This window comes from Balaenoptera musculus, chromosome 11, assembly GCF_009873245.2.
Source record: "Balaenoptera musculus isolate JJ_BM4_2016_0621 chromosome 11, mBalMus1.pri.v3, whole genome shotgun sequence".
In the NCBI taxonomy this organism is placed as follows: Eukaryota; Metazoa; Chordata; class Mammalia; order Artiodactyla; family Balaenopteridae; genus Balaenoptera; species Balaenoptera musculus.
In genome coordinates, this window is record NC_045795.1 from 68355885 (window position 1) to 68415067 (window position 59183).

Below are 59183 nucleotides of genomic sequence, written 5' to 3' on the forward strand. Positions count from 1 at the left end.
AAATCAGGGCACAGGCAGTGTGAGGTGGGACAGGACAAGGACAGCTTTGCACAAGAAGCCCTGGCCTGACCCTGGCCTCGATCCTTGGCAGGAGGTGGGCTGCAGAAGAGATGGAGGGTAAATGGGTTTCAACTGATGTGTCACTTGCGGCTGGTTGCCAATGGCTCCCTGCAGCTCTGTAGAGAAGGATTCTGAGTTGTATCCCTCCGGGCTCAGTTAGAAGTGCTGTGATCGATTAGCAATATTGGCCACCAGCACAGAGTGGGGCACAGTAGCCTACTTCAGAATTTGTCAGCCCCTCCTTTCACCTCTCCTCAACTCCCAGCACGGAGTAGGGACCCAATAAATGTCTGTGGGTTCATTGTTGATTACTAACAAGGTCAGCCCAGAAGTCATTTGGAGTTAGTCATTCATGGAGATGGAGCTATGAACCCAGGGCCTCTTTACTATTGTATCTGCAAGAACCAGAAAGGGAAAAGGGAGAAGAGAATGGGAAAGAACGACAGACAGCAAACGAGAAGTTAGATGCCCATGAGAACTTCTGGACAGTGTGGACTGAGATCCTGAACCCAGGCACAGCTCTGCCCTCACTAGTCAGCAGGAACCAGGAGTTTTCCAAGGCAAATTCCAGAGATAAATCTTGGCAAGGACCCAGGAGGTGGAGGCTTGTGCTGCAGGAGGCCGGACCCAAGCCTTCTATGCCCGGCAGACTCAGGCATCCCCACTGGGCCCGGGGCAGTGCAAGGGGCGCATAGGGGTCCCAGGTGCAGCTCCTGTGTGAGCCCCTGCCCTCACATAGCTTCCCAGGTTGTGGGGGAAGAAAACTGTGGGGTCCGGAACAGGTGGGGCCGGGCAGGATGCTCCCTCTGGTCTGGGAGAACCTGGGCAGGACCGAGAAGGCTGACAGTGGGGCAGCCAGACTGTGTGCGCCTACCCTTGTTCCCCCAGCCTCTCACTGCCCCTTGGACACCCACCCCGTGAGGCCACACAGAAAGGTCTGCACAAACCTTCACAGCTATTTCACAGCTGGGCTTCACAGCTGGGGAACAAGCCTCTGGAAGGGGAGCTGTGTCCCTCCCCTGCTAGCTGCCAATACCTTCGCACCCATTGCTCGTCTGACTCCACGCAGGCCAGTTTCCAGCTGTCCCCCCTACCCCCATCCCTGTTTCTGTGGCATTAGGGGTAGACTGGCCTAGTGGCTATGAACTCTGGCCTGGAATTCAGAGCAGTCTGGGATGTAAGGCTCAGTTTGGCCACGTCCTGTCTGTGTGAGGATCGGCGTGTCATTTAGCATCCCTGGGTCTCAGTTTCCTCTCCTGTAAAATGGGGCTAATGATGGTCCCCACATTGTAAGGGCTTTGTGGAAAGATTGTGAGTTAATAAACATTGTATTAGTTCAGGCCCTGGTAGGTAGTGAGTACTTGATATGCAGGGGCTGGAATTATTGTTCTTATTATGATTCTAAGATTCTGAGACCAAGTTCATGTTCACCACATCCTCTGTAGAGTCCTGATTCCACCTGGACCCCCAGGGGACCTCTTCCAAGATTGGTAGGCATCAAGGCTGGTGGAGGGCCCTGGAGCTGGGGACTTGGAATGTTTTGAACCTGAAGGCCTGGGGCAGAGCAAAATGGGGTGGGCAGGGGTTCCCTGCAGCCCTGAGGCCCCTGGGCCTGCTGAGCTCTGGGCTATGAGCAGAGCCAGCCAGCCCAGGCCACCTATAATTACCTCTGGCAGAGCTCTGTGGCACTGGGCGGGGGCAGCAATTGTGAAGTTTTATTCTGATGCCCAGTCAGTGCCCTTGGGCTTCCCCACACCGGCTGACCACTGCCAGACACAGATAAAGATTGAGTCCTTTGGGGAGGAGGCCCTTCCAAGGAAGCTGACCTCTGAGTGCAGGATCCAAGAGTTCAGGACCCCACAGTCTCCACGGACCCGCCTCTGCCCAGGCCCTGGGGGCAAAGGCTGCTCTGGGGACCCTTGGCAGCCAGGAGAGTTGATTGGAGAGTACTCCAGGGCCTCTTGGACACAGTGTGAGGCCAGAATGAGGAGGCTCCAGAGGACCCACAGTGGACTCTCCATCCTCGTCCTCCTCACCACTGTCCCCTTCCCCTCCTCCCCTCAGGTGCCCAGGCCTTGGTCTTAGGAGGGCAGATGCTGGCATTGGGATGGCTGGGAATGAGGGTGCCTCAAGGGCAAACCCTGAGCCTGAGCCGTCTCTGGAGGTCATGTACCCTTGCTGGCTGGAGCCTGGCCTTCCTCTCATCGCCGTGTGCACTTGCACCTTCCTGCTCTCCCACACTGCTGCCCCCACTGCAGGCCTCTCACACACAAGAATTTATGCACAGACACGTCCTTGTACACTCAACCATGTCAGCAATTGCAGGGTGATGATGGAGGAAGTAATGGTGACTTTCCACCCCAAACTTCCCCATCTTAAAGCAGCAAGAAGTGGGGACTCGAGGGGTCAGCCTCCCGGTCAGGGAGAGGATCCTGTGTCTGAGTGCTTTGGGCAGCAGCACAGGCAGGTCTGCCCCAAGCTGTTTCATCGTGCATTGCTGCTCCTGATTCTTCTGGGCACATCCCCGCCTACTGCATCTTTCTCCCCAGGGCAGGGCTGGGATGTCTCTGGATCCGCAGAGGAGCTTCCAGGGCAGGGCCTGCTAGAGCTGCAGGAGGGTGCAGGACAGGGAGCCCCAGAGGCTCAGGCCAATCCCAGCCAGCCTGACTTCCATGGGGAAGCAGCTCCCTGGCCCTTTGCCCGTGGAGGCCCAGGGCCCAGAGGGAGCCAACAAACGTGAGGTGAACAGATGCTGCTGAGCACTGCTTGGGCGTGGGGTGCCGCCCCGGGAAAGCCAGTCTTCACTAAGAGCCTACAGTATGCCTGACCCTCACAGGGTGGCGGCCATGTGTGTGATGGCACAGGGAGTGATCTGGAGGAGAGGACATGGCCCTCAAGGGGGTGTGACCCTGCAGCTAGGGAAGGAACAAAGACATACACAGTTTAAGGCTCAATCCTACAGGCACCAGGAAGGTCATGTGCTAGAATGATGACACCAGGGAGCCCAGAGACCCATAGGTAAAGGTTCCAGAACCAACAGTAAACGAAAGGAAGAGGGTTCGAGGTGACTCAGGAACCCCCTACACACAGCCACACCCTCACCCATGAGTCTGTTGGTCGGAGACCCAGCAGCCCATCCTTCGGGGCTGCGCACTGAGCTCACAGAGCAAAGGTCAGAAGGGCAGAGATTAGAGAAATCTCCCTGGACCTACACCCATGTGTGCCCTTTCATGTCGGTAAACCTTGTGCTCAGGGAGCAGGCTGTAATCAGCCTCAGGTGCTGCCGGTGGGGGATGGGGGGAGCTGGGCATGGGGGTGGGTGGGTGGAGGTCTCTGCATCAGCTGTGTCTCCACCCCTGCACTGCAGGTGCCATCAGCAGCATGTGGCAGGGCACTCTGATCCCTGCCCTAATGGACCCACAGACCCAGGCAGCATGAATGATAAAGGCCATGCTGCACTTATCCACTCATTTAAAGGGGCTTGTTGCAGCCGAGCCTGCCTCCAGGCCCTTGCCCTTTCCTCTGCCTAGAATGCCTGTCTTCCCAACCTTATCGCTTCCAGTTTCTGCCTGGAAAACCCCTTTCCCAAGGCTTCATTTCCCATTATCTTCAGCACAGGCCCAAATGCAGACCCAGGCCTTTGCATGGAATCCAAGGCCCCTGAGAATGTGAATGCCCCACTGACCCCTGGGGTACCCTGTGTACCCCATGCTCCAGCCCCACAGGCTCACCTCGCTCTTCCTAGGATTGGTCTTGGATGTAGTCTTTGCTCCGGCTGTGAGTGCTTTCTCTGCCTCCTCACCACTGCCCGAGAAGGAATTCCTCCTTGTCTTTCTGGCCCAGGCCTGGGGCACCCTGTGGTGGAGCTGTCCTTGCTTCCTCAGCTCTAGTACAGGGTCTAGCACACAGTTGGTGTTTGCTAACTGATTGCAGGAGGGAAAGAACAATGAATTATGTTCTATTCTTGGCTCTGTTGGAGTCTGTGCTGGTTACCTGGGCAAGTCACTTTGCCCCTTGGGACCCTAGTCTCCCATCTATTTGATGGGGAGTTAGATGAGATGGTTTGCATTAAGCTTCTAAGAGCCTTAGGTTTTATGCAGAGGGCTTCAGGCCATGTAAGCTTCCCACCCCATCCTTAAATGCACCCTGATAATATCAAAATTAAAAATTAAATCATATAACAAAAATAGCAGTAATCTATTGGGCGGTCACTCTGATCTAGACACAGTGCTAGACCCTCCTCTGTCTACATTCCCTGAGCCTCTGAGGGGCTATAAACAACCCCATTCAGAGATAAGGGAGTTGAAGCCAGAGAGGGGAGGTGACTTGCCCAAGGTCACACAGCTGAGTGGCTGAACTCACTGCAAGAAGCCCGCCCCCAATGGCCAGGGGGACTCCTGGTCTCAGGCTTGGGCCTCCTGAGCTCGGCCACTGCCCTTCAACACAACCTGTAAGGACAGGCCCTTTTCAGGAGGCTCAGGCTCAGGGGCCTGGGCTGCACTGTGGGCTGGGAACCCCGCAGGCACGTGGAAGGGAAGAGGGGACCCTGGAGGGCAGTCACCCAGGCATGCGGCTGCTCCAGCCCAGCATCCCTGCCAGGCAGAGGAAAACAGATGCCCGGCCTCCCAAATCATGCTGGACTCCATCACCTCCTCTGGTGGGGACACTGGCCAAAGTCCAGGCTGCCATCTGGGCCCGGCCTAAGCCAGGCAGAACATCTGCTCCGTTCCAGCTTCCTGAGGAATTGTCCTGACAATGCCCCTGTCAGAACCAACTGGAGGGCAGAGAGCCGGTCCCCACCGCAGCATCCTGCCTTTGTCTAAGGAAGGGGCAGCGACTCTCTGCAGGACACGTGGACAAGCCAGGCCTTGGGCTCCTGCCTCATTCTCCTCCAACAACCTGTGTGGCCTTGGGCGGGGGTTTACCCGAGCCTCAGTTTCCTCCTCTGTGGGATGGGATCAGAATGCCTGCTCTACCCAGGTGGAGGCAATTAGATGGCAATTGGGGGGCTCATAGCCAAGGGGTAAATAGAAGAATGTATCTGGGTGGAACTGCGGGACCTGATGCCTGCAACCCTCCGAGTGGCCCACTCCTGTCCATGCTCCCAGCACGTCCTCATGCGGACTTGGGGAGGAGGGAGAGACGGGATAGGGAAGGCAGTGGCCTCCTCCTTGCCCTCACTGGGTCAATTAATCCTCGTGGCCACGGAGAGCTAGGGATCTTATCATCCTTCATCGTGTTTCAGAGAAGCTGAGCTACCTGCCCGAGGTCACACAACCAGTGAGGGATGAGCTGGGAGGGGAACCCAGAGACCAGGTTTAACTACTAGGAGCCCCTGCCTCTGAAGCCACCGGGTCCTCCTCCGGAAAGGCTGGAGGCTGCGACCTCACACAGACCTGGGGGGCCGCCTCTTCCTGACCTGCCGAGTGGCCTTGGGTGGTGACCTCACCCCTCTGAGCCTCAGTTTCCTCACCTGTAAACTGAAGCTGCCCCAAGCACTAAACGAGAGGCTGTTTTGAACTGCTTAGCCTGTACTTGGCGGGGGCCAGTATCATCCTAGTGATAACTTAATACGTCCCATCCTGTCGCCTCTCTTGTATAGCTGGAGCTATCAAGGCCTGGAGGGGCAGAGGGGCCTCCTGGGATTCTGCAGCAAGTCAGAGGCACCGCAGGGTGAGCCTCCAGCTTCACAGTACTTGCCAGGCACCTCCTCAGGCATGCCCATGGGGGGCCTGTGTCTAGCTCCATTCTGCCACAATCCCCACCCCTGACACAAATTCGCTTACTTGTGTGCGCTCAGGCCCACCCCAGCCCAGAGGTTTGTCCTTCTCCAGAAGCTTCACTTCATGCCTACTTCCCATCAGACAAGACCCAGGATGCCAGACCCATCCTCAGCTGCTAGGGTTCCCTTTGAGCTGGGGCTCAGCTGAGAGGCCAAGCCCCCCAAGCCCTGGAAGCCCTGGGCAAATCTGGAGGATCAGTTGGTGGTACCAGCTCCCAGGGGAGGCCCTGTAGGGCAGGTGGGCCAGAGCTGCAGGAGTCATCCTGAGGAACGCCCCCCCCCCCCACCGGTTGTCCCCTTACTTCCTGCTGGTCACCCTGTTCTCTCTTCTTCAGACACCTGGGGGCTGAGGTAAAGCATTGGGCTGGGGCTTGGAAGCTGGGCAGGCCTGGGTGGGGAGGTGAAAGGATGATCCCCCAACCCCCCAGAGGTGGTGTTCCCCAGGGAGAGAGGGCACACTCTGCCCTGATGTCTGAGCTCTGCCTAGCCTGGTACAAGGGCTAGGGGAGGCTTCCTGGAAGAGGTGGTAACTAAGCTAGAACCTATATGAAGGCTGAGAAGGAGTTGGCTAGGCATGGTGCACCTTGCAGAGGGAAGAGCATGGGCAAAGGCCTGGAGGTGAGAAACTGCAGGAGGTTGTCTGGTAGGAACTGAAAGAAATTTCTCTCACAGGAGCTGGGGTGCTTGGCAGGGGCCGGGGAGGCAGGGCTGAACCAGGCTGGGCCTGACAGTCATGTCGAGACTTTGTCCTTTATCCCGAGAGATCCATGGTCACTTCAGGGCTGGGACTGAGCAGTCCTGGACTCTTCAGGAGGGGTGTGTGGCTCCTGTGAGAAGAAAGAATTGTTGGGGGTGTGGAGCTGGGGTCCTGAGTACAGAAGACTGCAGGTGGCCAGACAAGAGGCACTGGTGGCCCAGGGCGGCGGCAGGGGGGGACAAAAGAATGGAGAAGTCAGAATGGGGAGACTGAGGGACTTCCCTGGCCGTCCAGTGGTTAAGACTCTGTGCTTCCAGTACAGGGGGGGGTGGGTTCGATCCCTGGTCAGGGAACTAAGATCCTGCACGCTGTGCAGCGCGGCCAAAAAAACCAAAAAGGAATGGGGAGACTGAGGCACCAAGGGGACAAAGACCTGTACACGCTTCCATAGTGACCTGGGGCCTGGCTGGGGTGGTGACATTGCGGGGGGTGGAGGTTGAGCGGTGGGGAAAGGGCAGGAGGCTGCCCAGCGCAGGCCCACGTGGATCCACCCCAGGGGCTGGGAATCCTTTGTCCCCTCCCCGCCTCTCATGGAGCAAAGCTTCTGCCTGAGGGAAGAAAAGTTCATTTCTCGTCCCCTGTGGCACAGCTATGCCATGCACCACACCCACCCCACAGAGGCTGCGGTTTGGCCACAGCCCGGCTTCTCAAGAGCCTGGTGGGCAGCGGAGGCTTCCTTGGAGTCTTCTCCTCTAGATTCCAGCGGCTTCACGTGGGTGGTGTGGAAGGAGGGGGCGTGAGGAACAGGAGGGAAGACGGGGCATCACTGCCACCAGCTTCCCTCCATCCCCACCCCCCAGCCCCCCACACGTGCACACCAGCCGGCACCTAGGTGCACACGCAAGAACCCAAAGCCAGATTTCACAGAACACTCCCACCGCAACCCCTATTGCCCAGCACTAAAACCCACTCACACTTCCCCAAGTTCCCTCCTCATCCTTTCTGCTTTCCCTCCAGAGAGCTGCTCCCGAGGCAAAGAGTGGCCCCCACACAAGAAAGCTACCTTCCCACCCCAAAGGACAGACCAGCATGGTTGCTCAGCAGCACAGTAGAGCTAGAGCAGACATCAGCATGAACTTCCCAGGCTTCCAGGTTGTGAAACCTGAGGCCAAGTTGAAAGTCTAGTTCATCTTCTTTGCAAGGTTCCCAAATCTCCCTGTGATCCTAGGCCTGCAGCCTGAAGCTGAGGCCCCAGTTCCAGTGCCCACCTGGGGAAACTTGGTACAGCTGGATGCAGCTAGCCAGAGTCCTCACCCCACTGGCCTAGAGTGAGGGTGTAAAGGGTCCCACATGGGCCCCACATGGGCCCCACCTGAGGGCTTAGATTATATATCCCAGCCTTTGACCCAAATGCCACCCCCATCCAGAAATTCCAGCCTTCTTCACTCTTCCCTCTATTGCCCTGGGATGACTGCCTGGTGCCCACAGGCCCTGAGGGGCTGGCCTGGGAACTGGCTGCGTTTCTGGCTCCAAGGGCTCACCATTCCTGCTGCCCAGGCCTGCCCAGCAGCCTGGCCACCTGCCTAGCCGCTGTGGCCAAGATGGCCACAGTCCGTTCCTGCAGAATCCTGTGGGCAGAGGCAAGGCCCAGGCATGTGAAGGTGGTGGGGTGCGCAAGTAGCCTAAGCGTGAGACTCAGCTCCCTGGGGAGGCTCCTCACCTGGCAACCTCTGTCTCTGCCCACCACAGGCTGCTGGGCACTGAGGAGGAGGCGTATGTCTGCCAAGGGAGCTCGCAGCCTGGGGGAGATGGACATGAAGAGCCCAGCTGCCTGTTTCTAGTGCTGTGCATAGGGTTGGGCCCTCTGCAGCCAGCATTTCAATCCATCCTCAGAGCAGCCTCAAGGGCTGGGGATATTACAGATGAGGAAACTGAGGCTCAGAGACGGCTGGCATTTGCTCAAGGTCACACAGTGAGTTAGTGTGGAAGATGCATGCTAGTTCTTCCTACTCTGGAGCGTCTGCACCATGTGGTTGGTGCCTCAGGAGAGGCCCTGGACAGAGGGGATGGGAGCGGGTTAGAACTGAGGGGAGGGCTCATAGGAAGCAGAGGACCTCTTTAGTTAGAGACAGGAATCTGGAAGTCTCCCTAGAGGAGGATCTTTTGCATGGGGCCTTGTTAGACGGCTAAGAGCTTGATGGAATGGCATCTTCAAGAGCAAAGCACAACCTGAGCACACCCAGGATGGAGGGTGCTGGCTGTGCAGGTACCTTGCTCAGGCTCTGCTGGTCCAACTGGCCCAACCACTTCTCTCTCCAGGCACTGCTCACTGCCCCTGCTCACAGCCCTGCCAAGAGTTGTTGGCAAACCCTGGGTGAAGGCTGGGTCAGGAACCTAGGATCCCTCATCCTCGTCCTAGGGTAAAATGATTAAGGAGTCCTGAGCCCCAGACTGCTCTGTCACCTCCTCACAGTCACCTCCTCCAGAAACCCTGCCCAGATTGTGCCTTCCAATAGGACAATTTCTAAGATACAATAACAGTGTGGAGGGTAGGTTTGTCTGAGGAGATGAAATTATCCGTGCAATTATGAGAAATTTCTACTTTTCTATGTAAACTTGTCACTATTTTCCTTATTTGCTCTGTTTTTCATCAGAACAGCCAATGTGTGTCATTACTTCATTACTTTTCTAGGTTTCTGTGACTCTCCCTCCCCATCTCTCACCACCCCCGCCCCCCATCCAGCCCCCGTCCTCCCACCCAGGGGGCAGGCTTTGGTGCCTTGGACGACACTCTCGCCCAGGCTCCAGGTTGCGCCATCCATGAAACGGGCGTGCTCAAGTCTCCCTGACTGTCCTGGACGGAGCCAGCAGCGAAGGGCAAGAAGACACCGCCCAGCGCCCGGGCCCAGGAGGCGGCGCCACTCCCGCCTCCAGGTGGCGGCCCGACGCGGGAATAGAGCCGGGTCATTTATAGCCGGGCCTGAGTCACGTGGCGAGGCGGACGCCTCCGCCCGCCGTTGGGAAAGGCCTCCCCGGGGCTAGGCTGGGCTGGGCCCGGGGCACGGGAGACGTGCCTGCGGGGGCGTGTGCGCCGCGGCCGCTGCTGGGGGGGCGAGGCTGTCCGGGTGGGGATCCGGGTGTGCCTGGCGGTCCTTCCCCACCCTTTCCAACTCAGGGCCACCCCTACCCGCCGTTCCCCGTTTCCCACCGGCCAAGCTGGGCACGGTGAGCTGGCCCGCTGCGGAGGGAGGACTGAGGCAGGTGAGCAAGGGAGGGAGCTGGTGAGGCCGGCGGCCCTCCCCACCCTGTGGGTGACAGAGCCCCTCCGACTCCGCAGGTGTCAGAGCCTAGTGTGAGACCTGGCAGATCTTAGCAGAGGGGGTGCTGCATGCAGGTGATGGGGGAGTAGGGGTGATGCTGGAGAGCTGGGGGGTCCCCTGGGTCTCTGTGCCAGGGGATAGCTGCTAGTCCATGACTGCCCCTGACAGCACCAATGCCTATCCACGCCCCTTTGGTGGGCAGAGGAGTAGAGGAGCCCGAAGAGGGGACCCAGAAGAGCAGGGGCTGTGCGGTGGTCAGTGCAGGACTGGGGTAGTCCAGGGGCTGCCTGCTCTGTGAGAGCCTGGGGAAAAACCCTGTGGCCCTGAACTCCCAGAAAGCACCTTCCCCTTGTCTACCCCAGGTATTTCTCAAGTTTCACCCAAACATAGATGTGTTGAGGACAGAACTTGTGGACCATTAGCCGGCCTCACCAACTCTTTGGTAGTGAACACCAGCATGGATTGAGCTCTGCCCCTAGTGCCCCAGAATCTTGATCTCTTCCATCCTCTCAACCACCCACCAGGCCAATATTACTGTTCTCTTCTCCATTCCACAGATGAGGAAGGTGAGGCACAGTTAAGGCACAGGTCCAGGGTGGAGCCAGGATGTAAACTTGGCCTGTTCAGGCCCCTGACCTGGCACTTCCCTACCATTTGGTACTACCCCCAAGGCCACTTCCCTTATTTGTTGCCTACCCAGTGCCTGAGGCTGAAATCCCTGCCCATGGTCATCTTGGTGACCTGAGGCATGGCCGCAGGTTGGACCATGTTCCAAAGTGCCCTTCTCACCTGCATGCACTACCCCCAACAGGACCCATCCAGGCTCTGCCATCCCCAGCAGTTGCCCAGGAGCACCATCCCTGCTGGCCTAGGCCTCCTGCTCTAGAAACACGAGCCCACTCTCCCTTGGTCAGGCCAGTGCTCTGGATGTGATGGGGATGGTGATGGCAGCCAAAGCTTCAGGGACAGGGATGGTGATACACAGAAGCAGAAACAGAGAGGCAGCATAGGCAGAGAGGCCAGAACAAGGACCAACTCTTGGCAGGGATCAAGTGGGGGACCCCATCCTGCCCCCTCAGGTGGGCGAGCCCCAGAGATGGAGGGAGGTCCAGGTCTTTTCCAGGTTGCTTGGCTGAGTCCTGGCCTTCCTGTGGAGGGGTTTGAGGGCCCCCAGGGTTAATGGCCTCTGGGTGGGGTAGAAGCTGTAGGGGTCAGGCTGGCCATCCTCTGGACTAACCCTCCAGGGAGCCTGCAGGGGGACAGCCCTGGGTGGATGCTGGGGGTAGGAGTCTGGAGACTGCTCAGTGCTCACTCTGATGGGCCTGTTTCCTTGGCTGCAAACCTGGATAGGGGAAAAGGGAAAGTACCACTTCTGGGTGGCCGCTATGGACCCAGCCCTGCTTGGGGATTTATGCCCCATATCATGAGAGGCTAACAAGGGCTCTTCTGAGGCTGACAGCCTGTGACTTGGCAAAGTGACCTTACCTGTGCCCCTGGCCAGTGTGAGCTGAGCCTCACCAGGTGTCCACCCTGGCTGAAACTGCACACACATCATCTCGCCCAACACTTAACCACCAACATGGTTTGTCATCAGCCCATTTCACAGGTGAGAACTCAGGATCAGAGAGGTGTGGTCACCCGCCCAGGGTCATACGGTTAGCATGTGACACAGCCAAGCCTCGCTCCCAAGCCTCAGCAGGCCCTTCTAAGGTCAGTACCAGTCAGGTTGTGGAGGCACAGAAGCAAGCTCACCTGGACTGTGCCCTGGCCCACCCAGTGTGGCACCAAAGGGCAACTCCGACATGCAGAGTGGCTCCAGCCGAGCTTGGCCTGGATTCCCTGGGCCCCACACAAGCCTGTTCTCCCTGGGTCCCCTGATCCCAGGGCCTGTCTCTAGAGGGAAGCCCACCTGCATCCTTTCTCTGCATTGGCCACAGTGTGGCCTGCACAGCCTCAGCCCCTTGCCCTTCTCTGGGGACATCTCGCCTCCCCTTGGAATCTCCATAGCAGAAAGATTGGCTGAAGCTAGTGTGTGCTCACAGCCCCTGAGTTCATGAGTCTGTATAATCCTGAGGGCCAGGAAAGTGCTTCCTGGTGTCTAATTTAAATCCTTCTTGTTCCTGCAACACCAGTCCTGCTCTAAAGTAGTGGTTCTCAACAAGGGGTGGTTTTGCCCCCTAGGGGACATTTGACTGTGTCTGGAGACATTTTTTTAAAATTTATTTTACTGAAGGATAGTTGATGTACAATGTTGTGTTAATTTTGACTGTACAGCAAAGTGATTCAGTTATATATATATTTTTATATTTATATATATATTCTTTTTCATATTCTTTTCCATTATGGTTTATCACAGGATATTGAATATGGTTTCCTGTGCTATACAGTAGGACCTTGTTGTTTATCCATCCTATATATAATAGTTTGCATCTGCTAATCCCAAACTCCCAATCCATTCCTCCCCCACCTCCCTCCCCCTCGCCAACCACAAATCTGTTCTCTATGTCTGTGAGTCTGTTTCTCTTTTGTAGATAGGTTCATCTGTGCCATATTTTAGATTCCACATATAAGTGATATGGTATTTGTCTTTCTCTTTCTGACTTACTTAATATGATCATCTCTACGTCCATCCATGTTGCTGCAAATGGCATTATTTCATTCTTTTTTATGGCTGAGTAATATTCCATTATATATATGTACCACTCTTCTTTATGCATTCATCTGTCGATGGACATTTAGGTTGTTTCCATGTCTTGGCTATTGTGAATAGTGCTGCTATGAACATAGGGGTGCATGTATCTTTTCGAATTATAGTTTTGTCTGGGTATATGCCCAGGAATGGGATTGCTGCCTCATATAGCAACTCTATTTTTAGTTTTTTTGAGGAACCTCCATACGGTTTTCCATAGTGGCTGCACCAATTTACATTTCCACCAACAGTGTAGGAGGGTTCCCTTTTTGGAGACATTTTTATGTGTCACGACTTAAGGGAGGGGAGTGCTACTGGCATCCAGTGGGTGGAGGCCAGGGACGCTGCTAAACATCCTCCAATGCACAGAACAGCCCCCACAACAAAGAATCATCTGACCCAAGGGTCAGTAGTGCTGAGACTGAGAACCCCTGGACTTTGGAGCCAGGTGGACCTTGGTTTGAATCCCACCTCTGCCATTTACTAGCTGTGAATCCTTGGGCAAGTGGCTTCATCTCTCCTTGAGACTCAGTTTGCTCATCACCAAAAGTGGCCTTCACCTTAAAGTGCCTTGAGGACTGATCAGATTGCACACATCCAGTACCCAGCACAGGACCTGGCACTGGGGAAGCTCCATCAGTGATAGCGATTATTCTTCTTTTCCATTTTCCAAGGTGAACCTCAGCGTGTGGGAGCAAAGTTCTGGTGGCTGGTCCTGGAGCTCCCCAAGAGGCAGCCCTCCATTGCCCTCCCTCCAGTGATCCCTGGCACAGGCTGGGCCTATTGTTGATGTTGAGGGAGAGGCTAGGCTGGCCACTGTGGACCTGGAGGGAGGAGCCAGGAGGGAAACTTGATCCCAGGTGAGCAAAAGTCACCTGAAGCTCACCTTGCTCCCCTTTCCTCCAGCCCAACCCCAGGGAAGCCATGGGGTGGGGGTGGGGATGAGGACACAAATCACACTAATGAATGGAGTCCCTTAGCTCAGGGACGTGCCATGGATTCACAGCTGGGCATCACGGAGGAGTGGCATTTGAATGGACACAACCAAGAGAGGTAGAGATTTGGGGCTGTGTGGGAAATGGCATTCAGTCCCAGGGAACAGTATGTACAAAAGACTGGTTGTGAGGAGTAGGGCATAAGCCCTATTTCCCAAATGATAGTCCAGTGTGACCTGAAGGTTCAGTTTGGTGGGTAGAGCCTCCCCCAGTGGGGTAGGGGACAGGCACCAGTGCTGGGAACCTAGACATTAACCAGTTTTCAAACTAGGTCCTCCTTCTGGAATGTAGAGTAGCAGCCGCCAGGCCCGCGCCCCACCCCCGCCAGCCTCCCATTTGTGGGAAGAATCATTGTAGTTTTTCTCTTTCCAGTCCAGACCACCCCCCCACCCCACCCCCCGACACACACTTAAAACAGTTTCAGGATTCACATCTCTGCCAGGCTCTCCATCCCTGGAGGTATCATTGGACACCCCTTCCTCCCACTCCCACAGCCCTGTAACCCACTTGGTGTGACCCCTTCTTCCCACCCATCTTCCCCAACCTAGGGTCCTCCCACCTGAACAACATGGCAGCACCTCTGCCCCTGTGAGCCCGTCTCTGCCTGCAGCCACTCTGTCCCATCCATTTCCCCCACAAGCCCACTCCACTCTAACAGCTGCAACCACCTGCTCCTTGAGAAGACTAATGTCCTGGCCATGGCCTGTGTTGGCTGTGGGCCCCTTGATCAGCTCAGGCTTCCTCAGGGATTGCCTCCCATTTTCATCCCTTAGGTCTCAGCTGGGAAGAGCTGTCCAGACTGTCCTCTAGGTGGTCCCCCAGGAGGTAGGCCTGGAACTGGAACCCTCTTCTTTTCCTCTGAAAAGTGACGTTTCTTTTCATTGGAGTCATTGGTTTGGTTTTCTGATCTTTGGGGGCAAGGGAATGGATTCCCTGGGCCTTACTCTTTCCCCAGACTTGAGGCCCAGAGGATACTCAGTGAATGAAATGAATGAATGAGTTATGCCAGACAACAAGTTCTAAGTCTGGAAAGGAAGATCAGGAGCCTCCCAGAGGCGATGGGGAACTCTGAAAAGCAGGGGCAGGAGGGAGGAATACTGGTGGATCGGGGTAGGGGCTGCTCTCAGAATCGCTTGACCAGCAGCGGTGGACCATCTAGAGCCTCCCGCCCTGGAGTCTTCCCACTCGTCTCCGGGGGCAGGGCCGGGACTAGCCGGCCTGGCGGCGGGCACCGAGCCCGGCCGCGTCCGCACTCCAGCCAACAGGAAGAGAAAGAGCGAGGGCCCGGCGACGCGGGCCAGCTGGCGGGCCGGGAGTCCCGGGCGCCGGCGCTGGGGAACCCCTCCGGCGCCTCTCCGGCTCGCTGTGCGGAGCGTGGGGCGGGGAGATCGCCCCCCACCCCCCGGCCTCAGCGTCCTCCGTAAAATGAGGCCCCTTCTGAGGGCTGGTACGTGCCCTAATGGCGGGCGGGGGCGAGGGGTGCCGGGGCGGGCGGAGAGGCCCAGACACTGAGTGGCCGGCCAGGGAAAGCCGAGCCGCTAGACCCCCGGGGGCCGCGGGTGGAGGCGGGCCCTCGTGGGGGCGGGCCCAGGGCGGGGCCGCGGCCCGGGCCGGCACCTGGGTGAGGTCGCGCCGCGCCGCCCCGCCCCCTCGCACTTCCGTGTGCCGCTGCGCGGGAGCTAGAGGCTGCGGACCCGGGATCACTTGAGCGACCCCCGGCGTTCGCCCGCCGCGCCGAGGCCCGGGTGGTACCTCACCGGCCGCCGGGCCCGTCCGGGTCGGGTGCGCACCGAACCCCCATCCGCGCGCGCGCCCGGGAGCCGCGCCGAGAGCCAGACTCTAGCCACCGCGACCCCTGGCGCCTGGCCCGCGCCCGGAGGTGAGTGAGGGCCGGGCCCGGACGTGGGATCGGGCTGCCCCGAGGGCACGCCACCCCTCCCTTTTCCTCCCCGCTCCGGTTCCCGTTTCCGAAACTGAGCCGCGGCCGGCGAAAGTCCCGCCGCGCTCCGAGACCCGCCGGTGCCTCCGTGCCGCCGTCCGTCTGTCTGGCCCTCTGTCCAGCGGTAGGGGCCGAGGGGCTCTTATCCGTCTGCTCCCGGCCCCTCTCTACCCGCATGTGCCCCCAGCGCCTCCGAGGGTCCACCCGTCCCTTCCGAATTCCTGGGGCCCTCTGTCCGTCCATCCGTCCCCACCCCCTCAATGTTCCCCCGTCCGCCTCTTCCTAGTACCCATCCGGCTGCCCTTCGCCCCGCTTGCGCCCCATCACCCCACCCCCAGTCTACCTCCCGCCACCCCCTAGATCCTGTCCTCCGCGAGCGGCGCCCCCGGCCACGCTCGCCGACCCCTGCCTGTCCGCCGCCTCTTCTTTTCTACCGCGGGGCTGAGGCCAGGCCGCCCGCTGGGCCTCGCCTCCCGCCGCTGGGACTCTGCCCTGCCCAGCCGGCGCGGCGCCTCCTCCTCGCTTGTTCTCTTCTTTCAGTCTCTGTGTGCTTCTCCCTGTCTGTCTCCGGGCTGGGCGTGGCTCCAGTCTACACTATCCCCTGCCCTTCCCCTCCCACCCCTACGCCCCCCAGCCCCCTTTTCCAGTGGCCCCTTCCCAGTCCAGATGCCACCCCTTTGGGGGCCCAGCCGGGAGAGGGGAGGAGGCGGAGGAGGGAAGGGGTGAAGACGCAGGAGGTGGGCACCGGCAGAACTGCCGCACTTCCCCAACTCCTCCATTCGTCCTTGTCAGGGAGGGGAGAGCCCCACTGAGACCCCCACCAGAACCGGGTCAGAAGGATTTGGTGTGAGTGAGGCGACGTTCCTTTCTCCTCTGGACCCTACCCTATGTGCGTGGACCCTGTCTTCTGCTGAGTTGTCCGTATCTGTCGTGTAGGTATGTTGTGTATCTGTGTCTCCTTGTGTGTTCTTTGTCACCGGGTCTGGGACTTGACCCTGTTTGTCCTTTTAAACATGTGTGACTTGCCTGTGTGTATGTGTATATATCTCTTTGAGTGTCCTGAGGCTCTGTGTGCCCTCTGCAGCTATGTGTGTACTATGTTCTTTGTCACCGGACTCCCCTCTGTGTGTTGGGACGTGTGTCCCCATGTGCCTGGAGGGTCCTGTGTTGTACACTGGGTATGTCTTGGTGGTCATGAGTACATACAGCCCGCAGTGTTAGTGTCAGCCCACCAGGCTCATGTGTGAGTGTGTCTGTATAAGTGTGTGTATGTGTGTGCACTTACATGTTCTTGTTCTCTGCCACTGAGCCGCTGTGACCAGGCTGACCTAGTCGCTGAGGGAGGGGACTGGTCCCTTGGGTTTCCTCGTTCCTGCCGTGGACTGAGCTGAGGTGTGGTAGGCAGGCTGATAGAAGGCAGTTGTGTGGGTATGTGTGTGTGTGATGTGGAGGTGTTTGGACAGCTGTACCTGGCTGGCTATAGGGTGGTATGAGGGATCTGGCGTGTGACAGGAGTTTGGCTGGGGGTGAGGCTGAGCGTATGACTGGTGGGAGACTCACAGTCTGACTGTATGAAACTGTGAGGATGTGTGCTTGGGGAGTCATTGTGATTGTGGGGAACTGAGAGTGCTTGGGCGTGGGTGTCAGTAGCAGGAGGGGATGCCACAAGGTGTGTGTTGCCTCTGCCCTGGGGTGGCAGTGCCGGGAGGGAAGGTGAGAGCCCTGGTGTGTGTGTGTGTGTATGGGTATGCATGTGGCAGGCCGTGAGAGTGTGGATGTGCACATGACACACTCAGGCCCAGCCCTGGCTCCTGGGGAGACGGGGAAGGCCTCCATCTCTCACCTTCCTCCACTCTCCCAAGTTCACAGACACCTGAGGTCACAGTGTTGTGACTAAGACCGAGGGCTCTGGACCCAGGAAAGATTTGGGCTCAAATACGCGCTGTGCCTTTTAAGAGCAAGAGCTGGGAACTAGGCCTCTCTAAGGCAGTTTCCTTATTTGCAGGGTGGAGAAAGTTGTGAGGACCAGAAGTCCTGTGTCAGAGGTCCTTTAGCACAGCCTTGGTCCATAGTGAAAGCTCAGCACATGCTAAGTCTTGTTTGGTGACCACTCACCTCCCCCAAACTGTATGGTCCCCGTTCTCCTGGGAGCTGGAGCTAATAAAAGCCCAGATAGTCCCAACCCAATTTCCTGCCTGTGATGTATCTTTTGCCCCCTCCCATCCCCTTGACCAGACTGCTTGTGGAGGGAAGATGGCTGACAGAGACCCCACCTACATCCAGCCCTGTTGAACCCACATGATACCCCCTACCAGTCTCAGCAGCAGTGATGGGGAGAGAGTGGTGGGGGTGATTTGAAGCTGTGACCGCAGGCCACTGACACCATTTAGCAGGCACAGCTAATTGGAGTTTAAAATTAGAAATAACTTAAAGCACAGACAAAAAGATAAAGCTCGAGGATGCCTCAGCCCCGAGGGAGTGGTGATGGGGGTCTTCAGCTGGAGGAGCGGCTCACATCTGGGGAGGAGAAACTTTTGTGGAGGCCTGGCCTGCAGAGAAAGTGCTCAGGCCTTTCAGCCAGGAGACTCAGGTCACCTTGTTGCCTTTGCTGTTCCTTCCTTCTAGGATCTCTCTGGGCCTCCATTTTTTCAGCTGTATAATGGGCACCACAGTAATGTGAGAATCACCTGAACTAGAAGGTGCAAAACAAAGAATAAAAAAGTGTCACTATTCATTTGGCACTCCCAGTGTGAGTTCAGCACAGCAGCTGGCACACCACATCATTGGAGCCTCAGTACCATCTGGGGAGATGTAGTCTCCCCACTTTAAAGATGAGACAAGCTGAGGCTTAGAGGAATTGCCCCAGGCCACAAAGCGGTGGTACCTGATTGCACCCTAGGTCTCCAAGCCCACAGGGCAGGCTCTTGAAGACAGGAGGATGAGGGACAGCTTTCTTGTTGTATCTGTAGTCTGGGAATGCTCCAAGGGCTGAGACATAGTGTTCCGACCCCAATCATAGAGTGGACACATAGCCAGTGCCCTGGAAAAGTCAAGCCCAATACCTCATTTCATAGAAGAGAAAGCCAGGTCCACAGAGGCCAAGGTCTGAGAACCAGACGAGGCTGAGCCGGGCCTGTGTCAGCCATGCTGGGGCTGACTGATGGGAAGAGCCTGTTTGGTGGCGCCTCCCAGCTCATCTGTTTTCTCTTGTTCCTGCAGGTCTGCCAGGAACTGGCCCAGGTGAGGGCAGTGGGCCTACTTCTGGTGGTGGTTGTGTGGCGGTGGTGGCAGCAGGAGCCAGGACTACAGACAAAGGGGAGCCGGGATCCCCAGGTAAGATGGGGTTCTCTTAGGCAGATGGACAGTGTACAGGGATGACCATCCTCTTTGGGCTCCTCCCCTTCTGCCCTGGGACTGGAGTGGGGGGACACACAGAGTCCTTGGTCTGGGTATGGGGCTAGGCACCCAGAGCAGGTAGCAGTTGGCCCTGCCCCTGAGAGCTCCCTGCCTAGAACTGGCTTCTGGCCCAGGGAAGGCTTTGGCCTTGGAGCTCAGAGGCCTGGGGCCCTCCAGTGGTTTGGTGCCAAGAGGAGGTGGTGTCTGAGCCAGGGTGAGAGTGGATGTATCAGCTTTTCCTTGGCCCCTTTCTCTGCCTCAGGCTGTCCTCGTCATCAGGAAGGGAAACTGAGGTTTGCCCTGGGCCCTGTAGGGGTTGGACACTGAGCTGGAATGGAGCGAGGTCTCCCAGCTCCTGGCACAAGCTCTCTTCCACGCCCCAGTTCCCCCATTTCTGCAGCCTCTCTGGGGCCAGAGGAGAGGCTCTAATTCCCCAGCCCCAGCCCCCAGATTCAGGGTGAGCTGGGAGTCTCTAAGGACTACTGGGAAAGGCTGCACTCTCTCAGGCCCCTTATAAAGCTAAAACTTCCCTCCTTTGGGGCCAGACTTGCCTCCTTCAGCCCGCATTACAGGGGTAAGTGTGAGTTACCCATTGAGTGTCCGAAGTCCAGTGAACAGGATTCTGTGGGGCACTGGAGGGTGCTCAGGGTGGCCAAGGTGTTCTTCCCCCAGGAGTCCTCCCAGATGAACCCCTCACTCCCACCCCTACTGGCTGCCAGGCACCTACAGGTCTCAGGGGTGAATAGATGGTGGGGGCCGGGCTCCCCCTTGAGGGGAGGGCAAGAGGTCAGGGCTTTCACTTCCTGGAGGGGCTGAACAAGGGCAGGGTCTACGCTGAGTCTTCTGTTTATTCAGCCTCCCTGCAAACCTGGTGGGGAGGAGGTGATGTGTCCTTGGCTGGCTGGGGGACTCTGCTGTGTGAGATCAGGGCGCCATTCCCGCCCACCACTGAGCCTCATTCCCTAAGTTCAGCTAATTAGCCTTAAAGCCAGCCCACTTTCTACTCTCAAACTTCACCTACCTCGCTGGCATAGACATATAAACACACACAGGGAGACAAGCTGAGCCGCGTTCGGCACCCATACCCGCAGACCCACGAGTGCCTGCACACGCAGCACACATGCACACACACGTACACAGGTGTTCACATGCACTCACCCGCAGGCACGCCCAAACACGCACACAGACGCTCACCCAGTCATCCGTGCACTCAGACGCCTGCCCACACATACCACACTGTGCCCATTCTGGGTCAGGAAGGGGGGGCGGTCCTTGGTCAGGGTCACAGCTCAGCCTGCATCTGGCACTGAGGGTGAGGTTTGAGGTGTGGCCGTGTGACCACAGGCACTCCAGGGGACAGGGCCACAGTGGGGGGGGAGCTCTTTCCAGGCATTCACCAGCTATCCTGCCCGCCTGGGCTAGGCCCCCAGGCTGACCAGGGCTTGGCACTGGGGGGAGGGGGGATAAATGTAGGGGAGGGGCCATGTCAGCTGTGCTGGCACCGTTTGTGGCTGCTGCCACAGAGGAGGAAGTGGGCTGCCTGTGGTCACGGGGCCAAGGTGCTCACAGGCGGGTGAGGGATCCTGTCAGCTCCTCTGTTCCCTGCAGTGTCCATGCCTGGTGCACGTGGAGTTGCTGGGCCCTGGGGACTGGGAGGCAGGCAGGGGACTTCTCCTGGGGCGGTCTGTGCACTTTCCAAGGCCTGGGCCCAAGGAGAGACCGTCGGAGGTGTTTCCGGAGGCTCACTTCCTCTGGGCTGCCCAGGAAGTGGTTTTAGAGTGGGACTGACCAGCTCTCCATCTGTGGCTTGCTCCACCCCAGCCTTGCCTCCGAGAGCGGTGTCTGGCCAGTGGATTAGGTCGACCGGCCAGGCTTTCCATGGCCAGGGCTGGCCAGGCCTGGACAGAAACTCAAGGAGTGGGCTGGGGGTGCAGAGGCCACGGAGTCTCCTGCAGCCTCCATGACCCCAGCTCCTCTTTTCCTCCAAGCTGTAAGCTGAGGCTCAGAGCATTAGCTCAGGCAGGGATGGCCCCTTGTGTGTGAGTGACATCAGCTGGGCTGCATCTCTGGGATTAGGCAGCTCTAAGCGGCTGTATGAATGGGCCTGGGCAAGTGGCTTTGACACCCAGTGCCTCAGTGTCTCCCTCTGACACCTGAGACCATGACAGCATCCACCTCTACCAGGTTGTGCTGGAAACAACAGATGATGTATGCAGAGTAGCCAGGACCGTGCCTGGCACGCTGTTCGTGTGTAAGAAGTAGAAACTAGCTGTAAAAAGCACTCAGCACCCGGTTCATGGTAACTGTTCGAAGAGCAGCAGGTGGTACTGATGATGGGATTATTATTGTCTGATGGCCTGGGCACAGGCCCAGTGTCACAGGGCCAAGTGGCTGCGGCTGAGAAGCCGGGTCTCGATTCTGCCTCCAGCAGCAATGCTGCAGGGTGGGGACGGTTCTGTTGTTTCAATAGGTTCTGCGTTCTCCGAGGAGAACTCCAGGGTGGAACAGCTGTGCCCACTCAGCTCTTCTCCCCCTCACTCTCTTTCAAAAGGAGAAAAATAGATCTCCTGACAAACAGATGCAGGGAAGGGAAAGGCAGGCCACAACTGCCTGCTGCCCCCTCTGGCCTCCTCAAAGCCCCTCCCCTGCCCTGGCCCCTTGTGGGACATGGGGCTTGGAAAAGCTGAGGCTGGCGGTGAGGGGGTAGCTGGTGAACCCTCCCGCCAGCCTGCCTGCCCTTCGGACCCTTGGAGTTGGCCTTTGGGCTGGGCAAGGGGGCGGACGTGTGGGGCTGATGGAGGCTGGAGGAGTGGGGAGAGCTGGAAATCCCCTTACACACATCCATACATACATCCTTGCCACGTGGCAGCTGGTGGCAGGGACCTGCCTGTCCCAGGGACACACAGAAGGTCAGCCCAGTGAGGGTTGGGCTGAGCTTTGGCTTTCGCTATCCAGGGCCAAGGGGCTGGGGTTCTCCGGTGTTGAATGGTAATGCTGGCGGTGTAGTAGGCAGGGGCCAGGAGCCTGGAGGGCTGGAGATGGGCAGGGGCCTTGGCTGGGAGTGTGAGGGAGGGCATCGAAGGTTTAGGAGCAAGACCTCTGCAGGCGTCGGACAGATCTGGCTTCAAATCCTCGCTTGATATTTACTGGCTGTGTACTCAAGCCAGGGACTGGACTGCTTTGAGCCTCAGTCACCTCACCTGTGAAATGGGCAGATCAGGGAGTGTCCATCTGAGACCTGAATGATGAGAAAGAGCCAGTGTGTGTTTTGGGAGGAGCAGGAAGACGAAACAGCGAGCTCAGAGACTCCTGAGCAGAAAGGAACGTGGCTGTTTAGGGAACCAGAAGTGGTCGCTGGGGTTGGGGCCCAGGAGCAGGGCGGGGTATGGCCAGGAGGCCGGGGAGAGGGGTCTGGGCTCATAAGAAGGGAAATGGGAAACACTAGGGACTTGAGCAGGGGGTGACAAGATTTGCTTTACTGTCTTAAAAGACCTGCCTAGTCCCTGGGGCAGAGGGACCGTGGGGGCCAGAGGAGAGGATGGAGGGTAGTGAGCAGGCTGGAGCAGGCCTGCAGAAGGCGATGGTGTCTGGATGGGGTGGTGATGGAGAGAAGAGAGGACTTTGGGATGGACAGGAGGCAGAAGTGATAGCCTTGCTGTGCTGGGAAGAAGGGGAAGGTGGAAACGACCGCCAGGTGTCTGGCCTGAGTGCTGGCGCTGCTAGGAGACCAGGGGCACTTCGTGGAGAACATCAGTAGGCCTCATTTGGATGTGTTTGAGCACCTCCAGAGCTTGGCAAGGTTGGGGATCCTGGAGTTCGGGAGGGTCTGGGCTGAAAGTGAAACCTGAGAGTCGAGAGGTAGCACGTAAAGCCCGGACTAGGGAGGAGAGGGTTCAGCAGGCCTTTGGTGGGGAAGTTCGAGAGGCCCTGGGTACAGGGCTGGGGTGGCTGTCCCTTGAAGGTCCCTGCCAGGGTGCCCAGGAGGGCAGGCTTGTGGTGGCTGGGCCGCTGTTTTCACAACAGCCCCGGAAGCTTTGGATTATGTCTATGGCTGTGTTGGGTAAACAGGCACAGTGGAGTAGCCAGTCGCCTAGGCCTGAGGCTGGAGCAGGTGTCCGCTTGCTGTGGGCTGGGGCTGGGAGGAGGTAGGAGGAGAACTGCAGGGTCGTTCAGTATCAGAGCTGGAGGAAGCTGAGAGGTCTCCATTGTCAACGTAGGGAGACTGAGGTCCTGAGAGAGACGGTAGCTGGCTGGGGGTCTGCCAGTGGACTCAGCTGTCTTTGCCTAGCCTGGTCTCTTTCCAGAGCAGCAGACCAGAGCAGGGTACCACAGGGCTGGGTGGCTTGAGAGAGCCCCTTTACCCACTGATCCAAGGAAGTTTGGAGGCCCCTATGGCTATCAGACAGCTGGAAATGGGCGGTGGGGTAGGTGGGGAGAGGGCCCAGCGTGAGGATGACAGCGCTGATAAGGATGATGGTACAGCTCCTACACTCAGCACCACCTCCTGAGCAGGGCAAGATCATCCCTTTCACAGATGACGCCAGAGGGCCTTGGCCAAGCTCGCAGGGCACCCAGGGTAGACCCCATCTGAACAGACCTGTCCAGCCCACAACCAGCCCCTGCTCTCCAGTTCCTGTGTTCACTGCCCGCCGTGGGATGGCACACCATGGTCCTGTCTCTCTCCAGCTTTCTCCTGATCCCTAAAGTGGGGAGGCATCATCTAGGCCCTACTCACCTTGTGGGGATGGAGGGCAAAAGCCTTAGATGGCCATCTCACCGTCTCTCAAATACAAAGGCTGTTGTCGACAATCAGGAAAATCACAGGGACTCTAGAAGGAGGTGCACAGAGAGGGGCTGAGGAGTGGACTGCGGGCCCACCTCGGCCCAGCCTGCCTGATGTCCTGCTGCCCTTCCCTCCCCTGTCCCCAGTTGTCGTGCCCCACGGGCTGCAGGAGAAAAAGCTACGTTTGGACTTTCCGGTGGCAGACCGTAGTCAGGCACGTGTGGGTCCTTCCAGGCTTGTGAGTTGATCTCTGCCAGCCTGGAGTGTCTTTGTGCCTGTGTGCTCGCGGCTCCCTGTGTGCACACAGATCTCTCTGTGCTGGTGAATGCGTGAGGGTATGAATGTCCTGTGTGATCTGCGTGGACTTGGATGTCTGTCAACATGTGAGAGCCGGGGAGCAGGGGTGTCTTTCTCGGTGTGTACGTTACTGAGTTGTCATAGGATTGTGTATGTGCCTATGGTTACAGCTGTGTGTGTATGTCCAACTGCAATCAGGGTTCCCCACGTGTAACTGTGTTTGGTTTGGTGGGTGTGCCCGTGTGGGCACACACGTGTGGTTATTCTGGGAAAGGCCCTGACATACCCCCCACCCTGGCTCCTCACAGAGGCCTCTTGTCCTCAGTCTTGCCATGAAGGGGCTTTTGTTCCCCTCTCAGGGGTACCTGGAGCCCTCCCTCTGGCTGAGCCCAGGGCTTCCCCAGTCCTAGGGCCAGCTGAGTGGCTCAGGCCTGTGCCTGCTGTGGACTGTGCCCCACACAGGTCCTACACCCAACACGGGCCGGCAGGGGTGAGTGTGAGCCAGTGACAGCCAGGGTCCCAAGACCTGTCCCCCTTACCCTTCCAGACCCTCTGGCCAGGTGGGCCCGTGGCACCCTGGGCATCTCTCAGATTGAAGCCCTTCCTAAGGCAAACCACCCCCCCACCGCCCCTGCTGACAGGCCCCTCCGGCCCCCATTCTACCCCAGGCCTTCTCGCTGCCTGAGCAGCGGTCATCCTCTCTGTAATTACACACTTATGTGGCTGTCCCCTTGGGGGCTCTGAGTTCCATGGGCCTGGTGTGTCTTGTCACTGTGATGCCCGCTGGCTGGGGGTGACCTGGGACCAGGCTCGGCCTTCGAGACCTACAGTCCCCACCCTGTCATGTGCAGAATCTTGTCGCCACAGGCATGGGTTTTCCTGAGGGAAAAGCCAGGTGTTTCACTGGTTCTGAGGGAAGGACAGTTGCAGAAGGTTCAGTTGTGCTGCCCAGGCCTCACCTCTGATTCCCATCAGTGGGCCGGGTTGGCCGGCAGTGGGGTTTTTGAATGTCCCCAGGACAGTCAGATGTGTCGCCAGAGCTGACAAGGCTGAGCTACAGGCAGACACCCAGGTCCTCTGCTGAGTGTGAGCCCAGACACATGCACAGGGTACCTGCTGGGGCACGTGAGATGGAGGTTTCCTGGCAAGTGGGGAAGGAAGGGCTGGACTTCAGAGCAATGTGTAAGGATATGGAGGAATTCAGGGAGACATTCTGGCTGAGGGAGCAGCCTGTGCAAAAGCTGGAAAGTGAGGCATGTGTTCACAGAGTAGCCAGGGGTGAGATGTGAGGTGGCGGGGAGGCCAGGGCCAGGCTGAGGGATGGGCCTTCTCCAAGGGCAGTGGGAGTCCAGGAGGTTCGGAGCTGTGAGAAGAATGGACTGGGGAGGGACCGGGAGTGGTGACAGGTAGTAGGGGTCACTGGGGAAGGGGAGGAGAGTCCACGGCAGTGGGTGGTCTGTGTGGGGCGAGGGAGGGGCTGAGAAGGAGTCTGGCTGGGGGATAAGGTGCTAGTCCTGGGGGAGAGCAGGGTTGGGGAGCATCCCCTGCTGTGGGACTTGGCCATGACCTGAGACCATGGCTGGTCCCTCTCCCAGGACGTGGGGGCCGGGGCGCAGGCCCTGGGGGAAGGGCCTTGGAGGGGTCTTGCTAGCCCTTCCCCTCCCCCACCCCCTGTTCTTGCTGAGCCCATTTCCTGGGTTGTGAAACCCCTGTGGCCTCCTTAACTTGCTTCTGTCTGGGAAGGCCATCTGGGGAAGCCAGCCTCCCAGCTGAGCTGCTACCCGCCTGCCTGCCCTGCCCGGCAGCTTCTGCCACGCCCAGCCCCCTTGCCCTGTCGCAACCCTGCCAGGGCCAGCCCTGCTCCCTCCTGCAATCACACTGCCTCTCACTCTCCTTCCCTCCCACTGCCTGGGCCTCCTGTGTCCTCCTTCTTGCGTTCATCCCTCAAGACTGATGTGGGCCGGACCTTGAGCTCCCCCCAGGCAGGGTCTGTGTCCCTAGAGGGCCTAGGCCGACACTGCCCCACTTTGCTTTGCCGCCACCGCCAGCCTTGACCGGCAGCGGGTGGTGGCCTTCCGTGGGCAGGTGGCAGGGGCTGCCCCAGGCTGGGCGGGTGTGTGTGGGGAGGGTTGCATGGGAGGGGTGTATCCCCCTCTCCTCAGGGGTCTGTTCAAGGGAACCAGACCCTAGACCCACTAGGGGCCTCAGCTGGTCCTACTCACCCTTGCTTTGCTTGACCTCAGCCTGCCTCCTCTTGTTCCCCGGGCAGACTTTGTGAGGGAGCCCCCCTCTACATCCTCACACTCTCCCCAAGAGCCTGCCCAAGGCCTCTCTTCTCGGGCCCTGCTTTGCTCCTCTGTCCAGCAGGCATCACCCTGTGGCCTGTGAGGCAGAATCAAATGTCAGGGAAGGACTAGGGTGGAGGGGACCCGGCCCTATCTGGGGGTCAGGGGACCCTCATTGCAGGACCCGGTCCTCAGTTCCCCCGCTCTGTACAAAGAGGAGATGGACATGTCAGTTTCTGAAGGCCCATCTCTTGGGAGATATTTTTGGCTTGATGGGTTTTATTTTTTACCTCTAACAAAATTGTTATCCAACAAGTTATATGTGATTGTTATAGGAAAATGAGAAAATGCGTTTTTGTTCCTGATAGTGCCCCTCAGGCCATGCCCCCCACCTGCCCCCTTTACTGGAACACACTCACGCACACACACGTGGATGTGTAATGTGCATACTTGTCCTCCACGCCCCAGGAGCTTCAACTGGCACAGTCACTGGTCACCTCGAGGTCGGCCTTGCCCACTGCCCCCGACTGGCTGGGAGAAGGTTTCCGCTGCCCTGGAGGCCGCCTGTTCTGGTCCGGCCTGGCCCTGCCTTTCCGTACCTCTGGGCTGTTGGTCTAGGGCAGGGTGGGGAGCAAGGCCAGCAAGCCCTCATCTCCTGGGGCTGGGATGCAGCCAGACCTTCCCCAGGTTTTAAGAACTGGAGTCTGTCCCAAGCAGCTGGGTCAGAAGAAGAAGTAGCAGTTCAGGGGTCTGTACCACCCTCTTTGTACAGTAGCGGGGGGTCCCCAAGTTCAGACCTAGGACCAGCCTGGAGGGGGTTGGGTGGTCAAGCACAGGGGACCTGTCTCCTGGTGCCCTCACCCCTCTTCTTGTTTACTTTGTCCTCATGGGTGTGTTTGTGTGTATTGCTCCCTGCACATTTATCTATCTCTACCTCTGCCCCCTCTTGCCCTTCATCTCCTCTTCCTGACGTGGCATACCAGAAGAATGTGGGCTGCAACGTCAGGCAGGCCTGGATTCAGATCCTCCTTCTACCACTTACTGGCTCTGTGATCTTGGGCAAGTCACTTAGCCTCTCTGATCCTGTTTCTTCATCAGTAAAATATTCACCTCTGGGACCTGCACAGGGATAAAGTGAGCTAATGCCATTACAAGGTTGGTCTGGTGTATGTTGGCCTCAGAGAAGGATGATCTTTCTTATAAGTGAGGGCACTGATTCACACCCAGGCCCTTTGACTCCCAAGTCCGGAGCTCTCTGCTTCACGGGGCTGCCTCTGCTGTGGGCTGGAGAAGCAGGAGAGTAGAGACTTGGAGCCCACAGGCGGTTGGGAAAGGCCTGGCTGGCCTCAGCTGGCTCCAAGGAGCTGGTCCCCATGGAGGCCTGTGTGGAGTCCAACCCACGCCACCTCCGTGGCCCTGCAGAGTGGGGATGAGGTTGAGCCAGTGGCCTTCCTTTGGGGCCTGTGGGCCTGAGCCAATTTGCATGGGGGCTATAAATAGTTGGCCTACCTTGCTTTTGTGCTGTCACTTTACCCTCTGGCCTTCCCACCAGTGTTCAGATGCTCTGCAAGGTAGGTGGGCAACTCTGGCTCTGCTGTGCAGGGGGGTCCTGGTGTGCAGGGGCCCAAGACCTCTTTCAGGGTCACATGGCCATCAGTGGAAGAAGATGCCAGCTCGTGGTGCCTGTCTTCCTCTGGGGGTCCAGGCGGTGCAGTTGAGGTGGAGGAGGTGATAGAACCTGGCCGGGGCCCATGCTCTAGTTTTAGTCCTTGGTAGTTGGGGCTAGGTGACCTAACCCTAGAGTTACTGCCAAGTAGCCCCAGGGCAGCCCGTGGATCCTCTCTCTCACGGCGCTGCGGCCTGGCTGTGCAGGTTTGGGGCCGGGACTGGGGCCTGCTGTGGTTGTGGTTTTCCCTCTGGTGGCTTCTGACTGACTGTGAACAGCAACTGCTCCGAGTGTGCTGCAGAGCTGGAGGGCAGGCTGATGATCCCGTCTCCGCCTCACAGCCCTGGGTGGTCCATGGACGGCTCCTGCTGGGTGACCCGGAGCCCAGGGGCCACCTGGACTGGGCCCCGAGGGGAGGTGGGGGAAGGGTGCAGGAGGAGCTGGCCGGTAGGTGTTGGGCCCACCTGCTACTCCAGGATGAGAAGCTCTGTTCCTGGAGACTTGGTTTCCCCGAGAGGTAGAGTCAGTTATCAGGACCATCTTCCCAGGCTACGGGGGTGGGGGGGGGCGTAGAGTGGATGTGGCGGGGGTGTGCGTGTACTTTGTAAGCGGTGAAGGAAGGTGCACAGATGAGAGAGGGGTGCTATAAGCAAGAACGGGTTGTAGTGGTAAGAGGCCCCCGCCCTGAGGCTGTGGGGTTGGTGTTGGCTCTCGTCCTATCCAAATTCTCATCATCGTGACAACCGTGCAGCGAGGGACTGTTCCTCATCTGGAGGATGGGGATGACTGAGACTCAGGCCAAGTGACCCACAGAGTCCCACAGCCAAGGCAGTGTGGGTGATAGGATCTTATACCCAGGCACCTTGCCCGTCATTTTGCCACCCAGGGCTGCCCTGACCCCCTCTCCCATACGAGCCCAGCCCCCTGCAGCACAGCTGCTCCTCCTTTGTCCCTGCCCACCTGCCCCCTCATCCTCTGAGACACTCAGGAAGTTCATCACGGCCCCACCTGGCTCTCGAGGTTATCCTATTGGGAAGCATGAGGCTGAGCCACGTCTGCCGGGGGTCAGGCCCTGGAACGCGGATGCAGACACATGGCAAGTGTGTGCTGTGCAGGGGCCCTGCTGATCATTCTGGACCCCCAGACCACACAGGGTGGCAGGAGGGGCACCACGTCCTTTTGCCTAGAAGTTTGAGACACTCACCCAGGCTCCTATGCACGCTCCCAGCCAGGCCCACGCAGCTCGCTCTCCACTTCAACATTGGCTGAGTGCCCACTACCTGCCACCCACTCACACGTCCTCGCAGGCACACACATCTCCATGGCTGTGCAGTCACACCCACACATACCGCCCCCCTCCCCCAACACCAGCTTGCACACTCATGCCTGCTTGGGCCCCGGGAGGAAGCAGCAGCCGCCCACAGCTGGCTTTCCCTCCCTGCCTGCTGAGGGGTCACTGTGGCTGGCCTATCTGGTCTCAGACGTGAGCTCCCACACCCACTCTCACTCCCTCTGAGTAGGAGCCTGGCCCGGGCAGGGGACGTGGTGGGGTCTGCCCCGCATGGTCCCTCCCCTCTACTCTGGCTGCAGGCTTCAGAGGACTGGCCGGGCCATTGGGCTGGGCTGTAGGCTGAGGTCAAGTGTTTCCTGTGAGCTCATTTGGGCTTGGAGCTGCCAGCAGGCCTGGCTGGTACTCTGCGGCCATGTGGAGGAGCTGGGGGAGCCGTCCGAGGGCCAGGGTGGCTGTTGCCCGTGCACACAGGCGCGTGTGTGGGTAAGGGTGCGTGTCTGAGTCTGCCTCCGTGCCGGCTTATGTTCAGGATGGAGCAAATACGTATCAACGGGGATGAACGTTAGCAAGTGTTCCTGCAGCCACGGCTGTGGAGCTCCCTCCTGTGGGGCCTAGGCCCGGGGCCAGTGTCTGTGCAGGTGTACGAGCGCACACCTGTGGGCTTGCACAGCTGAGCGTCCTCCACGAGGACAAGACGAAAGACCTTCGGGGCCACCCGTAGTGATCCTCGATTTGAGGAACTGTGAGGAATGGGGGTGTGTGGGGCCAACCTGTGTGGTTTAAGAAGCAAAGTCAGCGTTACATTCGACATTAAAGTAGTTTTATATTTGGAAAAACGTAGTCTGAAAGTGCGGACAAACTTCCAGGTAGGCGAGAGCGCCTGACCCCAAGGGGCTCAGGTTCAGAAGTGTCAGGCACACTGATGTGGGTGGGGCCTTTCACTACCCTGGTCCCAAAGTGGGTGCTTAATTAGTAGAATCCCAGCTTTGGGTTCTGGTTCAACCTCAGGATTTCAGTTTCCCATCTGAAAAGTGGGGGTGATCATCTTGGCCCTGCTACTTGTCTTGGCCCTACTTGTCTGCCTGGGTAGTTATGAGCAAAAAACAAACTTTGAAAACCAAGGAGGGCTGCATGGGGCAGGGTACAGGGAGGAAGGGGTGCTGTCCTGCCCTTCTTGGCTGGCACCGAGGTGCTATGGCCAGCACATACTAGGTAACAGCCATTGGGTATTAAAGGAGGCATTGAATGACTGACTCCCCAAATGAATGACATGGGAGTCACAGGCTCACATGCCTCCAGGGCCTAGATAGGATTTGGAGAGAAGTGGAAGGGGGCCTCTGAACTGGAGTCAACCGGCAGGGGTGCCCAACAAAGGGGGCAGTGCCAGCCAGATATGGCCCAGTAGGCCTGATGTTGCACCTTCCAATTTCACCAGGGAGGCTACCAATCTAGTCTTACATAAAACTTCTCAATTTTAATGGTGGCAACTAGGACTAGTGCATTTTAAGCACCATGTGGGCCACATTCAGTGCTGTGGGAGCCCTGGGGGGAGCGGATACCTGACCACCTCCCAGGGCTGTCCCTGCTGCCCGCCTCACACCTTCTGTCTCCACAGCCCTGCTGCAAGCCCCAACATGGCACCGTTCCTGCGCATCTCCTTCAACTCCTACGAGCTGGGCTCCCTGCAGGCCGCAGACGAGGCAAGCCAGCCCTTCTGTGCTGTGAGGATGAAGGAGGCACTCAGCACAGGTAGGGCTACAGGCACTGGCAGCAGCCGGGGGGGCGGGGAAGCCAGGGCCAGGGGGAGGCAATGGAAGGGACTGTGCCTTGTTCTCCTAGAGCCTCTGAGGGATCCTTCTCTTCCTTGTCCTCGTCTCCCTGCCCAGCTCAGCTTGCGATGCAGGACAACAGAGGCTACTCACTGCCTGTAGGCCCTCCTGCACTGGCTACATGGAACCTTCTGTGGAGCTCAGGGCTTCTGGCTCCTCCCCCACTGGTTGTTTCGCCCAAGAACAGGCTCCCTGCAGGAGCTCCACATGTCCGTCTGTGCCAGGCCCTGTGCTGGGCACTGAGAACACTGCCATGCTCCAGGGCTGACCAGGCCCTGCCCTCATGGGGCTCACAGTCTGGTGGAGGAGCCAGACAGTGAATCCTGTGATAGGGAAGTCCAGACGAGGAACCATCCCAGGCTGCAGTCAGGGAGGTCATCCTGGAAGAAGCAAACATCTCATGCCATTCCTTCTTGCTTCTGCCCTCACCTGGTGAACCCCTGGCTCATCCCTTAGGTCTCAGCTGAGCCGTCCCTTCCTCTAGGAAGCCTTCCCTGACCCTTACTTAGGTTGGGGCAGGCCACCTGACCATGGGCAGGTCTAGAACCAGTGACCTTGCCCTCTTCAGTCTCATGACAGCTGTGATTTAATGTTCACTTGAGGGGTGAACTGATTCATGTCACTGCCCAGGACTGGAACTCTAGGAGGACAGGTACTGTGTTCCTTGCCTCCAACACCATGGCTGGCATGTGGGAGCCTGTGGCGGTGTCACTGAGTAAATGTCTAAGGGAAGGTGACATCTAAGAGGGGCTGGAGGAAGAGGGTCACAGGAAGAAGGAACAGCAGGAGCAAAGGCCCGGGGTGGAACCTAGCAGGGCACCCTGGGGAAACTGCCAGCGTTTCTGTGCTCTCATGCGGATTGTGAGTGAGACGGGGCTGGTGAGGCGAGCAGAGCATGGTCATGAGGGCTGAGGAGTGGAGACTTGGGCCCTGGGGGAGAGAGCAGGCAGATTCCATAGGATGGAAGGCTGTGGGAAGGCCTGGGATTTGAGGCACAGAGGGGCCCTAGCCCGACCTTGCCTTCCTGGCCCATTGCAGAGCGTGGGAAGACGCTGGTGCAGAAGAAGCCCACCATGTACCCCGAGTGGAAGTCCTCGTTCGATGCCCACATCTATGAGGGTCGCGTCATCCAGATCGTGCTGATGCGAGCCGCGGAGGAGCCAGTGTCCGAGGTGACAGTGGGTGTGTCAGTGCTGGCCGAGCGCTGCAAGAAGAACAATGGCAAGGCCGAGTTCTGGGTGAGGGGCACAGCCACAGTCACGCGTGTGTGTGGGCAAAGTGAGCGGGTACGGCCGAGGGCACCCGGCTGCTCCGGCCACTGGGGCAGCTCTGTAGCTGACAGCTTGTGTTCGAATCCTGGTCCTGCGATTCATCAGACCCTTCGCCTCTCTGAGTCTGTTTCTGAATCTGTAAAAGGAGAAACTACTAAAAGACCTACGGTAGGGTCAGTTCTGATGAAATGAGCAGCTGGATGCAAAGGGCTTACTGCAGAACCTGGCACGTAGGCAGTGCTAAAGAGAGCCCTCCTTGGTATTACAGCTGCTTTTTTCCCTTTTAATTTTGCAAAGGCAGGTTGTGCACATAGTAAAACATATCGAGCTGTATGAAAGGGTGGGTCCTAGCCCCAACACCAGGTCCCCCTTCTCAGAGAACCCCATTGTTCCCAGTTCTGTTTGGAATCTTCACAGATATTCCAAACCCAGGCAGGCATCGGGGAACACCAGTTATGATCTTCCACAGCAGGGGGGGTCGGGGAGGAGAAGGCTCATGGCCCGCCACTCACCTGCTGAAACCTGGACTCTGCACGCACACGTGGCCATATGTCCCTCGTGGACACAGGATGTCAGCGCTGGCAGGGCATCCCTGCCCCCTGGGGTTACATGTGGGCTCCTGCAGCCAAGATGTCCCCGCCGGGAAAGACTTGTGACCATGGAGACTCTACTCAGCCTCCAGTGAGGGGTGAAGGAACTGGGCCGAGAGAGGTTGACCCAGGGCTGCACCCACCCTTGAAGAATCAGGCAGAGACTGCTGTTGTGCTCTCTGTCCACCACCCCAAGGGACACTGTCAGTCACCAGGCCCTGGGGGAGCTGAGGGTCTTGCCCTTAGGACGAGCCAGTCTGTGTGAGGAGACTGGACAGACAGAGCCCCCGACAGAGAGAGGGAGAGAGAGAGAACCAGCACGCTGTGTCAGTATGCGTGTGTCTGTGTGTCTGCATGTGTGGGGGGTTGCCGTGCCTCCATTCTAAGATCCTTGTGAAGCAGGCAGCCGGGGTTGGGGGCGGGGAGTTTCCCTTCCCACTCTGTTCCCGGGGCCATGTGGCCAAGCTGGGTGTGGGCTGGATCCTTTCACTTCCCCAAATGTAATAATACCCCTGGGTGAGGGCTGGGGGCGGGGCTCAGGGGTGGGGCCCTGCCCACTCTGGGCAGACAGGTGTCTGGCTAGGCCGCCGGGACTCCCTGGTCCTTCAGGGACCAACCATGGGGGCGGGTTCTGAGTCTGGCTTGGCCCAGGCCTGCCCTCATTGACTCCCCCACCCTCACCCCTGCAGCTGGACCTGCAACCCCAGGCCAAGGTGTTGATGTCTGTGCAGTATTTCCTGGAAGACATAGGTAAGCCCCTCCCTACCTGGGCTGGGGATGGAGGTTCAGAGGCCAGAGCCAGAACGGAGGTTTAGGGAAGCAGCCTTCATTGGCGCTCTGTCCAGGACTGCCCTGGGAGGGACTGAAGGGGTGTGGCCCCTCCCGTGGGCTGGGGCTGACTTCACTGCTACCCGGCCCCCAGATTGCAAGCAGTCAATGCGGGGTGAAGGCGAGGCCAAGTTCCCAACGATGAACCGCCGTGGAGCCATCAAACAGGCCAAAATTCACTACATCAAGAACCACGAGTTTATCGCCACCTTCTTTGGACAGCCCACTTTCTGCTCTGTGTGCAGAGACTTTGTTTGGTGAGACTGGCTGTATCCTCTGGGGTGGGGTGGGTGAGGGAGGGCCCCCATCCCCGGTGCTTCCCCTCACTCACCCTGCCTGGGCACTTGTCTTTCAGGGGTCTCAACAAGCAAGGCTACAAGTGCAGGCGTAAGTGTCTCCACAGCCCGGTTTGTATGCACATGTGTGTGCACGCATGTGCCTGCGTGCCTTCACAGCGAAGCCTGTGTCCCTGTGTTGGGACGGTGTGTCTGGATGAAGCCTGTGCTTGAGTGTGTGCACGTGAGGCTTTCCATGTGGTAGTGTGTGTGTGGACGGCGGCTGCGTCAGTGAGTGCTGGAGCCGGCGTGTCTCTTCCCAGCGCTTCCTGTTCAGTGACATCACGTTGGCGGCCTGAAATAGGCCCCGGTGGAGTATGTACACAGAATCTGCCAGTGCTGCACATCGGGGCTCTTTCCCCCCAGAGAGGCTATTAGACCTCTGCCAGCACATCCCTGGCTGCATGTGTGCTTCTTTTGAGAGCTCTGTGCATCTGGTACTCACGTATGAGCACACCCTTCTCTACGGCCGTCGGTGCATGCATGAGGCAGTGTGGACCGGTGGTGGTGAGCACAGGCTCTGGAGCCAGCCTGCCTGGGTCTGAATCCCAGCTCTACCACTTCCTAGCTGTAGGACCTTAGACAAATTTACTTAACCTCTCTGTGCCTCAATTTCCTCATCTGTAAAATAGGGGCAATAGAGTCATTGTGAAGATCAAATGGGATAAAATATGTAAAGCTGTATTTTAAGTGTGGCTGGTGCCCGGTAAGCATTCTATGTAAGAAGGTTTGTCATTATACATGCTGTGTACGTGTATCTGAGTGCCTTTGTGTTGGGGTGCATCTGTCAGTGTGTGTGTGTGTGGGTGTGTGTGGGTGTGTGTGGGTGGGTGGGTGGGTGAGAGAGCTTAAGAGCTGTTTGCTGTCCTGAGCCACAAAGAGGGCTCCCCTGCCTCTAGTTCTCTCACTGCCATGCCCCCCTCCCTGCCCACCGGGACTCCTTGAGCCTTTCCTAACCTCCGAGACACCCCCAGATCGACCTGTCCTCCCTGCCCCATCCTTCCCAGACTCCTCCCACAGGGATTGACTGGAGGAGAGAAAAATCAAGCTCTAGGCTGTGGGCTCCGTGTGGTGAGGGTTTGGGCGGTCGGGGAGCACGGGGGCTTTGTGTGGAGGGCAGGACTGGGCCGGGGGGCACCAGCTCACAGACTCTGCCCCTCCGGGGCCTTCCCGTCCCCCTCCTGGGCCTGGGCCTCCTCAAGAATGCAACGCTGCCATCCACAAGAAATGCATCGACAAGATCATTGGCCGGTGTACGGGCACTGCAGCCAACAGCCGGGACACCATAGTGAGGCCGGGCCCAGGGCAGGGCGGGAGGGATTCGAGCTCTCCCCACCGCTTCCCTGTGGGGTCACCCTTCCTCCCCGTTTTCCTTCTTCCTTCCTTCCCCTGGCTTGGCCCCTGGGATCCCTGGATTTCCCAGTCCCCATGGAGCCCTCTTGGGGATCTTGCCACGCATGGGGTTGGGTCAGGGAGAGTTAGGGGGTGAGGAAGGGGCTAGAGCTGGTATGTGACCCTTGACCTGTGACACCCCGCACCCCTAGTTCCAGAAAGAACGTTTCAACATTGACATGCCACACCGGTTCAAGGTTTATAACTACATGAGCCCCACCTTCTGTGACCACTGCGGCAGCCTGCTCTGGGGGCTGGTGAAGCAGGGATTAAAGTGTGAAGGTGCGTGCCGGCTAGGGCGGGGGCTGTGGCGGAAGTGGGAGGGGGGCCCGGAGGGGGACCCACCCGGACCTCGGAAGCTGAGACCAGCTGAGGCTGCCTTTGCCCCCTCGCTCGGGGACTGTCACGTGGGTGAGGCCTCCTGGCCCCTCCCCACTGGCCCGACTGACTCTGCCATTTACTACTGTGTGACCGTCAGAAGGTGTCCCCACCGCTGAGAGCTCCACGCAAGTATAAAACAGGCGTTAGAGTAGAGTCGGCCCCAAAGAGTCACTGAGGGGAAAGCGGGCGGAAGGTGCTCGGCCAGGGCCCGTCTCACACCAGCTCAGCACGTGCTCCTAGCAGGCCCTCCCCCACCTCAGGCTTCACTGAAACGAGAGACGTCTGGAGGAAAAGTGACTTGCCTTGCTTGTCCCAGACATTTGTTTTTTCTTTTTCTTCTTTAAATAATGAAAGATTTGAGGTGCTCATGATGGCTTTAGATACATCTTTTTCTAAAGGCAGGAAACCCAGCAGACGCGGCCAAAAGCCCTCCTCTCTCCTGCTCTCTCCTCCATCCCTCCCTGCCCTTGGCTGGGCCTGGGACAAGGGGACAGTTTTCTTGGAGCCTGCTGGCTGCCTGCCTGGGCGGGGACCCTGATGGCTCTGCTTCTCTCCCACCCCAGACTGTGGCATGAACGTGCACCATAAGTGCCAGATGAAGGTGGCCAACCTCTGTGGCATCAACCAGAAGCTCTTGGCCGAAGCCTTGAACCAAGTCACCCAGGTGGGCAGGCACTGTGGGAACCCTGGACAGAGGGTGGCAGGGTTGGGGACGAGTCAGGGCTCATGCCCACTCCTGGGGAACTGCAGTGAGGGGCGTTTATACATAAGACCCTACTTCTGGAAGATCCAGTTCAAGGATTGGACATTAGAGGGTGGTGGGCTTGATCGCCTAAGAAATTAGTTATTCAAGCGGTGCTTTTCCTGAGGGTGAACCTGGATGACTGCAAGGTTGGAACACTTGGAACTAAAGCCTTTATGTGTATATGTTGTTTTTTTTTTTTAAAAAAGAGTTTACCTAAAATCTCTTTTTCCTCCTTTACTTTTTTTTTGTTTAAATTAATTAATTTATTTTTGGCTGTGTTGGGTCTCTGTTGCTGCATGCGGGCTTTCTCTAGTTGTGGCGAGCAGGGGCTACTCTTCGTTGTGGAGCACGGGCTCTAGGCGCAAGGGCTTCAGTAATTGTGGCTCGCGGGCTCTAGAGCACAGGCTCAGTAGTTGTGGCACATGGGCTTAGATGCTCCACAGAATGTGACATCTTCCTGGACCAGGGTTCGAACCCGTGTGCCCTGGATTGGCAGGTGGATTCTTAACCACTGCGCCACCAGGAAAGTCCAGTGTGTATATGTTTTGTGTGTGTGTGTTTGGGTATGGGTGGAGCTTGAAGGAGGCCACAGAACTTTAAGATTCTAGAATCTATCACAAGTGAGAAAAAAAAAACAAGTGAAGGCAACACAAATAAAAATCTATTGAGTAAGTGGTTGGGAAGTTAGGGTTCAATTTCCAGAACTTTTGTTTGTAATCAGTGCCTTCCAGACCACCGAGGCGTCTCTGTGCCGGAAGTGTGTGTGCGCGCGCGCGCGCTTGTTCACACATGTGTACATGCACGTGCACCGCCTGGGGTCCCGGGCTCTGCCCCTGCTGTCACCCATATTGAGGGTGGAGTTATGGATGGTTGGGGTCCCCCCTCTGGGTTGGGAGTTCTGACCATGGTATGACCTCTGGCCCCCCAACCCCTACCCCCTCCAGAGACCTGCCCGGAGGTCGGACTCCGAGACTGCAGAGACTGTTGGGATCTACCAGAATTTTGAGAAGAAGCCAGAAGTCTCTGGAGATGATGTCCCAGGTGAAGCTCTGCCCATTCCTTCCAGGAAAGCCCCTACCCCCCAACACCAGCATGGGACCCAGCCTCTCCACACAGTTGAGTGCAACCGGAGAGGAGGCACCTCTGTGGGGAGGGACCCAGCAGGGGAGGACCACCCTCTGGACATGAGACATGAGTCTGAAGCAGCTGTCTCTCGGGCAGGAACTGGGACCTACGGCAAGATCTGGGAGAGCAGCACCAAGTGCAGCATTGAGAACTTCACCTTCCTCAAGGTCCTGGGCAAAGGCAGCTTCGGGAAGGTGAGGGCCCCATGGCCCTGGGGCAGGCAGCCCAAGGGACCTGGGCTCGGTAGCCAAGGGGCACCTGCTTCCCACCCTCCCTGGGTGCTTCCGGGTTGGGTTGGGCCATGCGCCCTGACCTTTGGTCCGAACCTCCCCTGCTCAGCACCCCTGCCCATCTGTCAGGTGCTGCTCGCAGAGCTGAAGGGCAAAAAAGAATTCTTCGCCATCAAGGCCCTCAAGAAGGATGTGGTTCTGATCGATGATGACGTGGAGTGCACGATGGTGGAGAAGCGGGTGCTGGCGCTCTCCGGGGAGAATCCCTTTCTCACCCATCTCTTCTGCACCTTCCAGACCAAGGTGCCGGCCCTCCCACTATCAGTGCCCCTGGCCCACAGCCCCCCCTCAGTCGCTCAGGTCAGGGCCATGTCTCCCATTGAGATTCTCCAGGGCAGGGCCCAGTCTTCTTCCTCAGACCACTTAAGGCAAGGCTGAGTCCCCCTTCCTCAGACTCCCCAGGGCAGGGCCGTTCTTCCCCCCTCACATCCGCCAGGGCAGAGTTGCCCCCTGCTTCCTGTTGGGGCTTGCCCCTAGTGGTCCTCAGTGAGGGAGCTTCCTGCCGCTTTCTGTGCCTCTGCTCACCACCCTTCCCCCGCAGGACCACCTGTTCTTTGTGATGGAGTTCCTCAATGGGGGCGATCTGATGTATCACATCCAGGACAAAGGCCGCTTCGAGCTCTACCGTGCCACGTACGCAAGGCCCTGTTGGAGGAAGAGCCCTCTGCCCATCTGCCTTCCATTCCTTCTTCCCTCCCCCTGGTGAAGCCAGCCTGGGCTGGAGCTGGGGTTGGAGAGACTTGGGGTGGCCAGGGCCATCCCCCGCCCCGTGTGGGAAGCTAGGGGTGAGGGGTGAGCTGTGGCTGGGAACACAACCTAGACATGCCAGGTCCTGTCCGCTCCCTGGGCCTCAGCGGGTGGGTGATCCTGCACAATGCAGAACCCAGGTGGGTGGACTCCAAACTAGCATGCACCCCCAGACTGTGTGTGTGTGCACACAGGCATATCTATATAAATGCATACACTCTTAGGACAGAGAATTGTCTCATTTGGAGCATTTTTCCTTCACAATTTTCTCTCTTGCCTTGACTACCAGCCCCTACTTGCCTGATACAAGATGTGCTTGATCAGGACCAGGTTGTCCATGGAGTTATTTTCAGCATTTCCTGTCCCTGGGGGTGGGGATGAAGACCCAGGGAGAAGCAGGGGCTGCTCACAGAAATCTCAGGACACTTGGTGTGTGTGTGTGTCTCATCCAGGTTTTATGCGGCTGAGATAGTCTGTGGACTACAGTTTCTACACCAGAAAGGGATCATTTACAGGTGCGGGGATCGGAAGGTGGGGGGTGTATAGGAGGGGAGGCCCCAGCCCCATCTCCTCTGAAATGCTCTGAGTGGATCCCGGTCCAGCTGTGGCCCCATCTCCTCTTGGAGTCGGTCTTTAGTTGGATATTTGCTTAAACCACCTACTCCATTGCTACAATTCCTTGTGGCCGCTTAGCTGAGGCTGGCACAGCTCCAGGGACTGGGAACTCCCTGCCCATACTCGACACCTTTGGCGGGAGCGTAGCACTGACTGGTATGGGGTCTCCCTCCCTTGGAGCCGTCGGTCTCCCTCTGCAGCTGCATCCGAGCACTCTGAGCTTCCACCAATGGGGTCTGGTTTCATAAATGCTCACCCAATAAATGACAGTCCCATCCTGCCATGGATTAATATGTACTCATCCGAAAGGCTGAGGCCGTGCTGTGAGTACTATTGTGGGATGATCCCAAGGTATGTTGCCAAGTGGAAAACCAATCCATGGGACGGTGCATATTGAATGTTAGGGGCCAGGCTTTAAAAGTTGGCGTGAGATGCACATTGTAATGTGCTGTCCGTGCCTGGACTCAGTCTAGGGAGGGCCTGGCAAGCGAGGTTAGTGGAAGATGGGCCTTGTGCTGTTCTGCTTTTCTGGTGCTTGTTACCGTGTGCCTAAGTTATCTACTCAACTACCTACATAAAATAGACGGGCTCCCTGCCCTTGTGGAGTCTGACAAACCTGAGTCCAGGGCGCTTCCACAGCTGACTAGCTGGGTGACCCTAGGCTAGTGATACCACCTCGCTGAGCCTCATTTTGGGCTTCAGGAAGTAGGATAGTGTGTGTCCAGCACACAGCACACAGTAGGCAGCTTGCAGGAAGCACCTGTTTTTAGCACCTCTTTCCCCTCCTCTTCCTCATTCCCTCATCCCCTGGAGAGAGTCCTAGGCTTTCCAGGCTGACAGTGGGGACATGGGAGGGGACTATGGGGAGGAGGGGAGTTGGACCCTAACGACTCCTTTTCCTGTCCCCTCCCCGCAGGGACCTCAAGCTGGACAACGTGATGCTGGACCGGGACGGCCATATCAAGATTGCTGACTTCGGCATGTGCAAGGAGAACATGTTCGGGGACAAACAGGCCAGCACCTTCTGCGGCACCCCTGACTACATCGCCCCCGAGGTGAGTGGCACCCTCCTGGCCCCGCCTCTGGCCGACACCTTGTCTCCACAGGGGGTGGGTGACGATGTCCAAGCCACAGCCGAGAGGCTGAGGGGGGCTGGCCGGGGCTTGTGCTCCAGGGCCCCCTCAGCTCCGGCACCCCCTCTGCCCCAGATCCTGCAGGGCCTGAAGTACTCATTCTCCGTGGACTGGTGGTCCTTTGGAGTCCTCCTCTATGAGATGCTCATTGGTCAGTCCCCCTTCCACGGTGACGATGAGGACGAACTCTTCGAGTCCATCCGTGTGGACTCACCGTATTATCCCCGCTGGATCACCAGGGAGTCCAAGGACATCCTGGAGAAGGTAGGAGCCCCTGGGCTGGGCTGGCAGGGGCAGGAGCTGGCAGACGCCAGGTCGCGGGAATGCCAGAAGCCTCCTGTCTCGGGGATGGCAGCCTCACCAGTGCTCCGGTCCTAACACATTGGGGGGTCACTCTCCTGCCACGTTCCTGGGACCTCCTGTCTATGTTCCCTGCACTGAATCAGCCTGGCCTGGCAATGATGGGCTTGGGGTCAGAAGACAGATAGACCTTAGGCTAAACTCTGAGTCTATCTCCTTATCTACAAAATGAGGCCAGAAGAGAACCTTTCTCACAGAGTTTTGGGGAAAAAAACATAAATGTATGATGCCAGGCAGATGGTAAACACCCAGTAAGGGCTCCTGCTTTTACTCACAAGTCCCACCAGCTGAGAGTCCTGGCAGCACCAGTCCACGCCCTGTTTCTCCACCGGACCTGGGACCAGAGGCCAGAGAGGACTTCTCAGCCCCAGAGGCCCTGGGCTGTGACACCAGCCTGGGCTGGACCAGCCTGGGCACCCCTTGGCCTGCTTGGGGGTTTTCTGAGGCTCCCATTTCCTACAGCCCTCGGGTGCTAACCAGGTTACCTGCTGCGTTGCAGCTGCTTGAACGGGATACAACCAGGAGGCTGGGAGTGACAGGGAACATCAAAATCCACCCCTTCTTCAAGACCATCAACTGGGCTCTGCTGGAGAAACGTGCAGTGGAGCCGCCCTTCAAGCCCAGAGTGGTACGTGATCCCACTCCAGTGGGGGCTGCCCACTCGACGTTGTCCCTCACTGCCTTCCGGGGTGGACTCCTCCTGCTTTGCCCTGCCTCTCTCCTGCATCATTCACATGCTCTCCTCCTCTCCCTTCTTCTAGCAAATCTGCTTTCCCAACCTCTTTGGCACACTGAGCCACAGCCTCTACGCTCGTATCCTCACCATCTCTCCTCAGTCAGTCATTCAACAAACATTGGTGACAGTGGATCCAGCCACCCTTTAGCATACGTTCTTTAAAACCCACTGTGTGCAGGGGAGTATGCTTTGGGGATCAGAGTTAAGGCCCCCCTCCCTCCATCTACCCATCTATCCAATCCATTTTCCAAAAAATATCGGAAATGCTGAGTGCCCTCTGGGTGCAGAGCACTGTGCTGGGCTGCATAGCGAAGTGGGAGGCCCAGTCCCAGAGCTAGAGGGGCCCCAGCTCCTCAGAGAGATAGGAAACTTGCACACTGATGGTCATTTATGATAAATGACAGCAGTACAAGACATGTCACAAGGCCACACACAATCAGTTGCCATTGGGAGGGTCTGTGGGCCGGTGCCCAAGATGCAGAGATCGGGGTGGGTCTGAGAGGAAATGGGATGTCGGCAGGGCTGGGGAAGCTCGACCAGGCCAAGGGCAGATGGGAGGTATTCCAGGTAGAGGAGGGTTGGTTTGCATAAAGGCCTAGAATCTAGAGAAGCCGCCAAGGAGCCAGGAGGAGAGCAGAGGCAGGCTGGCTTCTCAGAAGTTGAACTCCGTGGCCCTTCTCTGATCGCAGCTCTTCCCTCCCTTCCCCTTTCTCTCCTTTGCTTCCCCTCTTCTGTCAGGACACGCTTTTCCCACTGAGCAGCCTGCGTAATGTGTTTGTGTCTTGAAGCTGCAGAGCACTCCCCCATTCCAGGGATCTCAAACTCAGTGCCTCCTGCCCTGGGCACGTCACTACCAGGCCAGGCCAGCTGTAGGAAAATCACACAGCCTGCTTTCAGTGTCTCGCTTTTGATAGAAAGAGGGATAGATTGATTTTAAATAACACCAGGCAGCTGATCGGCAGCCCCTGTCAGTGGGAAGTGGGGCCTGTGATGAGCTGGCCAAGCGGGTTTCAGCACCAAGAGTGGGCAGACGTGCCAGGACAGGGGCCCAGGGCTGCTCTGCTCTGTCAATTTTCAAAAGAAGCCAGAAACCAGGATTTTTATGTCAAATTGCCCAATTTTAAAATATTGGCTCAAATGCCATTAAAACCCATGGCTAGTCAAAATGGTTGTACCTGCAGCTCAGTTTGGCCTGAGGGCCACCAGCTTAAGACCTCTTTCAATCACCCTTTCATTGTACCTTCAGAAGCAGAGAGCTGGCAAACTTTTCCTGTGAACAGCATGATAGTAAATATCTTAGGCTTTGCAGGCCAGATAGTCTCAAGGCAGCCATAGACGGTATGTCAGTGAGGGGGTGTGGTTGTGCACAAATAAAACTTTATTTATGGATGCCGAACTTTGAATTTCATTTAATTTTCACATGTCATGAAGTGTTATTCTCCTTTTGATTTTTCCTAAACATTTAAAAATGCAAAAGCCAGCCTTAGCTTGTGGGACCTACAAAAACGGGTGGTGGGTGGGCTTTGACCCAGGGCTGTGGTCTTCTAGAACCCTGCTTGGGTGGATGTCCACCTTTCCTCCTGCAGGCCCCCTGCTGGCTTCCCTCATTCCCTTGGTAACAGCATCCACCTTCCAGAGGAAAGACTCCCTTTTCTGTTCTAAATAAGAACAGCTCTGGCTTGGCCCAGCACAACAGGGATTATGGCTCCGGGAATGGGTCCCCAGAACCTCGGGAACCCATTGGAAGGTTGCCCTTTGGGTCCCGCTTACGCACCCCTGCCTTCTGCTTGCAGAGGTCCCCTGGAGACTACAGCAACTTCGACCAGGAGTTCCTGAACGAGAAGCCGCGCCTCTCCTACAGCGACAAGGACCTCATCGACTCCATGGACCAAACAGCATTTGCCGGCTTCTCCTTTGTGAACCCCAAATTCGAGGGGCTCCTGGAAAATTGAGGTTGCCAGACATGTGCCCCCAACCCACCCCAGCCAGGGAGCCTGGGTCAGCCAGCACGGCCTGCTGACCTGGCCCAGGCAGAGCAGGCGGGGCCCCCCACTTCATCGGCACCTGCCTGTCCCCCACGATAAGCAGCAGTGTGATTGTCATAATTTCTGCTGCTGCCTGTCTCCCTCGTACCCCAGAGAGGCCTCAGCTCCTGTCTGGCTGGGCTTTCATGGTACTTCCTCTGTGAATTGTATGTGAATTTGCTTTTCCTCTGCCCTCAGAGGGAAATTGTAAATCCTGTGTTTCATTACTTGAATGTAGTTATCTATTGAAAAAAATATGTAATATATATATATATACACGCATATATATATATATATATATATATATATATATATATATATATATATATATATATATATATAGGCTGTATATATTGCTCAGTAGAGAAAAATGTGGGGGACTGGTGATATGTTGATCTTTTAAAATATATATATATTATATATATGATGCACACCCTCCCCACCTCCCACCACCCCCCAAAAAAAAAAAAAAGAAGCACAAGCTGTTTGAACCATCAGGTTCTTTTATTTGTGTGTCTAAATAAACACCGACTGATACCGACCTGGCTGTCGGGACACGTTTCTCCCAGGAAGCTGGTGGCTGCTGCTCCCGCTTCTGGCAGCTCTGTCTTGGAAGTTAAACCGAGCTGTTAGCTGCAGGTGCAGACCCCTGGGCTTTCATGCAAATGTGTTTGTATTTATGGGTTTCCTCTGGCTCCAGGGCCGTGGGCCAAAAACAGAAAACTTTTCTGGGTGGCTGAGGGAGCCCCAGGTGTGTCTGTGGGGTGATGGGAGGAGGTGGGACCAGCTGCAGAGAGTCTATCTCAGAAGAGTGAGGGGCGAGCGCTGAAAAGCAGGACAGTGCAAGGTCTGGCTGGGAGACGTGAGCAAAGTCGTCGAGGCCAGCCCAGACTGGGGAGGAGGACGGGAGAGGAAGGAAATACAGCTCAGACTTCAGACAGCACTGGATTCAAATCGCAGAGTAGCCAAAAGATACGGCTTTTAAGATGTCACTTAATCATTTGAAACCTCCGTTTCCTCATCTGTAAAATGGGGACAAAGCAAGGCGGTACTCGGTGTAACTCCTCATCTCATGTTTGTCCCCGCCCTTGCCACAGAGGAGTCTGTGTCTGAGTTCTAGAATCCGTATCTCAGGAGCTCTTTCCTACCTGGGGACAGGGAGGGGAGCAGGGTAGGAGAAAAAAGTGAGAAAATGCCGAGTGGCCGGGTTGAGGTTGAGAGACTTGCTCAGTGTGCCCGTGTGCAGCGAGGAAACTGGTGGCAGCCGGTGTCCCCTGAGCGTGCAGCTCTCTGTCCCCACCACTTCAACACCCGCTCTCGGCTTCCTGTTTCGTCCTCTCCACCTCTCTCTGGGCACAGGCCTCAGGCAGGGCCCTCCCTCCAGCCCCTCTGGTCCAGCCCCCGGCCCTCGTCCCTGGTGGTGAGCGAGGTGCCCCCAGCGCCTGATTGGCTGGCCCTGGCAGCCAAGCAGCTGACTTCCAGCAAGTTCATTTTTCTGGGCTGAGGTACAAGTTTCCACAGCTGGAGAGGAGCCGGATGAGGGGGTGCTGGTGCTGCGGGGATTGGGGGCCGAACCCTCCCCAGAGAGACCTAAGTGTCCCCCTGTCTTCTCCACCTGCCATCCTCTCGGGAAACACTTGAATCCCTGCTCTGCGTCCAGCAGTGAAAGCCCCAGAAGTGGGGCTTTGTCCCCTTGGGCTCACAGGTGGGGGAGACAGCGTGACATGGGCTGTGCTGGGGAATGCTGGGGCTGTGAGAGCCCAGAGGAGGAGCCTGGGGACCCCCGTTCCCTACTTCTGTTGCACAGGCCCCAGAGGCCCCCGGGGTGGTCCAGAGTGTGTTTAGAACAGAACTACAGTTGGTGAGTGAATTCAGAGCCTCTCCCATCGTCCTGCAGCTCCAAGGCAGAGCCGTGCAGCCAGAGCCCGTTTCCTCCTGTGTGGGCTGGGAGACGAAGTCGTTTTTCAGCCAGAGGCTGTGGAGGGTGGCGGGAAGAACGGAAGTGTGAGTTCTACTCTGCTACCCACACACGGTAACCACCACGAGTTTCTTCCTTAGGCCTCAGTTCCTCATCTGTAAAACGGGACCATTATTCCCTACTGGCTCTTGGAGCTCCCGGCTCTGGGGAACCCCTCAGAGACTGATGCTCAGTACCCCATGGGGCTGGGCAAAGCCTGGGGGACGGGGAGGCAGCTGCCAGGGATGCTGCCAAACTGCCTGGGAAGCTGTGCAGCTCAAGGCCTGTCCCCAGAGTTGCATAGGTACCAGGCCTGACGGGTGGCCCAGGAAATGCCTCTCGTGGTGGGCCCGGAGCCACGCTTTCACTGGGATCTGGGGGTCTGGAAGGCGGCCCTCCACCTGCCAGGTAGGTGTGTAGGCAGAGCAGCGAGCTTGGCCTCCACCTGAAATGTGTACCAGGCCTCACACTCAGAGCCAAGCAAACACAGATGCAGGAGGGCCTGGGGGCAGGAGCAGGGCTCTGCTGTCAGATACCCCTGGTTTCAAACCCTGCATGTCCCTGGTTGTGTGACCTCAGTGAGTGACAACTTCCCGGAGCTCCAGTTTCCTTTACTGTAAAATGGGGATGCAGGCAGACTTCATTTTACTGCACTTTGCTATACTACGCTTTGCAGACATCACGTTCTTTACAAATTGAAGGTTTGTGGCAACCCTGCGTGGAGCAAGTCGATCGGCACCATTTCTCCAACGGCATTTGCTCACTTTGTGCTTCTGTGTCACATTTTGGTAATTCTCTCAATATTTCAAATTTTAAGTTATTATTATATTTGTAATGGTGATCAGTGATGTCTGATGTTACTATTGTAATTGTTTTGCAGCACCACAAACTGTGCCCATATAAGAACTTAATCTGAACTTCCCTGGTAGTCCAGTGGTTAGGACTCCGCGCTTCCACTGCAAGGGACATGGGTTCAATCCCTGGTCAGGGAACTGAGATTCCACATGCCGCATAGCGCAGCCAAGAAAAACGCAAAAAGATAAGAATCCACCTGCCAGTGCAGGGGACACGGGTTTGAGCCCTGGTCCGGGAAGATCCCACATGCCGCGGAGCAACTAAGCCTGTGCGCCACAACTACTGAGCCTGCGCTCTAGAGCCTGCAAGCCACAACTACTCTAGAGCCCACGTGCCACAACTACTGAAGCCCATGCACCTAGAGTCGGTGCTCCACAATAAGAGAAACCACCGCAATGAGAAGCCTGCACACCGCAACAAAGAGTAGCTCCTACTCGCTACAACTAGAGAAAGCCTGCGCACAGCAACAAAGACCCAACGCAACCAAGATAAATAAATAAATTTATTTTTTAAAAAAGGAAATACATTTCACAAGGCTATAGCTGCCACACATAGTGATTCCTCTGATGGATCTGAAAATTGAAAACCTTTTGGAAAAGGTTTACCATTCTAGATGTCATTAAGACATTTGTGATCCATGGAAAGAGGTCAAAATAACATTAAGAAGAGTTTGGAAGAAGTTGATTCCAACCATCATGGATGACTTTGAGGGGTTCAGGACTTCAGTGGAGGAAGTCACTGCAGATGTGATGGAAATAGCAGAAGAACCAGAGTTAGAAGTAGAGCCTGAAGATGTAACTGAATTGCTGCAATCTCATGATAAAACTTTTAACGAACGAGGAATTGCTTCTTATGAATGAACAAAGAAAGTGGTTTCTTGGGATGGAATCTACTCCTGGTGAAGATGCTTTGAAGATTATTGAAATGACAACAAAGGATTTAGAATATTACATAAACATAGTTGATAAAGCAGTGGCAGGGCTTGAGAGGATTGACTCCAGTTTTGGAAGAACTTCTACTGTGAGTGAAATGCTATCAAACAGCACTGTGTACTATAGAGAAATCATTCATGAAAGGAAGAGTCATTTGATATGGCAAACTTCATTTTTGTGTTATTTTAAGAAATTGGCACAGCTTCCTCAATCTTCAAGCAACCACCACCTTGATCAGTCAGCAGCCATCAACATGGAGGCAAGACCTTCCACCAGCAAAAAGATTACAACTCGCTGAAGGCTCAGATGATGGTTAGCATTTTTTAGCAATAAAGTACTTTTTAATTAAGGTATGTACATTGTTTTTTAAGACCTAATGTTATTGCACTTAATAGATTACAGTATAGTGTAAACATAACTTTTATATGTACTGGGAAACCCAAAATTTTTTGTGACTCATGCTTTATTTCGGTGGTCTGGAACCGAACTTGTAATATTTCCGAGGTATGCGTGTAACTATGCTGATGCTTGTGGACTAGGATGATTTCTGTAAGTGCATCCCACGGTCTCAGGACACAGTAGATGCTTAGTAAACAGCAGCCACTGTGACCCCATCCCCTCAAGGGGATGAAACATGCTCAGGATAGCGGGCCTGTCAACTGCACATTGGAACCCGTGGGCCTTTTGACCAGACTGCAGGAGGGCACCTTGGCAGTTTCAATTAAAACCTAAAATGCGGGAATTCCCTGGCGGTCCAGTGGTTAGGACTCTGCGCTTCCCACTGCAGGGGGCACAAGTTTGATCCCTGGTCTGGGAACTAAGACCCTGCAAGCCATGTGGCGTGGAATGAATGAATGAATGAATGAATGAATCCTAAAATGCACCCACCCCATGACCCAGCAATCCCCCTTTCCAAGCAGAGCTACCCAGAGGAGTCTCACCCACAGGCCCCAGGAGGCTGGCCCAGGATGCCCACCACCTCATGGATTAATTGGGAAAAACTGGAAGCAAGCAGAACCCCCAGCACCTGGGGAGGTGGTTAAATACTTTCCTGATGTGGGAAGTGGTGCAGGGCCAAGGAATCAAGATGAGCAAGTTAGAGAACCAAAACTTCAGAGTGATTCCACCCTGTGGTTCCATGTGCCAGCTCGTGAGGGCACCCAAAGGTGGAATGAAGAACGAATGAGTGAATGAGTGAATGAATGCATGGGCTGTGCAGACCACAATCCCTTTAAGGCAGTGGCTCTCACAGCGTGCAAAGCATACTGATAAAACACATCCTTTATGCCAAGTTCTAGCCAGCAGGTCTCAGCCCTGGCTGTACATAGGAATCCGATGCCCAGGCTGCCCGCGACTAGTTCTAGGTGATCTCTGGAAGGGACCCCACATTAGTATTGCTAAAGCGCCCCACAGTCCAACGGGCACCAGGATTGAGAGCCAGTTGGTTGAGATCTGGGAATCTGCATTTCGCCCAGTCGTCCTGGTGGAGCAAGGAGATGCGGCTGTGAGAGGGCCACATCCTGGAAGGTGAAGTCGCCAGCCAGTACCGCCCAGCCCCTGTGTGTGGAAGGCTCCACCGCTGGACCCTGGGACCCCTGCGTGAGCGCCCAGCACAGGCGGAAGATCGGTGGGCCCTAGAGGCACAAGGGAGGGAGCCTGCGGCGGCCCCGGGAAGCTACAGCGCCCTCTGGTGGCCGGCGGGCTTGCAGGCCCAGGGAGGACCGTTTTGTGCCAGGTACAGTGCTCGGTTCCTAACCCACCTCCCGTCATTAGTCCCCGGGGAAATATTCCAGCAAGGAGGTGCCCGAGGACCATTTTGAAGAGATTCAGAGATGTGGAGGTTACACATCTAGACAGCTCCCCTGGCATTAAGAGGGTCTCTGGGCTGCCCCAAATCTCAACCCCATTCCTTAGCATCCATCACACAATTAGAATCCCATTTCCCCAATTTCTTCCTTACTAAGGTGTGAATGACTGATATGAGCTCCCCTCCCCCTGCTCTGGGGACATGGGTAAGGAGTCGGTAAAACAAGGGTGGCTGCCAATCCTGCCTTGTGACATTAGAAGCGACAGGTGACCAAACCCCAGGAACTCAGAAGTCAATGTCCTCCAGCTGGCAGGTGGCATTGGCCCACTGTCCCAGCTGAGGGTTGGGACATGGTTTAAGAGCAAGACAGCTGTGGCCAGCCACAGACCTTTAGAAACCTGCCATCAATAGTATTGGCAAAACCTCTCTGAGCCACTTCCTGGATTTAAATCATGAGTTGAGAAAAAATTAAGCCAATTAGACCCACTTTGCATCAATGATAAGTTCAAAATAACTCATTTCACAAAATGCTTGCATTCCATTAAAAATGGATCTTGTTAGCTTAATTGTTCTTGAGCACTCTGTTTGGAAACAAGGTATGTTTAAAAAAAGAAAGAAAGATTGTCTTTAAACCCTGGCTCAGGTTTGCAGCAGTTGGATATCAAATGCTCCTTTTTATATTGGACCCATACTCAGACTCACTTAGCGTGGGCCAGGAAGTGGCAGCACTGATGATAAACTGTGGGATGCAGACTTGGAGTCAGATCTGGGTCTACACCTGCCTGCTCCATCCCTCCACTGTTACTTGCCCTCTCTGAGCCTCAGTTTCCTCCCCTATAGCTTGTGCATAACAATACCTGCTTTACAGTGTTGTTATGAGGCTGAAGCTTGGAAAACTCTTCATGCAGCCTGGCACACAGTGAGTACTCAGGAAATCTAAGACTATTGTTCTTATTCTTAACTCTGTGAACATCTTCCATGTCTCCAAGTATGTTTGCCTCAGAACAGTGCTGTAGGTACACGGCATGGCTGGGCCCAGGCTAGTGTCCGGGAATCGTGTAGAAAGGGGACACAATTTTCCTGGATGGGAATGGAGTGAAGAGCCCTGGACTGCGAGTCAGGAGTAGGTTCCAGACCTGGCAGCAGGGTCTGTGTCCCCTTTCCTTACTGTGGGCTTTGGGCCATCAGCCAGCTCCACAGCAGGAAAATGAGAGTCTAAGGCTGATGTGAGTGGCAGGTGGGTCTCATGTGGTTTTAAATTATGAAAAAGAAAATTTGAATGTCAAATGCCCCAGTTCTTGCTAGGTGGGGTGACGTTCAAGCGTGGGGCGGGGCCTCTGCTTAGGACCCACCCAGAAGTGGAGAGGCAGCACGTCTAAAGGGCTGCCTCTGGAGTGTGGAGTTGCGGAGTTTGGAGAGTTCCTCCTCGTACCCCCGCCCCAACAAACTGCCAGGAAGAAAGAAGTATGAGTCATAGGAAAATGAAAAAGGAATGTCTTAAATCTTGTACGACTCATTATTGATTTCAGAACTTGAGTTGGATTGAAGAATGAGTACAAATAGAGGATTGGTTCAAGATGGCAGAGTAGAAGGACGTGCTCTCACTCCCTCTTGCAAGAACACCAGAATCACAACTAACTGCTGAACAGTCATCGACAGGAAGACACTGGAACTCACCAAAAAAGATACCCCACAGAAGTCCACCCACTGGAGTGAAGGTTCTGAGCCCCACGTCAGGCTTCCCAACCTGGGGGTCCAGCAACAGGAGGAGGAATTCCTAGAGAATCAGACTTTGAAGGCTAGCGGGATTTGATTGCAGGACTTCGACAGAACTGGGGGAAACAGAGACTCCACTCTCAGACGGCACACACAAAGTAGTGTGCACATCGGGACAGAGGGGAAGGAGCAGTGACCCCATAGGAGACTGAACCAGACCTACCTGCTAGTGTTGGAGGGTCTCCTGCAGAGGCGGGGGTGGCTGTGTCTCACCGTGAGGACAAGGACACTGGCAGCAGAAGTTCTGGGAAGTACTCCTTGGCGTGAGCCCTCCCAGAGTCTGCCATTAGCCCCACCAAAGAGCCCGGGTAGGCTCCAGTGTTGGGTCACCTCAGGCCAAACAACCAACAGGGAGGGAACCCAGCCCCACCCATCAGCAGACAAGTGGATTAAAGTTTTACTGACCTCTGCCCACAAAAGCAACAGCCAGCTCTACCCACGACCAGTCCCTCCCATCAGGAAATTTGCACAAGCCTCTTAGATAGCCTCATCCACCAGAGGGCAGAGAGCAGAAGCAAGCATAACTACAATCCTGCAGCCTGTGGAACAAAAACTACATTCACAGAAAGATAGACAAGATGAAAAGGCAGAGGGCTATGTACCACATAAAAGAACAAGATAAAACCCCAGAAAAACAACTAAATGAAGTGGAGATAGGAAACCTTCCAGAAAAAGAATTCAGAATAATGATAGTGAAGATGACCAGGACCTCGGAAAAAGAATGGAGGCAAAGATCGAGAAGATGCAAGAAATGTTTAACAAAGACCTAATAGAATTAAAGAACAAACAAACAGAGATGAACAACACAATATCTGAAATGAAAACTACACTAGAAGGAATCAATAGCAGAATAACTGAGGCAGAAGAACAGATAAGTGACCTGGAAGACAGAATGGTGGAATTCACTGCTGCGGAACCGAATAAAGAAAAAAGAATGAAAAGAAATGAAGACAGCCTAAGAAACCTCTAGGACAACATTAAATGCAACAACATTTGCATTATAGGGGTCCCAGAAGGAGAAGAGAGAGAGAAAGGACCTGAGAAGAGAAGAGATTACAGTCGAAAACTTCCCTAACATGGGAAAGGAAATAGTCACCCAAGTCCAGGAAGCACAGAGAGTCCCATACAGGATAAACCCAAGGAGAAACACTGAGATACATAGTAATCAAATTGGCAAAAATTAAAGACAAAGAAAAATTATTGAAAGCAACAAGGGAAAAATGACAAATAACATACAAGGGAACTCCCATAAGGTTAACAGCTGATTTCTCAGCAAAAACTCTACAAGCCAGAAGGGAGTGCATGATATACTTAAAGTGATGAAAGGGAAGAACCTACTACCAAGATTACTCTACCCGGCAAGGATCTCATTCAGATTTGATGGAGAAATCAAAAGCTTTACAGACAAGCAAAAGCTAAGAGAATTCAGCACCACCAAACCAGCTCTACAACAAATGCTAAAGGAACTTCTCTAAGTGGGAAACACAAGAGAAGAAAAGGACCTACAAAAACAAACCCAAAACAATTAAGAAAATGATAATAGGAACATACATATCGATAATTACCTTAAACGTGAATGGATTAAATGCTCCAACCAAAAGACACATTGCTGAATGGATACAAAAACAAGACCCATATATATGCTGTCTATAAGAGACCCACTTCAGACCTAGGGACACATTCAGACTGAAAGTGAGGGGATGGAAAAAGATATTCCATGCAAATGGAAATCAAAAGAAAGCTGGAGTAGCAATACTCATATCAGATAAAATAGACTTTAAAATAAAGAATGTTACAAGAGACAAGGAAGGACACTACATAATGATCAAGGGATCAATCCAAGATGAAGATACAACAATTATAAATATAAATATGCACCCAACATAGGAGCACCTCAATACATAAGGCAACTGCTAACAGCTCTAAAAGAGGAAATCGACAGTAACACAATAGTAGTGGGGGACTTTAACACCTCACTTACACCAATGGACAGATCATCCAAACAAAATTAATAAGGAAACACAAGTTTTAAATGACACAATAGACCAGATAGATTTAATTGATATTTATAGGACATTCCATCCAAAAACAGCAGATTACACTTTCTTCTCAAGTGCGCACGGAATATTCTCCAGGATAGATCACATCTTGGGTTACGAATCAAGCCTCAGTAAATTTAAGAAAATTGAAATCATATCAAGCATCTTTTCTGACCACAACGCTATGAGATTAGAAATCAATTACAGGCAACTAGAGAAAGCCCGTGTGTAGCAACGAAGACCCAACACAACCAAAAATAAATAACACATAAACTAATTAATTTTTTAAAAAAAGAAAAAGAAACAGAGGGGAGTACACCTAAAACTAACACAACATTGTAAATAAACTAGACTCCAATAAAATTTTTTTAAAAAATCAATTACAGGGAAAAAACCGTAAAAAACACAAACACATGAAGGCTAAACAATACATTACTAAATAACCAAGAGATCACTGAAGAAATCAAAGAAGAAATCAAAAAATACCTATAGACAAATGATAATGAAAACACAACGGTCCAAAACCTACGGGATGCAGCAAAGCAGTTCTAAGAGGGAAGGTTATAGCTATACAAGCCTACCTCAAGAAACAAGAAAAATCTCAAATAAACAATCTAACATTACACCTAAAGGAACTAGAGAAAGAAGAACAAACAAAACCCAAAGTTAGCAGAAGGAAAGAAATCATAAAGATCAGAGCAGAAATAAATGAAATAGAAACAAAGAAAACAACAGCAAAGATCAATAAAACTAAAAGCTGGTTCTTTGAGAAGATAAACAAAATTGATAAACCATTAGCCAGACTCATCAAGAAAAAGAGGGAGAGGACTCAAATCAATAAAATTAGAAATGAAAAAGGAGAGGTTACAACAGACACCACAGAAATACAAAGCATCCTAAGAGACTACCACAAGCAACTCTATGCCAATAAAATGGACAACCTGGAAGAAATGGACAAATTCTTAGAAAGGTATAATCTTCTAAGACTGAACCAGGAAGAAATAGAAAATATGAACAGACCAATCACAAGTAATGAAATTGAAACTGTGATTAAAAGTCTTCCAACAAACAAAAGTCCAGGACCAGATGGCTTCACAGGTGAATTCTATCAAACATTTAGAGAACAGCTAACACCCATCCTTCTCAAACTCTTCCAAAAAATTGCAGAGAAGGGAACACTCCCAAACTCATTCTATGAGGCCACCACCACCCTGATACCAAAACCAGACAAAGATACTACAAAAAAAGAAAACTAGAGACCAATATCACCAATGAACATAGATGCAAAAATCCTCAACAAAATACTAGCAAACAGAATCCAACAACACATTAAAAGGATCATACACCACGATCAAGTGGGATTTAACCCAGGGATGCAAGGATTCTTCAATATATGCAAATCAATCAATGTGATACACCATATTAACAAATTGAAGAATAAAAACCATATGATCATCTCAATAGATGCAGAAAAAGCTTTTGACAAAATTCAACACCGATTTATGATAAAAAACCTCTCCAGAAAGTGCTCATAGAGGGAACCTACCTCAACATAATAAAGGCCATATATGACAAACCCACAGCAAACATCATTCTCAATGGTGAAAAACTGAAAGTATTTCCTCTAAGATCAGGAACAAGACAAGGATGTCCACTCTCGCCATTATTATTCAACATAGTCTTGGAAGTCCTAGCCATGGCAATCATAGAAGAAAAAGAAATAAAAGGAATCCAAATTGGAAAAGAAGAAGTAAAACTGTCAGTTTGCAGATGACATGATACTATACATAGAGAATCCTAAAGATGCCACCAGAAAACTATTAGAGCTCATCAATGAATTTGGTAAAGTTGCAGGATACAAAATTAATGCACAGAAATCTCTTGCATTCCTAATGATGAATGATGACACTAATGATGAAATGATGACACTAATGATGAAAAATCTGAAAGAGAAATTAAGGAAACACTCCCATTTACCATTGCCACAAAAAGAATAAAATACCTAGGAATAAACCTACCTAGGGAGACAAAAGACCTGTATGCAGAAAACTATAAGACACTGTTGAAAGAAATTAGAGATGAAACCAACAGATGGAGAGACATGCCATGTTCTTGGATTGGAAGAATCAATACTGGGAAAATGACTATACTACCCAAAGCAATCTACAGATTCAATGCAATCCCTATCAAATTACCAATGGCATTTTTTACAGAACTAGACCAAAAATTCTTAAAATTTGTATGGAGACACAAAAGACCCTGAATAGCCAAAGCAGTCTTGAGGGAAAAAAACGGAGCAGGAGGAATCAGACTCCCTGACTTCAGACTATACTACAAAGCTACAGTAATCAAGACAATATGGTACTGGCACAAAAACAGAAATATAGATCAATGGAACAGGATAGAAAGCCCTGAGATAAACCCACGCACCTATGGTCAACTAATCTATGACAAAGGACGCAAGGATATACAATGGAGAAAAGACAGTCTCTTCAATAAGTGGTGCTGGGAAAACTGGACAGCTACATGTAAAAGAATGAAATTAGAATACTCCCTAACACCATACACAAAAATAAACTCAAAATGGATTAGAGACCTAAATATAAGACTGGACACTATAAAACTCTTAGAGGAAAACATAGGAAGAACACTCTTTGACATAAATCACAGCAAGATCTTTTTTGATCCACCTCCTAGAGTAATGGAAATAAAAACAAAAATAAACAAATGGGACCTAATGAAACTTCAAAGCTTTTGCACAGCAAAGGAAACCATAAACAAGACGAAAAGACAACCCTCAGAATGGGAGAAAATATTTGCAAATGAATCAACGGACAAAGGATTAATCTCCAAAATATATAAACAGCTCATTCAGCTCAATATCAAAGAAACAAACACCCCAATCCAAAAATGGGCAGAAGACCTAAATAGACATTTCTCCAAAGAAGACATACAGATGGCCACGAAGCACATGAAAAGATGCTCAACATCACTAATTATTAGAGAAATGCAAATCAAAACTACAATGAGGTATCACCTCACTCCTGTTAGAATGGGCATCATCAGAAAATCTACAAACAACAAATGCTGGAGAGGGTGTGGAGAAAAGGGAACCCTCTTGCACTGTTGGTGGGAATGTAAATTGATACAGCCACTATGGAGAACAGTATGGAGGTTCCTTAAAAAACTAAAAATAGAATTACCATATGACCCAGCAATCCCACTACTGGGCATATACCCAGAGAAAACCGTAATTCAAAAAGACACATGCACCCGAATGTTCATTGCAGCACTATTTACAATAGCCAGGTCATGGAAGCAACCTACATGCCCATCAACAGACGAATGGATAAAGAAGATGTGGTACATATATACAATGGAATATTACTCAGCCATAAAAAGGAACGAAATTGAGTCATTTGTTGAGACATGGATGGATCTAGAGACTGTCATACAGAGTGAAGTAAGTCAGAAAGAGAAAACAAATATCGTATATTAATGCATGTATGCGGAACCTAGAAAAATGGTACAGATGAGCCAGTTTGCAGGGCAGAAGTTGAGACACAAATGTAGAGAATGGTCATATGGACACCAAGGGGGGAAAACTGCGGTGAGGTGGGGATGGTGGTGTGCTGAATTGGGCAATTGGGATTGACATGTATACACTGATGTGTATAAAACTGATGCCTAATAAGAACCTGCAGTATAAAAAAACAAACAAAACAACTAATACTAAACTTTCATTGGGTTATTTGTATGGAAATATGTTAATATAAATGTTTCAGACATTACATGAAATTTCTAAAAATCTTATATTTGTATTTGTATGGAAATATGTATGGAAATATGTTAATATAAATGTTTCAGACATTACATGAAATTTCTAAAAATCATATATTTGTATTTGTATGGAAATATGTATGGAAATATGTTAATATAAATGTTTCAGACATTACATGAAATTTCTAAAAATCTTATATGTTCTGGTATAATGTTATAAGTAATAATCCTAGTTATTACTTTAAAATGTATATCTCAGAAATAACTAATTTTCTTGTCAACTGCATTATTATGAACTTTCATCAAATCTTTAACCATGGTCATTCTTAAGTCTTTTGTCATTTACAGACAGTTCTGGGTGTACTCTGATGATTTTGCAAATATGTTCCTATAAAAGGGTTTCATCTTCAAGAAATTCATGGAAAAGACTCTGACAAGTACAGGTTTCTGGTAACTGACTGTACTGCTGAACTGAATGAATAAGCATTTTCAGAACTCTAATGAAAAACTGATGAACTCATAAAAGTGCTAACAAAAGATCAAGATGAAAAAAAAAAATTAATTACATGGGACTGAGTGAACTGATGAGGATGAGTATAATTTCTGTGACTTTCTGTCTGAATTAAAAAAAAAAAAAAAAAATCCCACAAGGACTCAGAGGCAAAGAATATACAAATCAATTTTCACTGCAAAGTAAAGGAGCTGTTACAGTGGAGGATTACTGGACTGAATGTCAATATTATGACATAGTATGAGTGTGTTTCATGTTTGGTAATTGCAATCAGTGTTGCTTTTGTTGTGGTCATCCATGTACAATGCTTGGTGTCAGTCTATTTATGTCTTGTAAAAATAAAATACAGTGTGTGTGTGTGTGAATAAAAAAAAAAAAAAAAAAAAAAAAAAAAACTACGAGGTATCACCTCACACCAGTTAGAATGGGCATCATCAGAAAATCTACAAACAACAAATGCTGGAGAGGGTGTGGAGAAAAGGGAACCCTCTTGCACTGTTGGTAGGAATGTAAATTGATACAGCCACAATGGAGAGCAGTACGGAAGTTCCTTAAAAAACTAAAAATAGAATTACCATATGACCCAACAATCCCACTACTGGGCATATACCCAGAGAAAACCATAATTCAAAAAGACACGTGCACCCCAATGTTCATTGCAGCACTATTTACAATAGCCAGGTCATGGAAGCAACCTAAATGCCCATCGACAGACGAATGGTTAAAGAAGTAGTGGTACATATATACAATGGAATATTACTCAGCCATAAAAAGGAACAAAACTGGGTCATTTGTAGAGACGTGGATGAATCTAGAGACTGTCATACAGAGTGAAGTAAGTCAGAAAAAGAAAAACAAATAATGCATATTACCGCATATATGTGGAACCTAGAAAAATGGTACAGATGAACCGGTTTGGAGGGCAGAAATAGAGACACAGAACTAGAGAAAAAACGTATGGACACCAAGGGGGGAAAGCGGTGGGGGGTGAGGGTGGTGGTGTGATGAATTGGGAGATTGGGATTGACATGTATACACTGATGTGTATAAAATGGATGACTAATAAGAACCTACTGTATAAAAAAATAAATAAAAGAAAATTAAAAAAAAAAAAAGCCCCAGTTCTTGGCAAAAACTAAAATCAAATGACATGAAAGGTAGTAATTCCCACTGTCACAGAATTCCATTGAAAGTTGCCACAGCAGCAGAAGGAGAGACAGATGCCTGGAGGTCTCCCCTTCTCCACCCCCTCTTGTTTGGTCTTAGGGCCACACTAAAAACTCTCCCTCGGGCTTCCCTGGTGGCGCAGTGGTTGAGAATCTGCCTGCCAATGCAAGGGACACGGGTTCGAGCCCTGGTCTGGGAGGATCCCGCATGCCGCGGAGCAACTGGGCCCGTGAGCCACAACTGCTGAGCCTGCGCGTCTGGAGCCTGTGCTCCGCAACAAGAGAGGCCGAGATAGTGAGAGGCCCGCGCACCGCGATGAAGAGTGGCCCCCGCTTGCCACAACTAGACAAAGCCCTCGCACAGAAACGAAGACCCAACACAGTCATAAATAAATAAATAAATAAAAATTAAAAAAAAAAAAAACTCTCCCTCACCCCTCAGGACCTTGCCCAGCATATTCCAGAGGCAGAGCTGGAGATCCTCCTGGGAGCCCCCAAATGCATCCAGGATGCAGATACACAGGTTGGGCTGATGTTTCTTGAGCAGCTACTAAGGTCAGATCCTGCACTGGAGGCTTTTCTAGTGTATTTGTGGTCATGTCTCTGAAATGAAGGCTGGACTCGTCAATTCACTCTGTGAGCATTTAGTAAGTGCTGACTGCATGTCAGGGCTCTGCAGGATGGTGGGAAACTGCGCAAATGAGGAACAGGCTTGTGGTCTCCTGGGGGAGGCAGGTCTGTAAGCAAATTACATTACAG

The 59183-nt window shown here is 54.1% G+C and overlaps 1 protein-coding gene across 5 annotated transcripts; it reads left to right on the forward strand.

Moving 5' to 3' along the window:
- The first annotated feature begins 14971 nt into the window (after window positions 1-14971).
- PRKCD (protein kinase C delta) lies at window positions 14972-43847 on the forward strand. 5 transcript variants are annotated; one of them, XM_036870050.1, is made up of 20 exons: window positions 15207-15422; window positions 16275-16418; window positions 18702-18815; window positions 30816-30949; window positions 32068-32267; window positions 33580-33640; window positions 33813-33975; window positions 34074-34105; window positions 35256-35341; window positions 35598-35727; window positions 36390-36490; window positions 37516-37612; window positions 37793-37890; window positions 38056-38229; window positions 38528-38619; window positions 39186-39248; window positions 40265-40403; window positions 40557-40745; window positions 41341-41469; window positions 43371-43847. In XM_036870050.1, the coding sequence occupies exons 4-20, from the start codon at window positions 30835-30837 to the stop codon at window positions 43527-43529; spliced, it is 2028 nt and encodes a 675-aa protein (XP_036725945.1). In that variant the 5' UTR covers window positions 15207-15422; window positions 16275-16418; window positions 18702-18815; window positions 30816-30834; the 3' UTR covers window positions 43530-43847. The 5 variants fall into 5 exon arrangements, with proteins under 5 accessions (XP_036725946.1, XP_036725945.1, XP_036725944.1 ...); XM_036870051.1 differs by lacking the exons at window positions 15207-15422; window positions 16275-16418 and adding an exon at window positions 14972-14990; XM_036870049.1 differs by lacking the exon at window positions 16275-16418.
- The last annotated feature ends 15336 nt before the right edge of the window (window positions 43848-59183 follow it).

Excerpts from the sequence above, each read along its gene's own strand:
- PRKCD (XM_036870051.1), top strand. The coding sequence starts at position 30,835 with ATGGCACCGTTCCTGCGCATCTCCTTCAACTCCTACGAGCTGGGCTCC. Across the intron at positions 37,613-37,792 it reads CTCTGGAGATGATGTCCCAG|GAACTGGGACCTACGGCAAG; the intron begins GTGAAGCTCTGC and ends TCTCTCGGGCAG. Across the intron at positions 40,746-41,340 it reads CCAAGGACATCCTGGAGAAG|CTGCTTGAACGGGATACAAC; the intron begins GTAGGAGCCCCT and ends GCTGCGTTGCAG.